Source organism: Liolophura sinensis, chromosome 5, assembly GCF_032854445.1.
Source record: "Liolophura sinensis isolate JHLJ2023 chromosome 5, CUHK_Ljap_v2, whole genome shotgun sequence".
Classification (NCBI taxonomy): Eukaryota; Metazoa; Mollusca; class Polyplacophora; order Chitonida; family Chitonidae; genus Liolophura; species Liolophura sinensis.
The window spans coordinates 14642937-14695850 of NC_088299.1; the positions used below are offsets into that span (position 1 = coordinate 14642937).

Here is a 52914-nt window from a genome sequence, read left to right on the forward strand (position 1 = left end):
TACTTGTGTTAAAATGTTGTAAAATAGCTCAGGAAACCTTTGATTTGTACTCTGATTGATCTGAAAAATGTGCATGTATTTAATATTTGTCTTATATCATCTTGTTACCATAGCTAATTGTGTTATTTATAAAGGTTCATTGTTGTTTGTTTTTTTTTTTTTGTTTGCAATTGCAAGTGATGTACCGAGGGAATCAGATTTGTATGAACAGTAATAAACGTTATTTACTCAAATCTAACACTTCATGTTAAAATGGATCCATTGTGTCTGTGACCAAAGTTAGTTGCCTTGGATCAGCTCTGGGCCCCTACTTAGCACGCCATAATTTGCAAGTCGATAAAAAGCCAAACTCAGAACAAGAAAGAGTTCAGATTATGGTTAGTGGATTGTTCTGCAAGAAAGAATCAGTGTATAAATTTTAAGCTTTTTAAAGCGAAACATTTTGATTGTAGCTGTGTTTGAATTTTTGCCTAACCGGTAAGCCCTGGTGTTCATACCAAGGAAGGAAGGCGACCTGAACCAAGCCAGGCTCCAAAAACTGTTGCCCGATGTGGATCAAGTCCTAGTGCATTGGATTGGTGCTTATTCCTTTGTTTCATCAAAATTCGCCAGTGACTGCTTCCCGACAATTTTAAATATCCAGATCTCCACTAAACTGTAATGGATTGGATCATGTGTCAAATCGAAGCGGTGCACAGATTTTCATCAAAATCCACTTATAACTCTCTCTCTGTAAAGTTACTGAGAAGATACAAACAGTGGTGGAGAATCGTTGAAAATGTCCTGGGTCCGCATCACAACCAAAATTTGATGCAAATCCATTGAAAAATTTTTTTCTAGTGACAGACATATAAACGCCATGGTAAATGTTAGTGAAATATTCCCGAGTTCGGCGCGAAACACCATTCAAATAAATGAATGAATGCCGGTACAAACATAGCTTCTTTTGTCAGAGGTAATAAAGAAATGAAAAGACTGCTCCATTAAGACTGATCTATTCTGATCCTTTCTGGTGGCTTAAATTAGACCGACCTTACCAGTTGACGTACATCTTCTGTGTAAATGCGAAACATGTAGTTCGCCTACACAGATAACTCTTTGCTGTCAAGTGACTAATAACTAATGTCAAGTGCTAACAACACGGATTAATAGATCATGACTACCAAGAATTGTGAACAGAGCTATATAGGCATGCAATGGGTAATGCTGCTTTTCGCTCTGGGAAAGGGAAAACTCATCAGTCATATGGCTTGGCGATGTCTTAATCACCAGTGTAAAGTTGCTCAGTGGGCGACTTTTCACTGCTGACATCATGAAGGTACCGGTTCAATCCTGGACTGGGGAAGGGAATCTCCAGAGTACCTTGTTTTTATTGTTTGACGTTGACGGCGCCTTTAGCCCAGTCTTAGGTCAAACGTCTTACGACCACTTTTCGTTCACCATTAGGTCATGCCAATTTGTATAGGGACTATAATACGTGCGGAAAATTCCTTATGAACTTGTCAAAGGCCGGATGAAAGTTGAACAAATATCAAACTATTTAATTAATTGCTCGGGGAAATTGAGAACTGGAAACAAGATCTGGACGTTCATTCAAGAGAAGAGAAGGAAAATCCAGACCTTGAGCCTACCGATTGGAATACTGCCAGTATGAACGCAAACCGTTCTTTTTATAGTTTATGTGGATATAAATGTAACTGGCTTCAAACCTGTAGGCGGGTGATCTTACGTGAGGTCGCTGGAGAATTCTTACCTTCCACCAATGTGACACTCGCATTACCGCTGAACTACATGTCCGTTGTGTGTTGGAACACAATCTGTTTGGAGTAAGAAACCATTTGAGGCTAAGTTAATAGATGTTCGGATATCTGTCTCGACATTGGTATAATATAACGATGAAGGGCTTCCCATTTTCAGTGACCAAAACTGCTGTTCAGACATGCGTACTTCGTTGATTAGATACATGATAAATTTATTTTTTAATAACGATGGTCTACTTTGTATAATAATGCTGGCCGCCGTCGTCTAAGTGAAATATTCTTTAGTGAGTCCTAAAACACCATTCAAATAAATAACGGGGGAGGGGGGATGTATTGCTCCGTGGCCGAGTGATTAGCGTGCCAGCGCTGCACACTGTCTCAGGAGCCTTTCACAAACGTCTCTTATCGTATACGTGAGATGGTCTGCCCGCAAACTGTGGTGGTCATGGGTTTCCCCCGGTTTCCTCACATCGTTATGCTGGAGATATTCAAATAAGTGAAATATTCTTGAGTACGTCGTAAAACGTCAATCAAATAAATAAAACAAGGCCTCCAAACATATGTTCGTATAGACCAATTTCAACCGCAATGGACGTTTCCAGATTAATTATTGCAAGACCAAGGTCTAAAAGAACATTCTGCACAAACGACGGCAGAACTATACAGTAATAATGTACGACGGATTTATGTATAGAGGAGCCGTCAACCAGACATCCACCAACATGTGCACATTAAAATATGGTTTAAAGGTGAGAACTGAGTGTATAGCAAACAATTCATCGGCAACCAGTCTGTGACAACCGCCCTATAGGTATATCTTTTTTTACTGACACATGTGACACATGCATTACAAGTACTCCGTTTACGCGTAAAATATATGGCTAGCTGTTTTTCTGTAAACTTAAGCCATTTCCCACGTGCTTTATGTCGTAAAACCAGAGCAAAGGCAACAGTGTGATGGTTGTCAAATGGTCACACATAACCGGTGAAGTCCGGCCTCTAGTCAGATTACATCAGTTAGGTTTTTATTCTAAACGTTGATGAGAATGCTTAAATAGTAATAACATACACGCCCCCTATAGCAACATGACTTAAGCAGAATTAAGTAAAAAAATATATATTGTGATGTTAATTGCAATTTACATTAATTTAACGGGACACTTTTTCAGCTGAAGCTATTAGGGCCAAAATTATGTAATCTTCTGTGTACTAGTTTAGACTCATAGTCGTGCGTGGGTTCAACTATAATAGTGGAGAAATCTAGGTAAATGTACCAAGACGTTTATGGTTTAAATTTAATATAGTTTGCCAAAGATCTGCGCAAAGAAGTCGAAAGCTTTACATTTACGTGGTGAAACCTTTATTTCCTCGTTATTATGTAATTGTTTGTTCATTTCTGAACAGACGTTTTGTGCCCAAACTGGAAACAATATCCTTCAGCTTGGACCCGAATTAGGTACACCATTATGACCCTCATCATCACTATAATCTAGGCCAATCACCCTCACTTCTTTGTTATTAACATGTACATAAGGTAAACTTTCTGTTGGGATATAACAGGTTCCTAGGGCATTCCACCCACCAGCATGTTTACCGAAAGTATTAAACTATTGTGAACACTCATTATTTGCTATTTATTGTGTTTAGTACATAGAATGCGAATAGTGCAACACAGCTGGCGAATGAAATGAAATGGACAGTGAATACATATTTTATGATAGATAAATGTGCATTGCATCTGCACACTTCTTTAATTCTGCCGAAGAGGTAAACAACACACGCATCTTATCATCTGGAAATCAAGGGTAACTGAGACCGATTAGATTTGCTTGTATATCTGCGCATCATTAATTTATGAATCCGCCAGTAAGTCATCCACGTAAGCCCTTCCGTACATGTACACGTGACGTGTACGTATGCGGTGTACATGCATATACACCTGCAGAAAAGACCTCACTGCTGCGTGTACAAGGCGTATACACGCACCTCGCTGCTACGTGTACAAGACCTATGCATGCACCTCGCTGCTACGTGTACAAGGCGATTACATGCACCTCCCTGCAACGCGCACAAGGTGGATACATGCACCTGGCTGTTACGTGTACAAGGCGTATACATGCACCTCACTGTACTACGTGTACAAGGCGTACACATGCACCTTGCTGCTACGTGTGGAGAGCGTATACATGCACCTCGCCGCTACCTGTACAATATTATACTTCAAAGGGAGACACGTTTCTGTGATCTTTCACCTGATCCTGATAAAGAAACTTGAGTTATCCCCCTTTATTGATTGTTTAATATCCACCTACTCCTGAAAGGTTTAGTTAACTTCCATGCCCTGCTACACGACATTAACGTTGAGTGACCTTTGGCTTAAGATCGATCTGGCGTACAGCAGCATTGACTAACGATACACAGGTTGGTATGTTCCCTAAAGTATACACAAAAGGCCTTATTTTAACAATGTACGCCGTATTGTCTGCCCTGTGGCAGATGTAGGCAATTTCTTACACACGTCCATCCCTCTTATGAACGCAAAGTTAGGAGGGGAAGTATTTCAACAATGGCTATTGAACAAACCACTCAAAGCATTGCAAGCTAAATGGCTGTCTGCTCGTCTTGTCTTGTTGGAGGGGTGTGATGATGCTTTCCTTCTCTGCTACCTTACGCGTTGGCGGATTGGTTGACGGCATTTTTAACTGGGACTCATATACCGCCTCCAAGCTATTATGTCATATAAACTGTTGAGGAGCCAATTAGACGGCGGTATTGTTAACAGAGCATCCTGAGCTGTTCTGGAACTTTGTCACACCTAGTTCCCAAACCGCATACCGGGGCTCATATTTTTAGCGCTGTGTGTAAGAAGGACATCCCTGTTTCTCTCCAGCCTGTTGGATTCATGTTGAGACGGATCACTACCCCAAAGGTGACGGATCGTATTAGCTTTAGCCTTGTAGGGTATTGCCAGGGGCTTTCTCTTTTTCCAAACATCGCTTGGTGTGTTGCTCTTTCAGACTCTCTTCCCCTTGCAGTGTTGTTAGATGTTTGCTCCAAATGAGTAACCGCTTTGCCCTTTTTGTGGTCTTGGGAGAGAACCGACCACACAGCCATGAGCGTTTCCAAAACAGGGGAGGAAACAATTGTTTCTGTGCCAAACACACCAACGGTAAGTTTGACGAAGGGTGCTATGTGCCATCCCCACACACAAGCTTATTCCTCTCCACTTTGTGCAGTCTGGGACATGTGTTATTGCTTCTTCTTCGCACACTTCATCTTCAGCATCAAAATCCCTGTCACGCTTAATTCACAACATAATTCAGTAAATCCATTTTCGTCCTTTAAGTGCAAATGTATTAGAAATAATGCCGTAGACCATACGGAATAAAAACAGACAATTATAATATGAGACGGGGTCACTCGCAAAAAAAACAAAAACAAAAAAAACCCATTTCATTCAAGAAAGCTAATTTGCAGTTTACATTGACGTATTGGGATAATTTACCTGTTCATGCGGCAAGTTATTGCTAAGAAACGGAATAATATAGTACTTGGCCTCATCGGTTGGTTACCGCTGTTCGAAAACTTTTAACTGCGTGCTAAACTTGGCAAAGGTTTTTTCAACACGGTACACGTAGGTCCACTGGTTTCACTCATATCCGAAAAACAAGCCCCTTCGCATATAATGCTTGGCTCCTCTTTTCACTTTTACAAACATCAAAAGTGTTTCCGGGGGATGTTGTGTTATTCAAAATAAATGCTACGGTATGGAAAGTACCGTAAAACCAGAGCAGGGACGATAGTTAACAAATGGTCACACGTAAACAGAGAAATCTGGCCTCAATTATCCTCCCTCAAGGTTTTTTTATTGTAAATGTTCCTGTAAATTGTAGCTACTTAAACGCTCAACGCTTAACATTCTGTGTCGTAATGAATTTGAAATGTACAAAATAAAGCGAAAGATTTCTGAACCTAGATGAGGAGTTAGGCGTGTGAATTTTATCCGTTTTTAGTTGAGCAATGCCATCTACCCAGACAATCCACTTTGTATAATCACACGATATTGTTTCAGTATGCAGGACATGGATAGGACGACTTTTCAAGGACGACGGTCAAGTCCTTTGTAGATTGTAGCTTACGCGCATGTTTACCTTATAAGTTGCTTGCTCAGGGTTGCTCACACTATAGCTAAGCTCACACAAGCATGATGAGACGGTCAGAATGTCGCCGGGTAACAGGTCCTTCATCCGTTATGGCTCACCAAGCACCAAAATAGCAAACCAATCCAGCAATTAGGTAGAACACCAGCACTACTGCTCCTCAGTGTGTTCTCACTGCGGTTCAGTTCTTTGTATAGCCGGTGGGTCCCTCATTATCACACTGGCGTTCTTGCCTTGGCTCTCCTTTTGTACCAAGCATCATACTGCCATACTCTGTTGCTACATAAGGGCTAAGATGCTGATAGCTGCACAGGGGCCCTGTCTTTTCAATCTTGCAAATAAACCTTAATTACATGGATGAGCCACACAGAATACACAGCCGATTAACACCCAAATTGTAGTAATATGTTGTATGTTTTGACTGTTTCAGACTAGTTTACACTCACCAGTAACTTCCGATAAACTGCTATTCACGCCACTGTTCTTTTTCTTTGCTTAATTCTGCTTAAGTCATGTCGCTTATGGAGGAAAGTGGTGTTTGGTTAATACTATCTTTCCATCTACATAAACAGCTAGAGTGAAATCCTAAATGAGGTAAATTTACAAGAGGTCGTATTTCTCTTTTATGAGTGACCATTTAGCAACCATATATCACACTGTCGTCGCTGTTCCGGTTTTACTCTCTATGCAGTAGTCTTTTACATTTATTCCGCCTTCAGCACCTACCGCTTTCCATATAATAATAGCAGCCTGCAAATTTTTATTTGATTGCTGCTTAACGCTGACATCAAGAGTGTTTTTTTCTCATTTTAATGCCTTCTAACTTACAGGCAGAGCGTAACCAACAAAAGTTGCATTCGCCCCAACAACCTCATTGTTGTTGAGGTTGTATAGGCCGATGCGCTGCGGCCATGACAGTACTTCAGCGAACAGTTGATCACTGAGCGAATAGTCGGTAACATATCCATTAGTTTATCACGTGTCCAATAGTTGATCACTTAACGAAAAGTCGATCACTCAGCCTATAGTTGATGACTCAGCAAATAGTTGGTCACTTAGCGAATAGTTGATCACTGAGCGAATATTTGATCACTGAGTGAATAGTTAATCACTGAGCAATTAGTTGATCACATAACCAATAGTTGATCACATAGCCAATGGCTGATCACTAAGCCAATAATTTATCTCTCACGATTAGTTAATCACTCAGCGAATAGCTGACCACATAGCCAATAGTTGATCACTCAGCCAATAGTTCATCACCCAGCCAATAGTTGATCACATAGCCAATATTTGATCTCTTAGCCAATAGTTCATCGTTTAGCCAATAGTTGATCACTCAGCCAATAGTTCATCACCCAGCCAATAGCTGATCACATAGCCAATTGTTGATCACTGAGCCAATAGTTCATCGCTTAGCCAATAGTTGGTCGCTCAGCCAATAGTTGATCACTCAGCCAATAATTTGTCACTCACGATTAGTTAATCACTCAGCGAATAGCTGATCACATGGCCAATAGTTGATCACTCAGCCAATAGTTCATCACCCAGCCAATAGTTGATCACATAGCCGATAGCTGATCACTTAGTCAATAGTTCACCGCTTAGCCAATAGTTGGTCACTCAGCCAATAGTTCATCACCCAGCCAATAGTTGATCACATAACCAATAGTTGATCACTCAGCCAATAGTTCATCGCTCAGCCAATGTATGATCACTCAGCCAATGACAGACGGCGGATAAGAAACATGACAATTTATTATAATACATATGTTAGGTGGCCCCTTGATTTCATGGACTGAGATTGTCGAATCCCAAATCCTGGCAGCATTGGATATGTGACATACTTATTTAGTATGTACCCACTTCAGTTCGTTACCCACATTATATTCCTGTTCGGCGTATGAAAAGATGTAGATCGGCGTTACTGGAGCCGGTTGTTCAAAACTATCGTAGGACGTAATACCGGATTTACATTTGGACAAGTCTTCAGTTTTGTACTTGGGACTAAAAAATGATATTAAAAATGAACCAAATCTGCTGCTGTTCCATTTGATCTCTTCACAGCTGCAATGATTGCTGGTTTTTGTTAAAGTATTGAATATGACTTAATATCCGTATTAGCTAATACACCTTTGAACAACCGGTCCCAGATTACCAATTACACCTTCCCAAGAGCCGTATCCCCTTCTCGACACATACCACGCATATACCGCGTGCAGAACTTAAAAATTCTCAGCCATTGAGAAACTTCTATTCCCTAATAACATTGGCGATATATCCACATGAAAATCATATATACATTTTGTGGATATATTTATGAATATTTTGTATATATTGAATTCGTCTAATAGATGAGTCATTGGAAATCTCGACCTCAAAACAGACATTCTTTTACCAGCCTTCCATCAAAATGGACGTTTCGGGTCAAGTCTCACGAAGCGCACAGGAAGTTGAGATCACATGACTGTGTCCTAGCGATCTCAGCGTCCCGTATAAAAAAGGACAGGTGTGGTGCACGTAACTACCATGGTGACGTAACGCCTGCCGAAACGGTCGCCATGGAAACTACGTCTACATAACGGGAGGTTACTTTGTGACACGGTCCCCATATTATGTAATAAAATTAACACAGTGTGAAAAAGGTTTATAAACATGTAGACTGACATAAGGCAGTCAAGCACAAGGGATACAAACTAGATAAAATTATGTTATTCATGTTAAGTAGGCTACTTCCAAAGACTGGTCCAGTGACTGAAAGAAGACAAAAAAGTTTTAATTCCGAAATGAAATGAAATTTACTCAGGCCTTGCAGTTGCAAACTTTTGTTCCCTCTTCCGGGTCACTTTACCTGAGAGCTTCATCGATATGATATTCCGGTTCAGGAATACTCTATGTGTCCAGTTAAGTTATCTTTAAAGTTTTATAGAACTACGGTGGACTCTTTTTTTTATTTTATTTATTTATTTTTTTACGTCATGTTTTGGCCAATTATTATTACATGTACTATTATTATTGTTATTTATTTATTTATTTATTTATTTGATTGGTGTTTTACGCCGTACTCAAGAATATTTCACTTATACGACGGCCAGCATTATGGTGGGTGGAAACCGGGCAGAGCCCGGGGGAAACCCACGACCATCCGCGATTGCTGGCAGACCTTCCCACGTACGGCCGGTGAGGAAGTCAGTATGAGCTAGTCTTGAACTCACAGCGACCGCATTGGTGAGAGGCTTCTGGGTCATTACCCTGCGCTAGCGCGCTAACCAGCTGAGCCACGGAGGCCCCCTTATTATTATTGTCTTGAACATCTTGTTATTATATGGAAGAATCAGTACGTGGTCACACTATTCACGGAGTGAGAATATATTAAATATTTCCAAAAAAGGCCACTGTCAAGTGTACAACTCTGACGTACGCCTGCGCTGGTTTGATCACACCATCAATCGACCTGAGGACAACAGATGTCGTCTTCTAGCTGCCAGGCGTCCTAATCCCTCGCCAGAGTGAACCCCGCACTCCACATTGTACAAGCTCACCCGATAAACTCAATCGATCATTGTGAGATCTGGCGGTGTGCACGTATGGTGTGGGGTAGATACTAGTACACGTAACTTCTCTACACTGCCAGGCTTATTAGTCATGTCAGGAACAAGATGGCAGTCCGCGATGGGATATTTAGAAAATTTAGGAAGAGGAGAGAGTACAAGTGCTTGGAGTTGCAAGAGGTATGAACTTAAAGTAGCCCAGATATCCTGAACATGACCCTACCCTCCTATGTATATGCCCAGAACTTTCACAGATATATTTTCGGGTGGTAAAGATGTAACAGTTGACACGTACAGCCAATTCTAGATGACCAAGAGGGGTCCTATAGTAATGAATTACCTTTTAGATGATGTCTTTAAGAACTGATAAGTGTGATTATCAGCACGCAGTGTAGTTCTCCTTAACGTTTGTATGTCCGAATGTGGCAGTACAAGAATCGTCATCTGGGAACTTAGGTGAGAACAACGTATAATACCAGAGTGTGCAGAAAAACAGAAACATCTCTTATATACAAGTCTCCGGTGTAATATGGTTTGGCTCCCCCAAAGCACTCAATGATAGTTTTAAGCTTCAAATTCAACTTTTGTCTCAATCCTTCGCAAAAAGCCTTCATCAAACAAAATCAAACAAGCACTAGGCCTAACCCCTAATTCAGTAGCCCACTTTTATCACCTTAATTAGCATAATTTCAGAGTATTTAAACGATAAATCCATTCTTTAAGAACAGAATCATAGATACACGTACATATATAACTGTTCCTTGTGCACGAATTAGGAGGGCATGAATGGGAATGAAATGTCAAGATTTTTCTTAATGTATAATGAAGAGGTTTCAAGTTAGTCTCCTTTGTTAATATGTGCTGTTAAACAAGGCATACAGACAGCATGCATGAACAGTGCTGTAGTGTAAATTTACGAGTTTATAGGCGCTTACTGTGAGAGTACGAATCTCGGGGTTGTACACTGTAATACTGACTGGTGACTAGGTTAAACCCTCATCATTATACAATGTCACCATGCATGACCAAAAATTGATTGATTGATTGATGGATGGATGAAATGATTGATTGACTGGTGCCACGGCAAACTATATATTCCCCATGGCCATCAACCTCACCCAGTCACCTATCGATCTGCACACAGAATTCATAGTTTGCATCTACCTGTCATTTGGCCCGTGTTGTTCAAAGATCAAGCCTCCTATTAACTTCAGTCTGGGCCTGTTTTCCATTAGGACTAGTCTGGGAATAACACATCGGACAGATCTAACTTTTAATACACTTTGAACACCCGGTCTCTGCTTCTCTCCATGGAAATACAACTTTAAATAATCGCAACGACTATTCACTTAAACCTGACCGGCACCTTTCACCGCATTTGTCATTACGGTCCAATGCTGCAAACCTGAATTTTACGACCTTTCGTTCAACTCTAAGTTTCGTCACACGTCGTGAGGAGAGTCAGCTGTAGCTTGAATTCCAGTTCCAGTGACGAAAATATTCATAGAAGCTGACAATGTGTTTATTAAATTCATGAATATAAAATAAATAATATTTCTGAAGTGTTTCTCTTTCTTATCTATATGTAAATGCAGCATCTTTGTTAAGGTTTCGAACCACAGCCTGTGTGGCACAAAAAACTTGCAAGACCCAATATTTATTCCATTGCAAGTTTGTTATAATATGTTTGTGATACATATACCTGGTCAGTTCAGTAAAAGATTAGTATCACTATTTTTGAGTCTGAAATGACCAAATAAAATGTAACAAACGGCTCAGTGCGAATGGTACCCGTAGAAAACCCCTGATTCCACACCATGAGATGTCTGAATTATTTTTTATGTTAAAAAATTACCCATACTTTTTGTCCCTCAGGATCCACCTCTTCTGCGGGAGTCACAAGAGGACCCCCTGGTGGACAGAGACAAGAAAGTGATGATGTACACCCAGAGTTGTGACAGCCCGGTGACGGCCGATCCCCCTTCCGGCGAATCCAGCGAGCCCCCGGAAGAGGCCCCTCCCCCAAGACTGAATCTCGGTACCAGGCTCAGCCGCAGGAAGCTGTTGGTAAAGCGCCGTCGATGGATTGTGGACGTGGAGTTCGCTCTGGCCTTGGCGGGAATCATCCTGATGGTACTCAACACAGAGTTCTACATTAACGGGATCTACACGCTCGTCTCGCTGCCCTCCATCACCATCAAAATGATGATATCTATCAGTACCATCGCCCTTCTCATCGCCATCATCGCTAACTACGTCACGATGATCCAGCTGAGGATGATTTACCAGGGTCTGTTCGAATGGCAGTTGGTGATGCATACTTGTGACTGGGTGTGTCTCTTCACAGAGCTGATAATCTGCCTGGTGCATCCTCTCCCAGGAAATGTCGTAATCTATTACTTTCCGCAGCTCGGCTCCCCTCATCTCGTCTCGCTAGACGCCATTTTGTCAATCTGGATGATGCTTCGCCTGTATCTCATCGGGAAGTTCATGGTGGCCCACAGTCATCTGCTCTCCGATACCTCCATCCAGAGTTTTGGAGCGCTAAGCCGGGTCAAGATCAACGCCATGTTTGTCTTCAAGGCTCTTATGTCAACGAACCCGGGCTCTGTTTTAATCGCCATCATGGCGTTGATGTTTGTTGTGGATTCCTGGGCTATGCGAACATGTGAGATTTACTATGACCCGGAAAACCCCTTCGGCGGATTCCCGAGTTCCATGTGGCTCATTGCCATAACGTTTTTGACCGTAGGGTACGGTGACATTGTTCCCAACAGCTACTGTGGTCGTTTTATCTCAGTAATAACAGGGCTGATGGGGGTTGGGACAACAGCCCTTTTGGTGGCCGTCATGGCCAGCAAACTGGAACAGACACGCGCTGAAAAATACGTGCACAACTTTGTGACGCGGATTCAGCTGGAGCGCCATAAGCGTGATGCGGCCGCGGATGTGCTCAAATCAGGTTTAAGGATCTGGAACTTAAAGAAGAAAAAGAATAAAGGGAGAGGCAGGAAGCTCATTCACGAACAAGGTCGACTTTTCCAGTCGATTCGAAAGATGAAATTTGCTAAAAACGAAGGGGCGCGTTTATCTGAGAGTGCCATCGGTCTTGTAGAAATAGGACGGACTGTATTCTGGATACAAGACACTTTACTTGATATGCAAAAGCATCAGAACGATACTGTCGACAAAATATCGGCACTAAATGAGCGATTAGCAAGCTTGGAAACGAAACTCGACCGAGCGAAGAAAGTAGAAAGTTAATGACATGGCATTGTGCTTCTATATGTTGTATATATACCTATGTATATGTATATATGTATATCGCGTTTGTATCAACCTCACAGTCCAAGATGCTAATTCCGTTTCTTCTTCAGGATGGCGCCTGCAATTACTTGTTGATATTCGGGTGGTTATAACTGACAATTGGGTATTACCAGGTAATGTACTTCGAAACACTAACGAAAGTTTCTCCAGATCATCATTAGGTATTACCCATATTATTCCATACTAGGATTAGGCCTACTTATGTTAACAGATGAAGCTTAATGATGTCGCCGGTATATTATGGACATCTCTGAACTGTGAATAAAGAACACGCGAATGGGACCTGTTAGACGTCCGGCGGCGTGACCGTGACGTCATTTTATTGAAGTCAAATGTATCTTTTCCAGCCCATCTTGATGACGGTACATTAGAGACAGTATGGCGTTACAATCGAAACTGATACATTGTAACGTTGTACACACTATGCAACATTTCTTTCTTGATGTAACAATGGCTCGAAGTTCTGCTTCACACTAGCGCTACCTCACGAGATTAAAAAAATAAGTCGAGTTATAAGCGGTATTATTGTAAATAGGACAACCGGATGTCTCATGCATTGTTTACACATGTCTAAATTTTCTGTGACATCATGATATCAGAATTGCTTTCACCGGGAATGGAAAGAAAAGTAATGTTGTCTTGAGAAGGGTTGGTGGGCATCGGGTGTAATGGAGCCATGCATTCATATACGGACAGTTGTGACATCGCCTATCTGACGCTCACGTTATACATAGTGTACAGGAATTCTTCTTTCTGTAATATTGCATGGTACTGGCTCTGTTACAGAAGTACAATGTTCATGGGACTACTATACTGTAGTCAGAACTTATGGGCTTCAGTGAGGATTTAATATATTTGCAACTCTGCATGTTACAATGGCTATTTCATATGGTATGCGTTCATAGGTGTTCTGCGTGATATTCTACCAACATTTTGGTCAGTGACTACGAGATACTAAACTGTTCCAATTTATTTTCTCCTTCGTTTGTTTATTTATTAGTCTCGGTGCATTGTATTTAATAGTTCTTTACTGATTTGTAGAAAACTGTTACATCCATGGTAATATATATCTTCTCAGTTTTGACTGCGACAAGATTTAAGATACTTAGATGGTTGTTGTGGAAAAACGAAATATTTTCAACTCCATTACAGTATCCAAAAATCAGTGGTTGTCTGCCTGTATTCAGAACGTTTTGATTGTTGTCATTACAAGTTACAACGTTTACACATAAACACAGAGCCACTCGAGTTTTCACAAGCCAGGAATTACTTCACCGCGTGTGAAGCTGTGTGTAAAAATGTACTGCAGAGCGTTATGCTATCTTCGTATGTTGCGTGTACTTGTAACTGTAGCCCTTCATTTTGGTTAAAGCTGTGGTTTTCAGAAATGAGTGAATGAATATATGATTGGTAAATCACAGAATGAAATTTTCTGCGGTTTTTGAAGTGTAAAAGATTTTGAGTTTATGTATACGGCTCAAAGGTAGAACTATTTACAGGTGTGAAAATTTGCCACATCATACAGAAAAACTGTCAAAATGCTCATTTCTAGCTTTTGATGGCAGCTATTATTTATGGCCACACCGTTTCACGGTGGAAATCGCCAGCATATATAGTATGACTTTTTGTTTTATAGTTCTGACTCGACAAAAGGTCAGGCCTCCATATTTCTATGGCTGGAGCGAAAACTACATACTTAATTCACAACAACAACAGCATTCGCCCAGGATATCGCCAAAATCACCATAAATTTTGTGCAGGATTAAAGCCAAATGGCTAAGACATCGGTCCCCGTTTTATATGTTTATATCAAGTTGGCCATAATTAATGCCGTCATCATTTTAAATTTACACAAGATTTACAGCGTTCTTTCAGGACGTAAAATGTTGTTTACTGTTGTTAATGAAAGATCATGTCGAAGATAAGAGATTGTATGCCCTGGCCGAGGACAACATGCACCAACATGGGGAAAGTACATGTGGCGCGTATATTAGAACCAGCGCAGACAGGCACAGTAACGACAAAAGGAAATATAGAATTTTTTATTCGTAATTTACTTGAAGAAGATTTGATTTAATTGACATTTGTTGGATGAAGGGAAGAACTAATTTAACTGACAAATTCTGATGAACACTGTTAAATTAAATCAGCGCTATCTCTAAAACAGAAAAAATACGATTTGAAAAGGCTATTTTACGAAAAAAAAAGCAAAGAAGACGAGTGCATTATTCTGGCAGTGAATCCTATACGGAATTATGAATCTGAAATTAGAGGACATAATGGAGAAATGTAGCCCTTCTTCGAACCCCTGATTGGTCAGCTCCATGTGATACACACTAAAAAAACTAATCTGTTAATCTTAATCTGTTCTGTAGTCTGAGTGATGCTGAAATGTATTCTGTTATCATAATATAATGCTGTGTCATATTCAACACGGTATCCTGTTAGTCCAATACAATATTTATCTTAATTTAATAGAATTTTTGTGGTATATTTTACAGAATATAATCTGCAGCTATTGCAGACTACATTTTAGCATCACTGAGACAGCAGGGTTTCTGAAAGTGAAATGTATGATATCACAGCCAGATTATATAACTAGAAAAAACAGAAATACTTGTAGGGTTTAGAACTGAATGCTTTGTAAACGTCATAGTAAAAGTTATATATACTTCAACTATGTGTACGTCTCTATAACAAGCTAAGAAAAGATGGTAGCGGACTATTTATAATTTTCAGGAAAACAAATCTTTAGTTGGTATATTTTGTGGCAGTGTAACCACAACGACATCGTATATTTGAAATGTAAGTGTTTAATTATTCCGGTTTTTGGTATATCCAGGCTGTTAATTCATTTAGTATGATAAGCTGCAACCAATTCATTAAAGTCACATGTACCGGCATAAGTTTGTACCTGTCAAGTCTATCAGAATTTTGGCTAGCTTTCGAGTGCATAGGTTATTTGGGTTATTACGATGTGACTCGCTCAAATTTTAACCTTAACACGCAACTTACAGGCGCTCATCTAGTAAAAAGGCATACGGTTTACAGCTATATATAGCTTTACGGCTGTCATATACAGCTAGAGTGTGTACACAGTGGGAGCTCTCTTGTGATACGTTTGCTCTTTATAGTTTGAACACAGGTCGAGTTGACAACGCTACATTTAGGTCACTCATAGTTAAAAGTTATGTTAATGTATAAGCGTAGCTAACTGTTGCTGAGGACTGCATACGATGAGCTGTTCCACAGAGGATATACATATGGGTAAACCGTGTTCAAATATTAACCAAAGTTGTATGTAAGAAGCTCCATGCAGATTCAGTAAAGTGTGAATATGACAGGTAAGTAATCATGAGATATTGACCAAAGATATGTATATAAGCCTGCATCTACCATCACTGAAGTATGAATATGGGCTACTCTATGGTCGAATCTTTTATGTTATATTTAGCAAAAGCGAAATCGAATGAAAAAATATTATATCAGTGCGGTTTGAAGGCCATCGAAAGGATTTCTAAAAAGTGGTGTAGACAAGTATGTGCAGGAGGCGAGCCTTCCATGCAGGGGATTTGTAATACCAGGAAGTTCTTGGTTTATCGACCGATTTACACCCAGTTTGATTATTTGCCGACAACAAACAGAACAACTATAGAGGGCACTCTTTAACCTAGCACCAGCTTACGCCACAGAGCTCGGGGAAAATCAACGATCATCCGCAGGTGGATGGCAGACCTTCCCAAGTACGGCCGGAGATGAAGCCAGCATGAGCTAGACATGAACTCGTAGCAACCTTTTCAAAGGCTAATAATGTAATAATTATGTTGTATTGCACTGTGGATAGTAATTAGCCCTTTTGCGCCCTTTGCGTAAAAATATTTATTTACTTTTACGCTAATATATTTTGTAACAAGAGTTTTGTGTACAGATCTGCTCAAAGGTAGGACATTTTGCTGGAGTGACATGAGCTTCCATTAGTTGTAGACTGAGCTCTCGCTGGGTTAGTCATTTATAGCGAGATCTCGTGTTCGAATCCCGCCGCGTTGCCACAGTTTGTCTGCATCACAAAGAACAGCGCATGGTTTCTTCCGGGCTAGCCCCCAACCAACCTTATATTTTTACTTATGAATAGTTATTGTACGTCTTAATTATATTGTATTCCTCTATGGCTTCTGCTGGTGGACTAATTATCCCCGAGGCCAGGTCCCTAATAAATTGCAGTTAACACCACTACATTTGGTTTCACCTAAAATTCAGCTCAAGCCATGCTGCTAGGGTGTCTGTGATTCGCTACTATTTATACATTTACATGACCAGTTAGATTAAAACCCTAAACTGAAGTAAATTGACAAGAGATCGTATTTCACAGGTTACGTGTGACTATTTGCCAGCTATCACATTGTCGTCGCTGCTCTTGTTTTTCTCTCTATGCTACTATAATTCTTCATTACATTGATATCTTTCTGTAGAAGTGAGCCAATCCCTAGTTTGTTACCTGTAATACACAAGCACTTTAAAAATGGAAAATACTCAAACTTTTATGGGGCTTTTTGATTTCGACAAACTTTAGTGCTTACAAACTTTGAAAAACTGATAGTTGATTAGAATAAAACTTTACAGAATAAACGCCACTGGTTTTCAATAGAAGTAATGAGAGTGTTTTCAAAACTTCCCACCAGCCCTCTCCCCATTCTTCCCATCAAACGCACAAAGATTTGATTTTGACACATCACAGGTGTTGTGGTCACCTGGATGTATATGTAGCGCTCAAAAACATGGTTGGGTAAGGCCTGCCCCATAGTGTAACAGATATTGTGTGATTAGCAGAATGCACTCTGTGAGTATTACCCATGATATAGCTATTATTACATTAAGTAATAATGTTATACTATGGATGGCACTTGCTACTCATAGTGTTATAATATTACATTACGGGATTTCATTACACTATAAGTAAGCTTGCCTCGAGCTGTGTCGGGTTTTCTCCCACTATCATGCTGGACGCCGTAGAATAAGAGTTGTATTCTTGAGTATGGCGTAAAACACCAATCAAATGAATATATAAATAAATATTTTGAATATTGAAGAAACGCAGAGTTTCCCTCCACCTGTTAAAACGGTGTGTGGCAAGGTCTGACAGCAACCTGCGGATGATCGTGGGTTGCCCCGGGCTTTGCTCGTTTTCCTCCCACCATAATGCCGGCCGCCGTCGTATACGTGAAATATTTTTCGGTGCGGCGTAAAACACCAATCAAATAAATCAATAAATCAATAAATCAATCAAAGAGCACCCTTTTATAGAATAATGTAAAATATATGTGTCTAGTGCAATGTACTTCAGACGTTTTCTCTCTTCGTTAATTCGAACACTACCGTATACATGTTCATACACGTTTAATATAGCTAAATGTGGGATGATCTGTGACACGTGCTTTATGAAATTGCGAAAGTGCCGCTGTTTGGTAGGGAGTGCCAGATATTGATGTAGTTCATCATAATTATCAAAATGCTATTTATATAACTCATTTTAATGTTATGTATGTATTAGTTTGCGTGCAACATTTGGTAGGTAAATTCTGTGTCAGTGTTGTATATTTTAAAGAAATTGTTGTGATATGCCTGGAGCGCCTAATATTCCATGTAGAGCCCCGTGTATGTTATAAGCTAGGAGACGGAACGCCGTTTGACTTACCAAAAGAGAAGAGTGGGAATGTGAAGTGCTGTATGGGTGGCCAGAGAGAAGGCTGGGAAAGTGAAGTGCTGTGGGTGTAGGCAAAGAGAAAAGAGTGGGAATGTGAAGTGCTGTGTGTGTGACCTGAGAGAGAAGAGTGGGAATGTGAAGTGCTGTGGGTGTGGGCAGAGAGAAAAGAGTGGGAATGTGAAGTGCTGTAGGTGTGACCTGAGGGAGAAGAGTTGGAATGTGAAGTGCTGTGGGTGTGGCAGAGAGAGAAGACTGGGGATGTGAAGTGATATGGGTGTGGCCTGGAAGAGAAGAATGGGAATATGAAGTGCTATGGGTGTAGCCTGAGAGAGAAGGCTGGGGATGTGAAGTGCTGTGGGTGTGGGCAGAGAGAGAAGACTGGGAATGTGAAGTGCTGTGGCCTGAGAGATAAGACTGGGAATGTGAAGTGCTGTGGGTGTGGCCTGGAAGAGAAGAATGTGAATGTGAAGTGCTGTGGTATAGCCTGAGAGAGAAGACTGGGAATGTGAAGTGCTGTGGGTGTGACCTGAGAGAGAAGAGTAGGAATGTGAAATGTTGTGACCTGAGAGAGAAGACTGGGAATATGAAGTGCTATGGGTGTGGCAGTGAGAGAAGACTGGGAATGTGAAGTGCAGTGGGTGGGGGCAGAGAGAGACGACTGGGAATGTGAAATGCTGTGGGTGTGACCTGAGAGAGAAGAGTGGGAATGTGAAGTGCTGTAGGTGTGACCTGAGAGAGAAGAGTGAGAATGTGAAGTGCTGTGGCTGGGGGCAGAGAAAGACGATTGGGAATGTGAAGTGCTGTGGTATAGCCTGAGAGAGAAGAGTGGGAATGTGAAGTGCTGTGGGTGTGACCTGAGAGAGAAGAGTGGGAATGTGAAGTGCTGTGGGTGGGGGCAGAGAGAGACGATTGGGAATGTGAAGTGCTCTGGTCCGAGAGAGAAGAGTGGGAATGTGAAGTGCTGTGGGTGTGACCTGAGGGAGAAGAGTTTGAATGTGAAGTACTGTGGGTGTGGCAGAGAGAGAAGACTGGGAATGTGAAGTGCTGTGGGTGTGGCCTGGAAGAGAAGACTGGGAATGTGAAGTACTGTGGGTGTAGCCTGAGAGAGAAGACTGGGAATGTGAAGTGCTGTGGCCTGAGAGATAAGACTGGGAATGTGAAATGCTGTGATTGTGGCATGAGATAGAAGAGTGGGAATGTGAAGTCTTGTGGGTGTGGCCTGAGAGGGAAGACTGGGAATGTGAAGCATGGTGAGTGCTGAAAGAAAATAAAGCTCTGTCATGCACAGACCAGAACAAGGCTGACAAAAGTTATGCCTAGGTGTCTTTAAGAATAATGCACGTGAATCTGCCGTGTGTCGCTAATCCAACAAGAAACTGATGTAAAACAAGGTAACTTGCTGATATACATAGTAAAGATATAAATTTTGAACGATTTGTGAAGAAAAATGATGTTTCTACTTGACCTTATTACTACTAAAGCAGTTGGAGAATTATTTAAGTAGCAAGATCTCCAGAGTGAACCTAAATGTTTGGGTATGATATACTTTAATTTCAGGACTGACCTCTGGGGTATTAGAAAACTTATTTAAAGCCATATCACTACACTGGTGTCTGCTTTGTTCATCCATTCTTACGTGCATAGAACAGTGAGCTCGTCCATTACACCTCAGAAGCACGAGACAATATCGTCAAATTGCCAGGACCGTGAACATTGGACACTGTGCCAATCATTGTAGTAGGACTACGTATGTACTTTTGTACTTCTCCACTCCTTGTGAATAGGTCTCTTCTCTTCCCACATGACACGTGGGCATTATGTTACAGTAAATACAGGAACAAAAGTCGTCCTGGTCTCGAAAATAAAGTTTGGAGTTAGGATTATAGAGTAATTAAATCAATACTCTTGAGTAAGGCTTAAAACACCAATCAAATAAGTAAGCTAAAGAACTTTATAAACTATATTTAGGTCATTTAAAGAGGAAATTTTCAAAACAACTCATTGTGCCAAGTTTGAAGTATTTTAACAGAATACATACCGTATATCTTCGTCTTAATGGTAACCGAAGCGTGAAGTGTAGCCGAATGTTGTTATGTGTTCAGACTGGAGGAATTGACTCACCTTACCAGCGCTTTACAGAGAGAGGATCACTACTTGCAGGTTCATACCTCCATTTCCGACCCCCACAACCAAAGCCCTCACGCCTGGGCAACGCTTCACTGGGTTTTAAAATCACCAAAGATCACAGGTTGGTCTACCTGAAGTCAGAGCAATCTGCATTTACGGCCCACTGATAGGCTTAAAGGAGAGTTTAGTGAAGGATACAGATATCGCACTGAAGCTATCCCTATAACATACACAGATGGTAACCTCTCTGTGCTGCAAGGGACTACATTAGTTCGGTAGTCGTGTTCGAGGCTTTGACGCTGGATCCAGTTGTATAGCGGTAACCCAGCAAACTTTCTTACGGATGCCGTCAGACGATATTAAAGGGAACATCCGGGTGAGCTAAAGCTGGCAGAAATGTTATTGTTGTGGAAATATTTCGTCGCTGACCCGTGTACAGGGCAATGTATCCAAAATTCCCCCAGTTCTCGGAAGATCTGTTATAGATATGATATTAATCTGCCTTATCACCGTCTGTACTCTTTAGTCATAACTGCACATAGGCTTAGTTAGTTTTCGATTTCAAGTAATCCTGCCAGACTTTGAACCTTGACAGGTTAACTATTTGATTTGTAAGTGCATGCATTGCCATTTCAGGTAGTTTGGAGCTTTTCGTTATCTATAGGGGCATTTCTATACCAGCAAACATTGCATTGCTTCGATCTTTATTTTTCATCACATATAATGGATGCAGTCTGATCAATACCTATAAATGGTTCAAATGACACACAGCTCTTTCTAAACTGTAAGATACATTTACAGTTGAAATCTGGAGTACGTATATTTCCTGCGTTGTCATGTTTATGAAGAAGTAATTCAGCACGCTGAATTTCACTGCTACAATATTACACTAAAACTGTATTTAGTACTGTTAAAAAATAGTCTGTTAAATTTAATAGAAAGTCACCTGAGTGATGCTAGAATGTATTCTGTTATAGCACAATAATGCGTTATATTAACAGAACATATTCTAACATCACTCATACAACAGACTTTCTGTTAAATTTAACAGATTAATTCTTTGAGTGTACACACATATCTCAGGTTTTATTATTCATGATTTTGATTTGCACATAATGCCTACATGTAAATGCTAGTTAAAGCTGTTATTTGTGTTCAACAAATGAACTTTGTGTAGACTTATTAAGTCTTAATTGCTATAGTGTGTCATAGTGTCCTGTTAAAGGCGCATGTTTTAGTGTTAAACGTTGAACACGTTTAAGTGTGTTAACATGTTATAATATATGAGCAAGGTCTAATCCACAATATTAAATGTTTTGTGTGATTACGCAATGACGCCTTGAGAAGATCAACACTTGGCTGATGTAGTGAAATTATGGCTTTAATACGTAAAATTAAGTGTCACCCAGAGCTGTTAATAAGAGCGTTATTTAAACACTTCCTTTTCTAGTTTAGTGCCCGCTCCGGATCTCCTGCCCTCACATCATTTTGACAGCATCGTGACACTCGCAGCTATACGGTATTAATTCAGGACATCTGGGCCGTATACACGCGGTGAAGCATGGAAAGTCTGTACATGACGAGCCCGGAAACCGTGAATTCTATTCCCGGACAAATGAAAGGTAAGCTAAACGGGATAAGCAAAACAGATATTGTTCTTAGCCATTCATGAAATTAGTGAAATAAAAACGTCGTGTATACAGTAACTGTATATTATATACTTAATTTAATTGGGCGTTCTAAGGTTCGAGGTTAAATGCTGTTTGCATGGCACGGGTATGCACATGCAGACGTGGAGCTTTCAAGTATTATTGATGATTTAGATTGCCCTAAGGTGGTCGAGCGTAGGAAGCGTCGACCTTGTAAGGGAGAGCCCAGAGTTCAAGACGTATCGATTTAATTGTTTGATTGGTGTTTTACGCCGTACTGAAGAATATTTCACTTATACGACGGCGGCCAGCAATATGGTGGGTGGAAACCGGGCACAGTCCGTGGGAAACCCACGACCATCCGCAGGTTGCTGGCAGACCTTCCCACTTACGGCCAGAGAGGAAGCCAGCATGAGCTAGACTTGAACTCACAGCGACCGCTAACCAACATGACGTATCGAATAATTCCCTATGTTAGTTCGGAGCATAACTGTGATGTTTGATTAGTGTTGAACGTCGTTGTCATATCACGACAGTGTCTACATGCCAACATATTTATGGGGCTGCCTTACTAGAAAGCCATGCTTAAGACATCAGACATGACGCCCAACTCAGTCACCTTATACTGACACCAGGCCGACCAAATACTGCTGAGCGCCGAGTGAGGTTGTGTCAAGGTCAGATCAGTATTGAGGTTATATAAATCGAACCGGTATTGAACCCCTGGTGCTGGTGACCATGATACGAATAGGCCTAAAACTGGTCGGTATAGTTTCTCGTAGTTTCGAGAAAACAGTTTTTAATTTCCAAAGACGTTGAATATTATGACGGGCCATTCACAATGGTCTATAAGATACAAGGAGTTTAGCTGATTCGACAATATGTATTCTAAACAAATTAAATTATTTACATGGCACATGTCGTTCGTTACAGGCAAAATTCCTGAATGGATAAACGGAAACCTGTACAGAAATGGGCCTGGTACTTTTGATTTGGGCGAAAGCCAGTACCAGCACTGGTTTGACGGACTCGGTCTCTTACACAAGTTTGAAATATCTAATGGAAAAGTCAAATACCGCAGTAAATACATCCGAAGTGAAACGTACAAAAAGAACATGGCAGCGAATAGAATTGTCGTCAGTGAATTCGGCACCGCGGCTTTCCCGGACCCCTGCAAGAACATTTTCCGAAGGTCCGCTAGTTTATTGGTTTCTTTCTTAATTTATTTAAATTTTTACCTATCTATGTCTTACCTATATACTTTTTGATTCGCAGAAAAATGTTACCGTCAATAATTTAAATGTATGTATGAAGGATTTTTTTGTCCAATTTGCCGTTGTAATTTGCATGTGGGTAGCACTTGGATGCCCTCTTCATGTCATTGTGTCAACGAATGTCCTAATGCAGCCAGAACCATAGACTAAATGAAGCCGATGAACCCATGGCCAATCTGGTCGCAAGTTCGAATCCAACTCTCGCTTGTTTAGAAGCACCTTTAAATTAAGCTTATGAGATCAAATAAACAAAGAAACAGAGAAAAAATGTCATTAGATTAGAAAAAAATATTTTTGGAAACATCAATGGAAATATGACTTACCAGCTTGTCGGTGGCCCTGCATCAATCTAGACTTTTTCATATTTGATAGTATAAAGACAACGAAGACAAATTTTCAGAGCCGCGAAAATAACATTGCGAGAACTGTGATTTAGTTCAGAAAATTCCACTTTTTATTTTGGTAACGTTCGGTGTCCTTTGACTGTGCTAGTATGATTAAATAATTTTTAACTTTCTAATATAGGATATCGACCTCGTTTCAAACTGACAACACCCTGGTCACGGTGACACCGTTAAGGGACTACGTGTACACCGCCTCAGAGGCGAAGGTCATTCACAAGGTCGACCCCAAGACTTTGGATACCATCAGTGCCGTGAGTAACGCCTCGCGATAATTTTCAAGTAGTGTCCCTAAGAATTCACTGAAAGTATTTCAGTAAAGTTTTCTCCACCTATATGCCTGAAGTGAAAAAAAAAACACAAAAAACCCCAACAAATAAACAATCGGCATTCGCCAATATATAAGGACCCTCCACTAGAAGTGTCCGGAAATTGCACTCGTTGAAACATGCAGTGTTAAGAGTATGGCGGTTTGTCCGACAATTGCACTCGTTGAACCCTGCTTTGTTGGAGGTATGGAAGTATGTTCGATAGTTGTTAAACCTGCGCTGTTAGGAGTCTGAAAGTGTGTCCAAAAAGTGCGTAGTTGGCATGCAAACGTGTAACCGTCTCTGTCTAGACTGCAGGCTTTGTAAAACGGTCTCTGTCTAGATTGCAGTCTCTGTAAAACTGTCATTGTCTAGATTGCAGACTTTGTTAAACCGTCTTTGTATGGATTGCAGACTTTGCAAAACTGTCTCAGTCCAGGTTACAGGCTTTGTAAAACCGTCTCTGTTTAGATTGCAGACATGATAAAACCGTCTTTGTCTATATTGCAGACTTTATAAAATTGTCTCTATTTAGACTGCGGACATTGTAAAACCGTCGTTGTCTCGTTTGCAGGCTTTGTAAAACTGTCTTTGTCTAGATTGCTGGGTTTGTTAAACCGTCTCTGTCTAGACTGCAGACATTGTAAAGCCGTCTTTGTGTAGATTGCAGACTTTGTAAAACTGTATCTGTCTTGATTACAGACATTGTAAAACGGACTTTGTCTAGATTGCTGGGTTTGTAAAACCGTCTTTGCCTAGACTGCAGACTTTGTAAAAATGACCTTGTGTAGATTGCAGGCTTTGTAAAAATGACCTTGTCTAGATTGCAGACTTTGTAAAAATGACTTTGCCCAGATTGCAGACTTTGTCAAACTTTGTTTATATTTCACGCATTGTAAAACCGCATTTGCCTAAATTGCAGGCTTTGTATAACTGTCTTTGCCTAGATTGTAGATTTTGTAAAATCGTCTTTGCCTAGATTGTAGACTTTGTAAAACCGGCTCTGTCTAGATTGCAGGCTTTGCAAAACCGTCTCTGCCTAGATTGCAGACAAGGTAAAACAGTCTCTGTCTACATTGCAGACATGATAAAGCCGTCTTTGTCAAGATTGCAGGCTTTGTAAAACTGTCTCTGTCGAGAATGCAGACTTTGTAAAACTGCCTCCGTCTAGATTGCACACTTTGTAAAACCGTGTTTATCTAGATTGCAGACTTTGTAACCCGTTTATATCTAGACTGCAGATTTTGTAAAACTGTCTGTCTGGATTGCAGCATGACATTGAGAAGTTTGTGGTAGTCAACGTGGCCTCAGCACATATCCTCCGGGACCCGGATGGCACTATGCACAATCTGGGCAATTCGTACAAGGGAGCGCCTAAATACAGCCTGATTAAAATCCCCGTGGCGCCAGGTAAGTCTGCTTCTTTGATTGACAAAATGATTAAGTAGCAGGTTGCTGTATTACCAGTATGTTGATATGTGTGAAGGTGAATATATTCATGTCTATATGGAGGCTCAGCAATAGGAGAGCGTTCTCACAAAATGCCGGATTCATTCCCAAAAATGGAAAAAAATCAGAAATGGAAATTCTTGTGAGAGCAATCGCTGACTAATTCATATGGAGCGGTATTCACGCCGCATCCGTTCGGACCATGAGCAATTTTATTCCAGACTTGAGTCAAGATCTCTCTCATCGTAAAATTGAATATATCGAAGGTTACACTATTCCAATATTAATATGTTTGGTTGTTCCTCAACGCCATACTCATCTTTGACGTACACGATGGTGGCCAGTTTAATTGGGGACCACCTCGGTAGCTTAATGGTTAGAGCGTCCGCCTCGAAGTCGAGAGACCCGAGACCAAACCTGGATCGGGTCATATCAAAGACTTTAAAAATGGTACTTGTTGCTCCCTCGTTTGGCGCTCAGAACTGAGAGTTTAGAGTAAGTAAACATGACTGGTTGACCCGATGTGAGAATAATGTGACTGGGTGGGGTGTCATGTCTGGTGTGTTCAGCATGACACTTCAGTGGCGGCAGCTCTTTGATGGACTCGCCCTGTCACAAGGAGCCACACTATATGTATATCACACACCTAATGACTTCTCTTCGTCGTTAAACCCTAAGCATTCAGTCAGTCATTCAGTTTAATTGTTGGAGTCATTCAGTTTAATTAGTTAATTAAACTGACAAACTTTCCCGCATCTGTCCTACAAATATGCAGAAACGGCAACACGAGCGTCGTCGACTACGTATTCTTCCAGTTCAAATAAGTAAATAAAAAGTACACGTATTTTTGGCTAAATTTGCTTTTGAAATCTTTACTATAGTTGATCGACTTGCTGCTTGAATGCAATACGAAGATGCCCTGTGTGGGGTTTTCTTCATATGTAGTTGCATCTGGCCAGTTAGTAGCTTTCCTCTCGGCGCTTTTCTGCTCATGTGAACGGTTATCTGCCTTTCCATTTAAAGTAACGAAAATGATCTTTGAAACGTGGTTTACAATGAGGTCTCGGGTTCAAATCCAACTTCTAGCTTCACTATTTCAGATTTTATTTCTTGACGTTTATCAGGCTTGCACAATGCTGCGCAGACAACCAAACTGCTGTCCTATTTTTGCCACATAGGCCTATTGCATTAGGACGTAAATTTATTTATTTATTTGGTTGGTGTTTTACGCCGTACTCAAGAATATTTAAATATTATGACGGCGGTCAGAGAAAACCAGGTGGGAGAAAACCAGGCAGAGCCCGAGGGACACCCACGACCATCCACGGGTTGTTGCAGACCTTCCCACGTACAGCCAGAGGAAGCCAGCATGAGCTGTACTTGAACTCACGACCGCATTAGTGAGAGGCTCCTGGGTCATTACGCTGCGCTTGCGCGCTAACCGACTGAGCCACGGAGACCCCATTAGGACGTTAAGACCCAGCGTACATTTGTATAACCTTAGTTAACATTATAGCTGGTTTTTTTTCGATGTGCACCTAAAGTCTCCGATTGTAGATGGTGAAGACGTTTTCAAGAAGGCGGAGGTTGTGGGATCGGTGCCATTCCGCTGGCCTAACAGTCCGTCCTACCTGCACAGCTTCGGCATGTCGGACAATTACTACGTCTTCCTGGAACAACCGCTCTGTATCAACACAGGATACCTCATGGAGACCATGCTTACGCGGAAAACTTTCGTCGACTGTCTCAAGTGGCATGAAGGGACAAAGGTTAAAACAGTAGGCCAGCGTGTATATATGCGCCTATGCAGAATGTTTTGATAAATATTAAACAATTAGAAACGTTTGACAAAATTTTTTTGGGGAAAACCATATGTGTCATCATGATACCATGTACTTTGCGATTCGTTTGCATGAAAGTTTGGAGTATTGGAGAGAAAAGTTGCTATAATCACAGGAACAGTCCTATTTACCTCCAGTGCTAGAGAGTATTTTATAAATAATTTTATAAATGATGAAACAAGTACAGAGATCTCAATGATTTGTCCCAAACAGTTGTTCCATTCGTGTAGTACTATACAGAATAGCCCATGTGAAAGGCCCTATTTATTCCATCAGAGCGGCCGTAAGTGGGTCTGCTGGCAGAGCTCATGCCCTGATTGGTTATCTTTGATTGCAGACTCTTTTCCACATAATCGACAAACGAACAGGCGAAAAAGTGAATCCAAAGATGACTTATTTAGCTGAACCATTTTTTGTTTTTCATCATATCTCTACATACGAAGAAGACGGTAAGACGCATCATAACTCTTGTGAATAATTCTTGTCTTCTACCTAAATATATATCTGAACAGCCGTCGTATAAGATGGTTTTACCATCAGTGAATGTAAATCATCTTTTAGAAGCTTTTAAGCGTTTACTACATAATACCTTACATTTTCGATACTCGCGTTTAGACCTCATTACAGTTAATTATGATGGTTTTACCCAAATCTTGTCATAGCTCTTAAACTAAAATGAAGTATATATCAGACGAAAGACCATTAAAAACTTTTTTTACAATTTGTAACCTGGTAAAATGCATTTGAATATTTTATTCTATAGTGGCCTTTTATAACCACAATGTGGCCTGTGACGTCACATAAAGTGTTTGCTGTTTAACACACATTAAACTGCTACATTTCGTCATTCAAAATGCACACACACATAGATTTTTGAATGCATTCACTGATATGACCTTGAAACGAATTATTTCAGGCAAAAGTATAAATGTAACGTAAATGGTATCTCCTGGGCCACAACAGACCACGGGAGAATGTGATCTTTTCACACAATTTTGCTCGGTTAGAAAAATTAAAAGAAATAAATAAATCCAACTATATGTATTTTCCTGGACAGTTATTAATGGTCTTTCATCTTAAATATCCTTCATTTTAGGGTGGTCTTTGTCTTTAAGCTTTGGTACGTTTTGTTGCCGCCCTGCTGTTCTTTAATTGCTTAGGTTTACGATTTACGATCGACCCATCAGTTCATTGTCTACTTATATCCACAAATCTGTATTTAAATCTTAATATTTCTCGAACACTAATATAAACCCTGTCCCCGTCCCAATCCACGATATTATTTTATCATACAGGGAACCTTGTGGTTGACGTAAGTGCATATGAAGATCCCAAAATTCTCTACATTCATTACCTCAAAAACTTGAGATCGGAACAAAGAGACATATATCCGGAACCAACAGTACGGCGATACGTGTTGCCATTGGATACCAGCGTGGGGGTATGTATCTGATAAGACGAAGAAAACGATACTACATACATGAAACGTTTGCATTTATATTGTACATGACCTTGATGACGCGGTAGTCGACAACATTTCACTTATATACCTCAGAGTTATAAAATAGGCCTGAATAACCTCGTATGCTGTATAGTGACGTAACTTGAGTTATCCTGGAAGGGAGTTCGGTTAAGAATTGTGGGTAACCAATCTCTTTTGGAAGCAACAAAAACGTAATTTTAAAAGAAAACATTTAGATTGTGAAAGAAATTGCGAAAATATCAGTTATGAGAGACGAATGTTTTTTTGTCTATTTCTGATTAGGCCACATCGGGAGGGAATCTTGTGACTCTGAGGATTCCTCTGCTAGCGCCATTAGACAGGACAATGGGACGATACTGTGTAATCACGAAACACTGTCTGATATGGGTATATTTACACTTTTGTGTGATAATTGAAAACTCTCCTAGATGCTATTACAAAGCCCTCTCTGATACAGGTATTTGCATATTCTGTGTAGGTGCAATTACTAAACCCTTTCTGATACAGGTATTTGCATATTCTCTAGCGTAGGTGCAATTACTAATCCCTCTCTGATACAGGTATTTGCATATTCTGTGTAATTGCAAAAGTTTGTAGCATGTGTTTATTTATTTATTTATTTGTACATAATTAAGGGTATTGTTAACTGTTAATCGTAATTTTTTTGTTTTGTTTTTCGTCAGGTTTGGACTTCCCACAGGTTAATGATGGACGACGTGGGAAGAAATATAGATACATATTTGGAGCCGGCGGTCCGTACATAGACAAGGTCTGACTTCATCTTGTGTTAATATACTTTTTCTGTTAGGTCGACGACGGCCCCTTATGAGCGATAACGAAGTCTCTGACGTTCACTGAAGGGCCACTTGTTTTTCATCAATATGACGTGCATACCTGTAGATCACACGTGGGAAAGTAATGCGTCAAAGATAGGTGGTTACCTCCAGGCGAGATAGGGGTACCTTAATACGCCCCAGGCAGTACTGTTTTCCCCAAACTCAAACCACCCTTTCAGTGAAAATTGCGTAGAAGCTCATAAAGCCACGATAGATATTGATGACATGTTTGAGTTAGAGCGTCCGTCCTCGAAGTAGGGAGGCCCGGGTCGGGTCATACCAAAGACTTTAAAAATGGCCCGGTGTCAATATAATGTGACTGGGTTTAAGTGTCATGTCAGGTGTCTTCGGCATGATACTTCAGTGGTGGCAGCACATTGGCGGCACGGACTCTTCCTGCCAGAAGAAGACCATATACGTACGCACAGTTAATGACTCCTTGTTGTCATATGACTGAAAAATTGTTAAGTATAACGTTAAACCCTAAGCATACATAGATATATCTTTAAGTGGCATTTTAAAGTTGATTTCTAACTGAAAAAGTCAGTTGATTCGATGCCGATACTAGTAGCATATAGTTAACAAAGGATTAACATCCAGTACATTGGGCATTGACATATATGTAATATATAACACTGTTATAAATGTGGCTGAAGAAAGCCGGAGCGCTACACCGCACAAATGGCCACACGAGTTTCGACGATCGCTCATTGTCACCAAGGCTCCATAAGTAGTGCATCTGAACAAGTGAATTTACGAATTCTCAATCAAAGGTCGGGTTTGAACCCAAAAGTACCAAAGATGTTTCAGCATGCATACGTTATCACAGAGTTGAATATGAAGCTCCTGGGCTCTGTGAATCAAATCAACACATCTGTATATCAGTGAACCAAGCAAATCAGGTCGTTCGATCGCTGTTTCAGTTGGTTAAAATCGACACAATGACGAAGCAATCCTGGGTTTGGCAGGAGGAAGGGCACTTATGTTTCCGAACCGGTGTTTATCTTCCCGTCCAGGCGCCACCGAGGAGGATGACGGTAAGTATAACGTCGGGATGACGTCACAGAATGGAAAGTATCACAAGGAACTTAATGTAGGCCACGGATAAAGAAATCTATATACTAGGGGATATCATTTAGAAAAATGGTTTAAGAGTCGGTATTGTCGTTATTGATGGTCATCCATTGCCCGATACTGAGGCCGCAGTTTCGAAACAAGGTCCGCTTCGGACCGGTAGATCCAGGATCAATCCTTGGTCGAGTCACACCTAAGACCTTAAAGAGGAAGTTGTAACTTCCTCGCTTGGCGTTCAGCATGAAGGGGATAGTGTGCAACGACTGGTTGACCCGTATCAGTATAATGGCTCGGGCGGGCGGCTTACTTGCCTTCGGTAAGTCGTCTCAGTGATGCAGCACTAAATAAAAGAGCGGTGGAAATCCGTCCTGCAACAAGGAGGCACATTACACGTGCATGCACCCTAATGATTCCTTCGTCGTCATATGACTGAAAAATTGTTGAGTACGACGTTTAAACCCCAAGCACTCACTCACTCACTCACTCGAAACAAGGAGTGGTCAATTTTCAGCAATAAATCTATAATATACCCATACTCCCTACAGCGCTTGTGCCACTCTCCACGCTGGGGTTTACATCACAGTCACCATACATGCAATAACAAATTTTATACAGAAATCTTAAACAATGCCAAGGTCACTGGGGTCATAGTGATAAGGCAGGAAATGATGTCAGAAACACAGAGAACGCTATCTCACGCTATTTTTATCAATTTGATAACTGTTAATATGACTTCATTTAGCTAAAGTATGCACACCATGATTTAACGAACACCTAAAGCAATTTTATTGAAAAATGCTTGTTATATGTCCACGCAAGGATAGGGAAGTTATAAGATCGAGCTCTTTTGTCACCAAAGGTACAAACCAAGCACCGTTTCTATCAAGTGAGTTGTCGAAATTGTTAGGCAACTTTTGTGGAAATTAAATTTGCTGATCATCTGCCTCGCTGTTTCTCGCCCCGGGATCACGAAACGATTCTTAGACTTAAACAAAGATCAAACCTGTCTAGTGGTGACAGTGATGTAAAGCGGCAGATGTATTGTAGGCTAAGGAATATTTCCTATACCAAGAATTTGAAAATCTCACAAATATTAATAATACTGTTAAGTCTATGCTAATAAATATTATCTTCAACGGAGACACTGTACAATAGGTCAAAAAAAAAAAAAGAAACTTTCTCATCCCTCAGTTGATTATGTTGTTATTGTGTCTTTTCTATAGGCGCCGTGATTGCCGTGCTCTATAAGATGACCAAGCCGCGTCACGTGGACGAGCCTGCTTGTGCTGGACGCTAAGAGCATGACGGAATCGGGGCGCGCACAATTTGACGTCCCTCTACCACGTGACATTCACGGATCCTTCGTCAGCGACAAGTAGTGTGTCTTGAGTTTATAGCTTTATTAGACTGACCCACCAACAAAGAGCCATCATCATCACAGAAGTGGGTCAAGTTGACCAGTGAAATGGCTGGGGGAATGTAGTGAATATTTTCTATATTACTGCATTCCATCGATTATGGATCGGGGTGCATGGTAACCTTTACAACGATTATAAAGGAGGCTCTGTCCAATTTACTCTCTCGGCGTTTGAGTCGTCTAGTACCATGAAACTTACGCTACCAGCATTTGAGAAATAATCGAGGAAGAACTAAGAGAATTCAAAAAATACTTCTGCTGACGCTATAAACTTTGTTGATACGGAATCCATGAGTCCCATGCCCTTGGGTTGTTCCCTGGCCCTGACGTCAGATGGCACTAAAAGCTTCAAGGTACGCAAAATACGTCAGGGAACGAGACTACCGATGTCCATGCACTCCATCTCGTTACAACGTTGCTTTTCATTCTAATCTTGGTGAAGATAGCTACGACGCCAGGCGTCTCATTTTTAAGGCTCGCAGAATTTAAGGCTCGCAGAAGGCCACAGAAGGATTGAGCGTTTGGAAAAATTTTGAGGCGAACATCTGCGCCACTTAAAAACATCCAGGTACCGGGCCGATTCCACAAAGATATTTATGAATTAAGTCAAATAGTTTTGAGTTTTTTGGTTATGGAAGTTGAAATTATGATACATTTGTCTTTTGATAACATTGATAGGGTGGAAAAAATTTTAATTTACACGGCTCGAAAATAAGCTCTAAAATCATATTTCAAATTTTGACTGAAGTCATAAATTGTTTTGTGGAGTCCGAGGGGCCAATTCCACGAAATCCAACACTGAAATTTGACATACAACGCTTTAAACTTTGGAAACAAATATAAAGGTGATATCAAAACAACCCTGTCACAGACTATGCTGTAGCCAGAAATTTATAAATCTAAAATTCTGAATCCAGTCACCAAATCACTTGTGGAATAGACTCATAAAATATATACAAAGGACTAAATAACAAGCGACTAAAACAAAAAAGGAACAGTTTTTCAGTTTTTTTTATTTCATTTTCTTTTTTTTTTTCTTGTGTGTGGGGGTTTTTTTGTTGTTTTTTCTCTCTCTCTCTCTCTCTCTCTCTCTTTTTGTTCTCACTATGCTTATCCCATGGTGTTTTCAAAGTTGATGGGAGTCTGTGTAGGTGTTGATAGTACTTGTGTTACAACATCCCGGTTGACTGGATCTGTTTACGTCCTTAATGTCCTGCATCAACTTGAACTTGTGTAGCACGAAAAACACTTGTAAGGTTAGACCGTGTATCGAAATTATTTCCCTCCATATGGTACTAGAGGGAGAAAACTGAAATGATGGTATTCAAGGTATAGGAGACTGTTATCGGCTTTTGGCATTGAAATTTAGCTTTTCCCAACGCCGTTTTTGTTGCTTCCATTGTATTATTTTTGTCGTCTCAGTTGAAATCCTTGTGATATGAGTCAGTTTCTGGACTAACTAACGAAAGCCTACCGGCCTGTAGTAGTACCGTGTGGAGCCGGCCACTCGCCTTCCCCCGCACCGGTAGGCGGCGTATCCCATGACTGCCCTGTATCTCTGACGTCGGTAATACAGTCGGCGCCTACGCTCTTTCTTGGCAGCCTGCGTGGAAACAAGAAGTATATTTTCGCAGTACGAATTGATGACATAAGTTCAGTTTTGTAGCCAACAATGGCACATGTGGAAACATATCTTATATAACCACGCCACACTAACATTTGTACGACTGAACTTCACCACCACTATCCAAGAAAATCATATGATGGCATGGATTTGCCACCTGCGCACATTTTTATAAAAAAGGGAACTCGTAAAACTCTTTCCCGCCTGTAACAAGAGGGCCCAAAGCTGTGAACTCATTTCTTCTTTCCTTCATTTCTTCACAATTATCGATGTTCGTATGCTCATAAAACATACATGAAGTACACAGTGCAAAGTCACAGAAGAAAACGCTGCTTTCTATTGCCATTTGAATCGTCTGTGTAGTTTGTTCACGAGCCTCCAGTTGTGGTGAGCTAACTTCCTGAATATAGATGAACAAGGCCTGTATATTTACAACGTAATGTACACATACACGTACATGTACATTTAACTAACACGGCAACTTAAAACCAACATGCTGGGCCCCACGGACAAATTTCAAAATATAGTTGTATATGTATATACGAGCACTTTTGCCAAATATAATATATACACGAACAATATATGACTAGCTGCTCAGTGAGTGAGTCAGTGAGTGAGTAATTAGGGTATAACGCCGTACTTAACAATTTTTCAGTCATATGACGACGTGGGAGTTCATGTAATGTGCCTCCTTGTTGCAGGGCGGATTTCCACCGCTCTTTTATCTAGTAACTGCTTCACTGAGACGACTTTCCAAAGGTAAGTAAGCCACACCACCCAAGCCATTAATGCTGAACGCCAAGCGAGGAAGTTACAGCTTCCTCTGTTAAAGTCTTAGATGTGGCCCTACCCAGGATTGACCCTGGATCTGCCGCCCCGCGAATGCGACGCTCTACCAACTGAGCTATTGGGGAGGGTTACTAGTTGCTGAGGATGGGTTTCAAAATGGTGTTATTAGGAAAGTATGAATTATCCCACTTTTGCCAGGAATGGAATGAAAAGTAAACCTCCATTTAGCATAAACTTTGCTGACCAGGTCGTCTACGTGCATATGATAAAGCGCATTAATTTTTGTACATATACATTAACTTGATTCCACACTTGCCATGTCCCACCACTCTTTCACGTGACAACGTTGCTTTTCATTCCGTTTCCGGTGAAAGCAATGGGAGACTCGAGGACGAGCTACACAGAAGGTTTAAATGACAACAGAACGCATCGTCTTCTTCTGTGATGTTGCAGTGCGTGCGCACCTCATATATGTTTTACGGGCATACGTATACCCATAATTGTGACATAATAAATTAAAGAACGAATTTCACAGCTTTGGACCGTCTTGAAACTGGCGGGAATGAGTTTTACGAATTCCCCATTGTGACATCATCACGTTATTTTGAACCAAGTGGTTAAAGGTTAATATACTCGTGAGCGACCGACGAGTAACGACTGACGTCATCGTTATCTGTGCGTGACCTCATCTAAGTCGCACCGTCTCTTGCTCGTAATACCTTTCAGAGTACGATAAATATTTGCTTGTTTTATCTGTGTGGGTATGAAATAAAAGTGAAAACGACGTACTCACGAAGCATTAGTCTATCGTAAGAATCAATTTTACTTTCAAAATTTAGAAATTAAGAAATGCACTTTTTCAACTGCAGGTTTTTTTTTTCCCATATGGCACTGTGCGATAACAATATAGCGTACATGCCGCAGCTTTCAAACTCAATTCATGCTGCAAACATGTAAACAGCACTCTGCTGTGCCTCATTTGTAATATATATCACCGTTGACTACATGAAAATAAAGCATTGGTCTAATTTAAAAGTTCTGGACGCAATTCGTGTAATTCGAGTAGCTTAACATTTTTCTGTGACCACACGAAATCGCCTGGCTCACTCGCACGAGTTGTAGCCTACTCGTAGGTCGTTCACGAGCATCTTAACCCGTCTACTAGTAGTTAAGCCCAGTATAAGCTTCAGTCTGGATAAATGTCCCATTATAGGTTTGTAGCAGAACAAGGCTGCATGACACTAAGATTTGAGCCTGGTTTAACCTTTAATACACCTTTGAACAACCGACCCTAGTCTTGTCCCGATGCAAACCTAATGGGGCTTGAGTCGGGACAAAAGTCAATACCAGAATTAACTGCTAATACACAGTCAGTGTGGATTGGAAATATGGTATAGGCTATATACTGCGTCATTCAGCATGAAGCATACACCCAACACAGGAAAATATGATCGTTTTAACACGTACTTAGTTTCTTTTGTTACTACGGAAGTAAAACTGTCCAATTTTCACGTACCTCTTTGTCTGCGGGCATGGGTTTTCGCCAGCGGATCGGATAACTGTGCTTGATTCGATGCCACGCAGCTGTAAAAAAGAAAAAAATTACAAGATAAATATATTATAAATAAGGTTAATTGTATTTTTTCGAATTTCTGTACTGGAAACTGCTCTAACCCAAATCCTCGGCGATGCTGCTCATAACAAGGACGGGAGACACACACACACACACACACACACACACAGACACACACACACACACACACAGACACACACACACACACACACACACACACACACACACACACACACACACACACAGACAGACAGACACACACACACACACACACACACACAGACACACACACACACACACACACACACACAGAGAGACACACACACACACACACAGACACACACACACACAGACACACACACACACACACACACACACACACACACACACACACACAGACACACACACACAGACACACAGACACACACAGACACACACACACACACAGACACACACACACACACACACACACACACACACACACACATAAAAACGGCACCATCTTATTCTTAATCTTAATCGTTTTCGAACAATATTACTGTGATGAATTTTACACATGGTTTGTCAAAAAGCTTCATAAATGCCTGCTTACAAACATAATGTGTTATATTTCTAATTAAATGGTTACCGCGCCTAAAAGCAGGTATAATATTTGAAATCCAAGAATAACAAAGAAGGAGTAAATAGTAAAAATAAAACAAAAATGCAACAAAACAAAGCATACTTACGGCCATAGTAACCACGAGCGTACACGTATCTGGGCATGAGTGAACTTTTGGTGAGATCTAATGAAGTAAACCTAGCTTTGCGTGGATAGCTAACTACGTCTGTATCCGAGGCCAAAATTTACAGATCTGACGAAAATCAGCGTTCCACACAGTAAACACTACATTGCGAGTTCGCTATGACGTAATACCGTAAACGCTAATAAACGTCATAATCCTACTTGACGTCATATATGGACAGGTGCCAAAAGTCCCACCCTCGTGGCTGGTTTAACTGAACTCAAGTGATCAAGTACCCCACCAGTCATGTGTAACCAGATACCGGTAATCGCACTTTTGTCTCTGTTTCAGTTTAACTCCTCAGATCGCTATTGTAGCATACGGTTGGTCCGTGCTCACCAGCAACAGGCCTGTATACAGTCATCGATAACCTGTAAATACACTCTTTTATTGTGCAGATCCCACATATGACGCTGCAGAATGAAAGCTTGTTCTTGTAAAAAAAAAATGGGCATATGAAGAATCGACCCAGTTATAGATATATAAATATCCGGCTGAGTCGGTTCATCGTCTGAGCAGTATTCACCAAGCATTCTGTTATCGGTAATCAAACTCATTTAAAGGATACATGTGTGTACACCTAGGCCCCGTTATGGAAGCACACGTAGGTTAGGACAGAAATAAAACGTAGCTTGCCATGTTCAAATCACCAAGATAATGCACAGTAGACGTGAATTGTCCAGTGAATTGTCAACTCGGGAGGCCCGCGGTCCCTTGTTCTCAAACAGTGGACAACCCCCATCTGCTGTGCATTATCTTGGTGATTTGAGCATGACAAGCTACATCTTATCTTCACCGTTACAATGTATCAGTTTCTATTATAACGTCGTACTGTCTTTAATGTCACATCATCAAGATGAGTTGAGAAAGGCATATTCGACGTCAAGAAAATGACGTCACGTTTCTGCTGCCGGGCGTTTGACAGGTCCCCATTACCAATCAATCAATCTCAATAAACTATATTCAACTTGGCCCTTGGTCCTTTTAGACGAAGTCATTTTAACGTCACTATTACATACATAAACTGTCATGGTGACGTAGTGCTTGCAGTACGGGTTGCATTGAATTTACATTCACATGACGCTATACAGATGGCACTATACAAGCGAGTATAAGGCCCGGCAACTGCCATGTACAGTCAATTGAATCACAATGTTCCGATACCAGTCTTTCTTTTTTGAGTGGAGGAAACTGCGGTACCCGGGGGTGCATCACACATCTTTGGCAACAAAGCGGTTACTGTGTGGACATAGCACAGAATTTAGTGCTGAAAATTGGCCCCGCAGGGTTTTGAACCAGCAATTTTAGATTTATTCCAGGGGAATAGAAGATAGCTGACCTCGCTAGTCAATAATACAAACCAGCACACTGAGGCTTTAGATTATCGTGACATACAGTGACAAGAACGTAACGCCACATAAGAGCGCTTTGTTAAGAGGCCAAGCCAACTATATCAGGAATAAAACTAGAACAAAACAGGTCTATACATCTTCAGTTTTTCAATTTTTTTTTAAATTTTATTGTTCTGTTTTGATTGCTTTTTTTGTTCACAGCATGCCTATTCATGGTGGTTTCAAAGTGGATGCACGTAAATAGATAATGGTTGTGTACAGTCGGGCAACATCCGGGTGACTGATTCTGCTTACGTCATGCACATTCCACATCACAACTTGAACTTTTGATTGACAGTTCTTGACCACTCGGGATAACGTCAGATGACTATGTGTAGCCCGAAAAGCACTTCTGAGACTGTGGTTCGACCTCATTTTCCTTGGCCTAAAGGGGAAGATTCTGTGAATGGTATTCAAGGTGTAGGAGACTAATTTGCCATCGAAATTTAGCTTTTCTCAACTCTGTTCGTGTTGCTTCCATTGTATTATTTTTGTCGTCTCAGTTGAAATCCTTGTTTTATGAGCCAGCCTTTTGGTCTACTAACGAAAGCCTACCGGCCTGTAGTAGTACCGTGTGGAGCCGGCCACTCGCCTTCCCCCGCACCGGTAGGCGGCGTATCCCATGACGGCACGGTACCGCTGGCGTCGGTAGTATAGCCGGCGCCTGCGCTCAAGCTGGGCAGCCTGTTCAAAGATAAAAGAACAACAAATGTATATTTTTTGCAATACAAACCGGTGACATTTTTGTAGCAAGGAAAAAAGAGGAAAGTAAGTTACAGGACCCAGTAGTTAACTATGAACAGATACTTATCGCAATATAGACCTAACATTTTTATCAAACAAACAATTAAAACTTTACGTTCGTAAATCAGACCACTTTGTGGCGCTCAAACGTGGGTGTTATCTAACAACAAAAGTCTTGCGATAATTCAAAAATTTACGAATTAAGAAGTTGTAAAAAGGGTAAAAATTCCCGCTAAGAGTGTCAAATTTTATTTCCAAGCTATACGTAACATACACGTAAAACTAAGGTCATCGCGTATATCCTATATAACAAGGCAGGTGTAAAACTTACAAATCAATATTGGTCGCTACGATGACAGTTCAAAATAGTACGTGCGCTTTGTTTTTGTCTGGGACCCACAGCTGGCAAACGTGATTGATGCACAATATTGATTCTGACTGGATGGCTGATACGAGGATAATTCTTGAATTTGTTTTTAATCACTAAAAATGAATACACAACTTTCTGTAAAGGGGCAATACTATTTAAATAAGTCAACTATTATACGTGTAACATATATTACCCGCACTGCGCATGAACTTGTACTGATAAATATAGCCTGGGAATGTAACTTTTTATTTTTTTATTCTTATTATTTTTTTTTTCAAATAAATGAAAGATATAAAATTAGCATACCTTTTTGGACTTGGGCATGGGTTTCCTCCATCGGATCGGGTAGTTTCGCTTGGTTCTATTCCAAGCAGCTGTAAAACAGAAAACATTTGCCAGATTAACAAATTTGATTGCTGTAGCCAAAATACCTCTGCCTGGCAGTGCATTACAGAGATTGGCTATACATTGATTACTGCCCAGCATGTACACGTACTTTTGGAGACCCTGTATTCACAAGAGCTAAAGAGCCAAAGTCCAAGAGCTAGGACTTCAATCTGTATAGGAGACTAACAAATAAATCAATTTAGGCATATGATACCATTACCATATCACCGTCTGAATTCTGACCACAGAAAGTCGATCAAGAGATGAATAACATATTAACCGCTAATGTTCAGCTATGATTGCAAGAATTACCAACAAAAACTGAAAATGATAAAGATACCAATAATATTAAAATATATATATATATAAAATAAATAAATAAATAAATAAGAAACAGCAAAAGAAAGCATACGTACGGCCAAAGTACCCACGGGCGTATCTAGCTACAGGCATGAGTGATTTTAGACTTTTGGTGAGATCTAATGAAGTAAATTTGGCTTTGCGTGGATAACAAACTACGTCTGTATCCGAGGCCAAAATTTACAGATCTGACGAAAATCAGCGTTTCACTCAGTAAACAGTATGTTGCGTGCTCGCTATGACGTAATACCGCAAACGCTGACAAACGTCATAAACCTATGTGACGTCATGTTGTGCTGTTCCCATGACGTAGGTTTTCTTTCGCTGTGAAGTATTGACAACGTTTGGAATGGCACAGCTGGGTTCTTGTTCAGAAATCGAAGGTTGAAAATGGATTTCTATAACGCCTGAGTGTAATTTGAAATGAATTTTATTTATTGAACCATTTGCGATATTTTAAACTAGCACAAATAGTTACCAATATCAGCTCCGCCTTTGCACGTTTTACCGTTCAAGTTCCTAAATTATATAAAGCGGATCACAACTTCAGAATCATTTTAACATTATGGACTGTACACGTACAAATTTGATATTTACTGAAAGGCACTAATTTCAGGCATTCTATGTAATTACATAAAATTCTGCTTAGCGAATATGGATTTTTGGCTAAAAATCGTCGATTTAGTCTCTAATACGGAGTGTAGCGTACATGTCCTTAAATCACCAATGATATAAGAGAGCAGTGTACATGTACTTAAATCACCAATGAAACAAGAGAGCAGTGCACATGTGCTTAAATCAGCGGTCAAATAAGAGAGCGGTGTACATGTATTAAAATAACCAATGATATAAGAGAGCAGTGTACATGTACTTAAATCAGCGGTGAAATAAGAGAGCAGTGTACATGTACTTAAATCACCAATGAAACAAGAATGCAGTGTGAATGTATTAAAATAACCAATGATATAAGAGAGCAGTGTACATGTACTTAAATCACCAACGAAATAAGACAGCAGTGTACAAGTCCTTAAATCACCAATGATATAAGAGAGCAGTGTACATGTACTTAAATCACCTATGACATAAGAGAGCAGTGTACATGTCCTTAAACCACCAATGATATAAGAGTGGGTCAGCAGTGTCCATGCATTTCAATCACCAATGAAATAAATAAAAAAACATAATGGACCATTTTATCTTTCAATGGTTTTGCATTTGTCATAAACATCTTATAAACTGTTTATGCGGCATGTGTTTACATAGCATGAGTTTCAGACAGTTTCTCCAACGTTATACATAAGGTATGTTGAAACGTTAGACTTCTTACCCAAAATATATTTGCCACAAGAAGACACAGTATTTGTATACACACCTAACAGCTCTTTTTATAATCCTGGAAACAAAGGGTTAGTTAAAAATAAGGGTTAGTTCTGTTCTGAAAAATGGTCTCTTCATCAGAAAGCTCTGCCACATTGCAATGAAAGTGTTCAGCGTGAGTTTGTTAATTTTTTATGTTTTACATGTAATAAAGTTTATGCCAATTCTAGTTATGCTGTGATTTGTAAGGATTTTAATACCCAAGCGTTAGAGAGCAAACAGAAATACCTTTAACTAAATTGTCAGTATCTCTTTTAACCACACTTACTTAACAGGTATTGCCCCATACCGTGTTCCAGTACAAAGTACAAGACAACACTTTGCTTTACCCTGTGGCGAGCCGAATTAATATTCGGGAAAATAGTATCTGCGTTAGATCGCAAAGATAACTGAATGTTCTCCAACAGGATGTTGATATCAATATAATTACGGAGGTCAATAAGTTTAAACGTCGGTGCAAAAAACTGTTGCTTTTCTAGCGGATTGAATTTCTGAAATATTGGAGGCAAGCTGCTTATACCTACATACCTCAGTGTGTAACATTATATTATACATTGTATTATACATACATTATTACAAAATGTAGTCTTGGTTTATTTACATATATACTATACGTAAACAATATATATTTGGGATGTGTCTGTTAAATATACTTCTGTTATCGGTTAGATTTGATGTGAATAAAACAAAACAAAACATACAGACATACATATACATACTAAAAATATATTTAATTTAACTCGTTTTAAAACTGCAGCACCGTAGAAATAGGAGGTCCAGCTGAAATGACAATATATCTAAATTCTGAAAGTCTTCAAGATAGTATTTTTTTTATATCATCTAGTCACACGTCCAGGAAACTTGTTGAACGTGACATCACAATAAAAATTCAAAACTTGACGTTCAAAAGCCTTGATCCTACTTGGGCCTTATAGGAGAGTAAATCTAACGTTACTGAATAAGGCCCACTTGCACGAAGCCCACTTAATGTTACGGACTCGTGAGTACCATGGCGACGTAATGCCTACATTGCTGGCTGACGTGGCAGTTGCGTGCTCGTAACGTTAAATACTCGTAACGTTAAGTGGGCTTCGTAAAAGTGGGCCAACTATAGCATGACAACTGTATAATTTTGTTGTCGCGTGTTTAACGGAATATTAACCGTTTACGTTGTTCAAACACCTGATTCAGTCATTTATTTATTTCTGTACTTGATGACTGCGTTTTACAAAGTTTATTAGACTCATGTCTGAATAGGCAGTCTAGCAGGTTTATGGGTTTGGTCAACTGCATGGAAAGACTTCGGTGAAAACTACCTGTATATCACACCTTACAATGCAGGTATGCCTCCATACGGATCTCACAAAAGGCTGCAGCGGAACCAGTGGGAGGTGAATTTAAAGAAATTACTTTATTAACGAAAGGTTGGTGGTCTTAACTAGGACAATCTAGTTTTATTGGCGAAAGAAACCAGACTTGCCCGTCAGAAAACATAGATCACTATCAACCACTTATTGTATTCAGCGGAATCTACAAATTCCCCTGTCCAATACCATGCTGCAGGAACGAACCCTGCGTAAATATGATTCGGTTAAATCCATGAACAGAAATGGTCGTTTTCGTCAAGGAAATGGTGCAACGATCACTATACTGCCAACCTGTAGGTGAAAATTGCTAGAAAAAAACATAAAATTACAAAAAGGAAACTCAAAGAAAAGACAACAAACTGAACATGTATAAAGGTAAAATAGTAATGATAGTAAAATATGTATATACGGTGGACCACATTTTATTAAGTTTTGTAATTTTTCCTTCGTTTCGTATGTTTACCTACATGCATGGAAACAGCTCTCTGCGGAATGGAAACAGTTCTCACCTGGATGGAAACATTGTGAAAGGTTATGATAACTTGTTTCCCCCAAAAGAAAACTCATGTGATACGACAGGCCTCGTTCTAATATGAAGGAGTCCATGAAAAGTAAGTTAGTTGTTTTGTGAACAACTGTCGTCGGCTTCTAAATTTAGCCTGCCACTGTTTACATATGCTGAGTTCAGGGCCGGCTGTCTGCCTCTGCCTTAGAATGTTCCAGAATACCCTCAGTTCGGGGCCTGTTTGTTTACAAGAAGTGTTCAAGAATTTCCTTATTCTAGAAAACTCCACCAGTCTATATAAGACCTATGAAAGCAGGTCAAAGGGGGAGAAAGGAGAATTATTGAGAGTTTTGGATGCTTTCGCTGTGTATTACTTTAGTAAGCCTTTTGTGCTGAATTTTGGTGTCTTTATAGCCTCTGGTTTTGTTGTATCCTATCTACACCGAGCACTTGTTCAGTCTGAACTTGTATATTTAATTTGTGCTCTTGTGTACACAGTGCTTATTAGTACGCGGACCCTGTCTGTGGAATTTTGTGTATATTTCGTCATACACTCAGTTATACTGTGGATTTTTCCTCTTATTTGTGCATTTATGCCTGTATGGTTTTCAGCATTGTGGAATATATGTGTCCGTTTGGACTTGACACCGTTGTACATTAAGTACTTTAGTATTTGTATAGATACTGCTATCCGTTCTTGTTAAACTTAAGTACTTTAGTATTTGTAAAAGTCTTGTTATCTGTTCTTGTTAAACCTAATAAATTGTTGTAAAATAAAATCTGCTGGTTTTGGTTACTTTTTCGTGCGGCTAAACTGTCGTGTATTTCGAACAAGCCATCTCTTTATAATACAGACAGTTTGGGTCGTAACACAGTACTCGATTGGCAGTTTTTGTAATGAAAAGAAAGCCTTCCGGAAAATTTTCCGCCTCTTCTAGCCTTTATTCACAAAACTTCGAAGAGGGTCTTTAAGAATAATAGCTTAATTCAAGTGCACAGAAGATATCTTTGGAAGAAGAAGAGGACATATTGATTCGACCTAAGTTTATTTATTTATTTATTTATTTATTTATTTATTTGATTGGCGTTTAACGCCGTACTCAAGAATATTTCACTTATACCACGGCGGCCTTATGGTGGGAGGAAACCGGCCAGAGCCCGGGGGAAACCCACGACCATTCCACAGGTTGCTGCAGACCTTCCCACGTACAGCCAGAGAGGAAGCCAGCATGAGTTGGACTTGAACTCACAGCGACCTCATTGGTGAGAGGCTCCTGGGTCATTACGCTGCGGTAGTGCGCTAACCAACTGAACCCCCGAGTCGACCTAAGTAGTCAGTCTCGAAATCAAGAACGGGACCAACGAGGTCCTTGGTTCGAATTGGCTTCACGGTGGATTGGCTACAGTTTTAAGTTGTGAGGTTTATCAGGTGTTTGACAAAATGTGGTATTTTACCCCAGGCACTCAGATCTGTAAAGCTCGGGCGACGTTGTTTAAATGAAAGCTTCACTACGCCGTTACACATGCATCTGTCATTTAAATATATAAATAATATGTGCGCCTCTCGGCAATATAACTCTTGCCCATAACTACTGGTATTAAGAACATGCAAAATTGTTTTCAGTTTGCGTTTTTTTTTCTTTATTATTCAATTTTTCTTTTTTTTTTTTGCTTTGTTTTTAATTTATTCACAACATGCCTGCCTCATGATACTGGGAAAGCCAGCTAAGGTGGAAATGCTGACATCCGACGACACATGATGAGGAAGGAGGTTACGATGGGTGAGACGTTCACCTCGAGACGAAAGTTTGGATAGTACAAAAGATGTTAACCTGTAACTATCTAGAAGTGTGATGAGTAAACAAACCACAACCTAAAGTACAATCTACACCCACGGCAGCACAGATTTTCCCCACTGACGCAGCCCTCTTATAATTACATTCATGTAATTACCACGGCGACCCCTGCGTGGTTGCGTTCATAACGAGGGCCTGTCTGTCAACATCACGCAGTGATGACATCGCGGAGATCAACAGAGATGTTATTGATACTTAACGTCAATTTGTGAGTGCGTTGTTAAAAGATTGTTGTTTTTCTGCACAGCTGAGACTATTAAAATCCTTCATAGCTCCAGTTCTTGAATACTTTAGTCATACTCATTCTCCGGGTCGTCGGAGTCTTTGCCAGCGCCCATGTGAAAAGATCTGTCTGGAGTTTCTTTAGTTTGGGGTGCTGAAGTCCCCTTTGGCGGGATGTAGACTGTTGTTGTGTAGGTTTTCGGTGGGGTACTGCTTGGTGCTACCGTGCGTTCGACTGGCGTGGAAGCTGGTGGGGCAAGGTACGTGGAGGACTCGCGCTCTGCATCCCGAGTACGCGTGGTTTTACGTGGCGTCGTCTTACGCGGAGTGGCACGGCGTGGCGTCGACCGACGGGGCGTAAAACGGCGTGGCGTCAAACGGCGTGGCGTATATCGGCGTGGTGTATATCGGCGTGGCGTATATCGGCGTGGCGAACGCTTAGTTTGACGTCGCCGTCTGACGGTCGTCCGCGTTTGTGTCTCCATGTAATCCAGATAACGCTCGACGGCGGCGAATTTCTTCCGGCGATAATATTCCCTGGCTACTCGCTGCTACAACACAAACAATACAGTATAATTATTCAGGTTTCATATCAAAATGAAATCATATATCTAAGCAGTGTTGGTGACATAGATATCACTAAGTTTTGCTGTTATATGTCCGTGCAATGCTTTATCGGAAGCCTGGTTATGAATATTTATTTATTTATTTATTTATTTACTGGGATCTGCTTGGTAGTCTGCACAATGTAGACATAGTCTGCACAATGTAGACATAGTCTGCACAATGTAGACATAGTCTGCACACATGGGGAAATTACTTGTATTTTTGTATATTTTTTTTTGTATATTTGTACTTACCTTTTTGGTGACGGGTTTAACCCTGCAGCGGACGATGTAGGATACCTTCGGCCAGGCCACTGTAACAATATATACAGCAGGCTAAATGTAGGAACAGCCAGTAACACAGGTATGTATGGATTCACACATGTGTGTCGTCCAACACATAGTATATGAAGTATCACTAGTATGGGATAATGAAAACACATATATGCAGAAATTAACACACGTACCTAGTGCACATGTATCCAGTACTTGACATATGCATTCAGAAACACATGTGTACACTAATTAACATATGCATACAGTAATTAACACACGCATACAATAATTACACATGTATGTAGTAATTAACACATGTATACAGTAATTAACACGTGTATATAGCAATTAACACATGTGTGCAGTAATTAACATATGTATACAGTACTAAAAACCAGTTTGCAGTACTTAACATCTGTTTGCAGTAACTAACACATGTACACAGTAATTAACACCTGTTTGTAGTAATTAATACCTGTATACAGTGCTTAACACATGCATGCAGTAATTAACACATACATGCAGCAACATCTGTATGCAGTAATAATCAGAAGTATAACTCTTAATTAGTAATTAATATTTGCACGCAGTGTGCACATGAATATTCAGTAGCGCGTATGGTTGCCGTTACACATGTATGTAGCCTCACATGTACTCCATCAGCTTTTATTCATTTATTCTCAACGTAACCAATTTTACGTCTAATCCTGTATACATCTCTGTCACGTGAGAAAAAGTGTTTTGCATTTAAAAACGTGAAGTGATCTGTCACATGTCCATCAGTTCAATAAACGACCTCTTATACTTCATCGATCTCCATTGTTACATTTGTTTGTCCAATTCATTCATATTCCTGTCAAATATCTCTTTATAAAGTCCTATGTTAACATGTTGAAACACACGGCGCCCTGAACTACTCAAGTCGCGGAGCGGTAAGTTAGCATGGCAGTTCTGGACAGAGTATACGCATACTATGGTATTAAGCTATTTACCTCCATCGTTACCCACTACCGTTCTTCCTCTGGCAGGCATGTGTGAGTTTGGACGAGATCAAGTTAACCTAGCTAACACGGAAACAAAACTCGACCGTCTCCATCCAGCAGGAAAACAGATCTGACAACGCATGAGCGTTGTTGGGAGCCAAACCCCTTCCAGGGTATTGGACGTCACTGACGACGTCATACATTACGTCATTCGTGTAAAGTCATTCCAATGTTTGTAGTTATTAGGTATGAAGGCACATACGTTGACTCTCATTTCAACAATACTTCTATAATTGCTATACACTTACTCAAACAAGAAAAAGAAAAGAAAAAGAAGATTCACAACATGTGTTTTCAACAAAATTTTCCAAAAAAAAAAATGAATGCAAAATTTATATTTTTCTATTGCAAAAACGTTAGAGGAAAAAAAATGATATCATTTTTTGCCGTCTTCTCATTTACATAAACCTTCGCCACCCCTAATGAATTTTTCACTGACTCCGATATTTGTTTTATAAACGTACGGCCGGAGAGGAAGCCAGCATGAGCTGGATTTGAACTCAAAGCGACCGCTTTGGTGAGAGGCTCCTGGTTCGTTACATTGCGCTAGTGCGCTAACCAAATGAGCCACGGAGTCGATCAGTTGGTCGACTAAAGTAGTCAGTCTTAAAAGGAATGGGACCAACGAGGTCCTTGGCTCAAATCCAGCTCACGATGGGTTGGCTACAGTTTTAAGTCGTGAGGTTTATCAGGTGTTTGGAAAAGGGCGATATTTTACTCCAGGCACTCCGATCTGTAAAGCTCGAGCGCCGTCGTTTTAGTGGAAACTTGACCCCACATGCACCTGTCATTTAAATATATAAATAATGTGCGCGCCTCTCGGCAATATAACTCTTGCCCATAACTACTGGTATTAAGAACAAGACAAAAACAGAACATGCAAAATTGTTTTCAGTTTGCGTTTTTTTTTCTTTATTATTCAATTTTTTGCTTTGTTTTTAATTTATTCACAACATGCCTGCCTCATGATACTGGGAAAGCCAGCTAAGGTGGAAATGCTGACATCCGACGACACATGATGAGGAAGGAGGTTACGATGGGTGAGACGTTCACCTCGAGACGAAAGTTTGGATAGTACAAAAGATGTTAACCTGTAACTATCTCGAGATGTGATAGAGTAAACAAACCACAACCTAAACTACAATCTAAAACACACAGCAGCACAGATTTTCCCCACTGACGCAGCCCTCTTATAATTACATTCATGTAATTACCACGGCGACCCCTCCATTCATAACGAGGGCCTGTTTGTCAACATCACGCAGTGATGACATCGCGGAGATCAACAGAGATGTTATTGATACTTAACGTCAATTTGTGGGTGCGTTGTTAAAAGATTGTTGTTTTTGCACAGCTGAGACTATTATAAATTCTTCACAGTTCCAGTTCTTGAATATTTTAGTCATACTCATTCTCCGGGTCGTCGGAGTCTTTGCCAGAGCCCATATGAAAAGATCTGTCCGGAGTTTCTTTAGTTTGGGGTGCTGAAGTCCCTTTTGACGGGATGTAGATTGTTGTTGTGTAGGTTTTCTGTGGGGCACTGCTTGGCGCTACCGTGCGTTCGACTGGCGTGGAAACTGGTGGGACAAGGTACGTGGTTTTACGTGGCATCGTCTTACGCGGAGTGGCACGGCGTGGCGTCAAACGGCGTGGCGTCGACTTGCTTGGCGTTCATCGACGTGGCGAACGCTTATTTTTACGTCTACGTCTGACAGTCGTCCGCGTTTGTGTCTCCATGTAATCCAGATAACGCTCGACGGCGGCGAATTTCTTCCGGCGATAATATTCCCTGGCTACTCGCGGCTGGAACACAAACCATACAGTATAGTCATTCAGGTTTCATATCTCATTGAAATCATATAGTTGAGCATGCAGTGTTGGTGACATAGATATCCCTAAGTTTTGCTGTTAATGTCCGTGCAATGCTTTATCGGAAGCCTATTTATCAATCTATTTATTTATTTACTGGGATCTGTTTGGTAGTCTGCACAATGTAGACATAGTCTGCACAATGTAGACATAGTCTGCACACATGGGGAAATTACTTGTATACTTACCTTTTTGGTGACGGGTTTAACCCTGCGGCGGACGATGTAGGATACCTTCGGCCAGGCAACTGTAACAATATATACAGCAGGCTAAATGTAGGAACAGCCAATAACCCAGGTATGTCTGGATTAACATATGTATGTAGTACAACGCATAGTATATGTAGTATCGCTAGTATGAGATAATGAAAACACATCTATGCAGTAATTAACATACTTATGTAATGCCCATGTATACGGTACTTGACATATGCATTCAGAAACACATATATACAGTAATTAACACGTGTTCAGTAACACATGCATACAGTAATTAAATATGTATGCAGTAATAAACACACGCATGTAGTAATTAATACATGTATGTAGAAATTAACACATGTATACAGTAATTAACACCTACATGCTGTGATCAACTCGTGTATGTAGCAATTAACACATATATTCAGTAATTAACATATGTATACAGTAATAAAAACCAGTTTGCAGTACTTAACATCTGTATGTAGTACTTAACATCTGTATGTAGTACTTAATATCTGTATGCAGTAACGTCTGTTTGCAGTAATAATCACATGTTTACAGTAATTAACACATGCGTGCAGTAAATAACACATGTGTGCAGTAATTATCACAGGTATGCAGTGATTAAGACATGTATACAGTAATTAACACCTGTATGGAGTAATACCTATATGCAGTATAATAAACACACGTATGCAGTAAAACATGTAAGCAGTTACACATGTATGCAGTAATTAATTCTTGCATGCAGTGTACACATGAATATTCAATAGCGCGTATGGTTGCCGTCACACATGTATGTAGCCTCACATGTACTCCATCAGCTTTTATTCATTTATTCTCAACGTAACCAATTTTACGTCTAATCCTATATACATCTCTGTCATGTGAGGCATTTGAAAACGTGAAGTGGTCTGTTACATGTACATCAGTTCAATAAACGACCTCTTATACTTTATCGATCTCCGTTGTTACATTTGTTTGTCCAATTCATTCATATTTGTGTCAAATATCTCATACTATGGTATTTAATCTATTTACCTCCATCGTTACCCACTACCGTTCTTCCTCTGGCAGGCATGTGTGAGTTTGGACGAGATCAAGTTAACCTAGCTAACACGGAAACAAAACTCGACCGTCTCCATCCAGCAGGAAAACAGATCTGACAACGCATGAGCGTTGTTGGGAGCCAAACCCCTTCTAGCGCATAGCGTCATACATTACGTCATTCGTGTAACGTCATTCCAATGTTTGTAGTTATTAGGTATGAAGGCACATACGTTAACTCTCATTTTAATAATACTTCTATAATTGCTATACACTTACACGAACAAGAAAAAGAAAAGAAAAAGAAGATTCACAATATGTGTTTTGAACAAAATTTCCCCCCAAAAAACCAGAAAAAAAAAATGAATGCAAAATTTATATTTTTCTATTGCAAAAACCTTAGAGGGAAAAAATGACATAGCAAGACTTGACTAATTTTAAGCATTGTTCGATGCCGTCTTCTCATTCCCATAGGCCTTCGGCACCCCTAATGTATTTTTCACTGACTGTGATATTTGTTATTTAGCAACTACACGCTAACACGAACGACAAAAAATGTAGTTGCATAATTTGAAAACGTGTCTACGTAGGCCTAAGGTCTGTCGGGGAGATGACTGCGGTTTGGGCTGAGACGGTATGCTGCTGTTTGACATAATTTGTGACATCATGGTTGAATATTACACGGCTTGAAAATCAACTGATTTTACGCCTGTGGTGGTCTGTAAATGACACAGACCTGGCCCACAACACTATGTGAAATATAAAATGATATCTTATGCAGTGGTTATCTGTTATTATATGTCGCTTTATGGAGTGAATGGGTGAACGTGAAGACTATGTCACAGCTTATATCGTGCAATCTGATAGCAACGTGTTTGATTGGATAAAATTCTCAAGATGGCTGCCTCGATTCACCAGCCATTTATGCAATATTGTGATATTGTCCAACATGTTATTCGGTGAAATCTCATAAAAATAGTAAAGTATGATACTTTTTAGAAAGCTTGACTTTCCTGCTTTTGACTGAAATGTGTTCTAGACAGGTGCTGTCTTGCCCTTTAAGAGACCTTTCTGAAAGTGAGCTCAGATTTTGTATGCGTGTATACGGGGACAAGTATATGGGTTATAATAGGTTGGTCATATTAATGCTGGTGTTGTTTCGCTGCAATTTTTATAGTTTATAGGGGGGCTTCCGTGGCTCAGCTGGTTAGCGCGCTAGCGCAGCATAATGACCCAGAAGCCTCTCACCAATGCGGTCGCTGTGAGTTCAGGTCTAGCTCATGCTGGCTTCCTCTCCGGCCATAAGTGGGAAGGTCTGCTAGCAATCTGCGGATGGTCTTGGGTTTCCCCCCGGTTTCCTCCCACCATAATGCAGGCCGCCGTCGTATATAGTGAAATATTCTTGAGTACGGCGTAAAAACACCAATCAAATAAAACAAATAAATAAATAGTTTCTATAGTAACGCAGTGATTTCAAATATATTTTCTTATTAAACTGGAGCTGATCGATTCGAGCAAATGTCTGGTTATTATGGCAACGGACTGTAGATATCTATAGTTTTAACGACGCGAACACATTATAAATCATGTGGTTTCTCTCAGGAATTACAAATTTAAATCGACACACACTAAAGGCTTTGGGTTTGTACAAATATGGCGTGAACTTGAGGATTCAAACCATTCCAGGGATATAGACAATCGGACTTGCAAATTGCAAAAAAGGGCTGCTTTGGATACATCTGTGTTAATGGATGAACACATGCCGGCATCCCGCATAGTGCTGAGGTCAAGTGCGCCCATCTTTGCAACGTTAACCCTCGTTAAACTCCAAGTTGACATGCTGTTCTAGGTTGGCAGTGAAAGCGACCTGGACAAAAAACGGTGCACTTGTGGATGATTTGGGGAAAAGTGCCATGCACTCGACACAAAGAGGTGAAGCACGGAGAGAGCCTACATATATATGTAGGCTGAGGAGTTAGAGGTTAACCGAGTCTTGTCAGTTATGTGAAAATACCATGGTATACCGAGCAAATTACAGGAAACCGTCGTGTTTGAAAAAACATTCACTCCATTCAAGTTTTAACAAATAAAAGAAGAAAAAACAAACAAAAACTTTGTTCAGAACATTTTACACCTTGTTTTATTCACCGCATGCTTGGAGGA

At 40.3% G+C, this 52914-nt stretch overlaps 3 protein-coding genes and 2 long non-coding RNA genes across 11 annotated transcripts; 2 read left to right on the plus strand and 3 right to left on the minus strand.

The window, feature by feature from the left end:
• The first annotated feature begins 4630 nt into the window (after positions 1 to 4630).
• On the plus strand, positions 4631 to 12749 carry LOC135465994 (small conductance calcium-activated potassium channel protein 2-like). 3 transcript variants are annotated; one of them, XM_064743379.1, is made up of 2 exons: positions 4631 to 4689; positions 11347 to 12749. In XM_064743379.1, the coding sequence occupies exons 1-2, from the start codon at positions 4663 to 4665 to the stop codon at positions 12733 to 12735; spliced, it is 1416 nt and encodes a 471-aa protein (XP_064599449.1). In that variant the 5' UTR covers positions 4631 to 4662; the 3' UTR covers positions 12736 to 12749. The 3 variants fall into 3 exon arrangements, with proteins under 3 accessions (XP_064599449.1, XP_064599448.1, XP_064599447.1); XM_064743378.1 differs by lacking the exon at positions 4631 to 4689 and adding an exon at positions 4828 to 4929; XM_064743377.1 differs by lacking the exon at positions 4631 to 4689 and adding an exon at positions 9578 to 9651.
• Positions 12750 to 15825: 3076 nt separating this feature from the next.
• On the plus strand, positions 15826 to 30905 carry LOC135465736 (beta,beta-carotene 15,15'-dioxygenase-like). Of its 4 annotated transcripts, none has more exons than XM_064743058.1 (12): positions 15826 to 16142; positions 20057 to 20246; positions 22077 to 22248; positions 23209 to 23467; positions 24075 to 24204; positions 25530 to 25668; positions 27265 to 27476; positions 27886 to 27997; positions 28844 to 28989; positions 29314 to 29418; positions 29715 to 29800; positions 30791 to 30905. In XM_064743058.1, the coding sequence occupies exons 3-11, from the start codon at positions 22188 to 22190 to the stop codon at positions 29793 to 29795; spliced, it is 1245 nt and encodes a 414-aa protein (XP_064599128.1). In that variant the 5' UTR covers positions 15826 to 16142; positions 20057 to 20246; positions 22077 to 22187; the 3' UTR covers positions 29796 to 29800; positions 30791 to 30905. The 4 variants fall into 4 exon arrangements, with proteins under 4 accessions (XP_064599128.1, XP_064599130.1, XP_064599129.1 ...); XM_064743060.1 differs by having other exon boundaries at positions 20057 to 20236; XM_064743059.1 differs by lacking the exon at positions 20057 to 20246.
• Positions 30906 to 33430: 2525 nt separating this feature from the next.
• LOC135466013 (uncharacterized) lies at positions 33431 to 37232 on the minus strand. The gene is made up of 3 exons (XR_010444078.1): positions 37073 to 37232; positions 36288 to 36355; positions 33431 to 33961 (listed from the first exon to the last, which is right to left on the minus strand). It is a non-coding gene; the product is annotated as an uncharacterized LOC135466013 (long non-coding RNA).
• Positions 37233 to 45263: 8031 nt separating this feature from the next.
• On the minus strand, positions 45264 to 47684 carry LOC135466023 (serine/arginine repetitive matrix protein 1-like). Of its 2 annotated transcripts, none has more exons than XM_064743414.1 (3): positions 47582 to 47684; positions 46569 to 46627; positions 45264 to 46256 (listed from the first exon to the last, which is right to left on the minus strand). In XM_064743414.1, exons 1-3 carry the CDS (start codon positions 47619 to 47621, stop codon positions 45777 to 45779), a joined length of 579 nt encoding a protein of 192 aa, XP_064599484.1. In that variant the 5' UTR covers positions 47622 to 47684; the 3' UTR covers positions 45264 to 45776. The 2 variants fall into 2 exon arrangements, with proteins under 2 accessions (XP_064599484.1, XP_064599483.1); XM_064743413.1 differs by having other exon boundaries at positions 45264 to 46259.
• Positions 47685 to 48555: 871 nt separating this feature from the next.
• Positions 48556 to 49750, minus strand: LOC135466025 (uncharacterized). The gene is made up of 2 exons (XR_010444079.1): positions 49690 to 49750; positions 48556 to 49435 (listed from the first exon to the last, which is right to left on the minus strand). It is a non-coding gene; the product is annotated as an uncharacterized LOC135466025 (long non-coding RNA).
• Positions 49751 to 52914: the final 3164 nt, after the last annotated feature.

Bases quoted from the DNA above. Each gene is read 5' to 3' on its own strand.
- LOC135465736 (XM_064743058.1), top strand. From the start codon at position 22,188: ATGGAAAGTCTGTACATGACGAGCCCGGAAACCGTGAATTCTATTCCC. The intron at 28,990-29,313 runs GTATGTATCTGA...ATTTCTGATTAG, and splicing joins CATTGGATACCAGCGTGGGG to GCCACATCGGGAGGGAATCT. The intron at 29,419-29,714 runs GTATATTTACAC...GTTTTTCGTCAG, and splicing joins CGAAACACTGTCTGATATGG to GTTTGGACTTCCCACAGGTT.
- LOC135466023 (XM_064743413.1), bottom strand. From the start codon at position 47,621: ATGCCTGCCAGAGGAAGAACGGTAGTGGGTAACGATGGAG. The intron at 46,628-47,581 runs GTAAATAGCTTA...ATATTGTTACAG, and splicing joins GGTAGTGGGTAACGATGGAG to TGGCCTGGCCGAAGGTATCC. The intron at 46,260-46,568 runs GTAAGTACAAAT...TTTGTGTTGTAG, and splicing joins TTAAACCCGTCACCAAAAAG to CAGCGAGTAGCCAGGGAATA.
- LOC135465994 (XM_064743377.1), top strand. From the start codon at position 9,580: ATGGCAGTCCGCGATGGGATATTTAGAAAATTTAGGAAGAGGAGAGAG. The intron at 9,652-11,346 runs GTATGAACTTAA...TTTGTCCCTCAG, and splicing joins AGTGCTTGGAGTTGCAAGAG to GATCCACCTCTTCTGCGGGA.